Raw genomic sequence first — 72,089 nt, 5'->3', positions numbered from 1 at the left:
GATGTTGGGGATAGAAGAATTAGGTAAAGAGCTGGAGAAAGAAGACAGTGAAGGGTTGTGGTAGAGGGCAAGGGTGAAGTGGGGTGGGCAGAATTATGGTTTGGCCAGGAAGGAAAGACAAGTGAAAGAGAAAGGAAGACAAAGACAGAGGTAGTCTCAGGGCAAAAGTGTCAAAATGACATCATATATTAGGTCAGTTTGACACAGACACTTTAACATTCCTGAATCAAAATAGCCCTATAAAAAAATGTATAAGTCTCTGGGTTTTTAATTATTACCAAATAATTATGCACACAACTTACTGATCTTTATGCATCTGTAAATGCAACCCAGACTACATGAGACTTATATTTTCTTTAAGTTCTATGTTATTTGGATTTTTTCACAGTATATATTACCATTATATATACTGTTAAATCTGCATAAGCCTCTAATGAGGTCCTAATCTGATCTCCCAAAACATCTTAAGAGTTTTTCAATCTTAAATGTAAAATATGTTTATGGCTTAAAAAATAAAAGTATCTGTTAGAAATTTAATTGAGGATTACATATGCCACCCAGATTTAAGATTAAGGGATCATATTCTGGTCAAGATATCTACTACCACAACCATCTCCATCTTCTCATCCCAGGATATAGGAAGGTTAACAATACCATAATCATAACTCCTAAGAGCTATAGTCTCTCTTCATGATCTTCAGATTGAAAATAGAATGTTTCATTCAGCTGGGCACGGTGGTGGCTCATGCCTGTAATCCCAGCACTTTGGGAGACTAAAGCAGGCAGATCTCTTGAGCCCAGGAGTTCAAGACCAGCCTGGTCAACAGAGCGAGATCCTGTGTCAGAAAAAAGTTTCATTAAGCAGGGACTTATTAGTAAAAAGTACATTACTAATAACTTTAAAAGAGAAATAAAGTAATACATTTTAAAAACCAAAAACTAGAGATTGGATCCAAGATGGCCAGTTAGGAGGAACTCTGGATTGTAGGTCCAAGAGAAAGCACAGAGGGTGAGTGGACGTTGCATTTCCAGACGGATTTTTACTGCCCACAGACCAGGAGATTCACAGGCGGAGGAGCCCCATGGGTCGCCAGCGCCGCTGTTTTGGCCGGTGCGGCCGCTTGACCTGTGCCCTGGCACAGCGGCTCCCAGTGCAGAGTGAGTAAGACTGAGTCCCCTCTAAACCAGCAAGGGGAGCTGAAACGGGGAGCCAGGCCAGAAGATTCCTGGTCAAAAAAGTGCCACGAATCTCAGAGCCATGGTTTCAGCTGATGCAGCGGCTCCCGGGGCAGAGCAAACGAGACGGTGTCCCCTCTTAGCCAGGAAGGGGAGCTGAAACAGGGAGCCAGGCCAGGAGATTCCCGGGCAAAAAAGCACTGTGGCAAACACAATTGAACCCGGGATGGTCCAGCTCTGTGGAGGAGGGGCGTCTGTCATTACGGAGGCACCCTGCAGTTCCCAGAGCAATCTGCCATCGCCAAGGCAACCCGCCACTACAGAGACTCCGTCACTACAGGGGCGGGCCAACATAGTGGAAGCAGTTCTAATTACACCCATATAAACAGGACTGCAGGGAATTTCAAACGGAAGCTGGGCGGAGCCCACAGCAGCTCAGCAAAGCCTCTGCAGGCTGAGTGTGACTAGGCTGCCACCTTGTGGGCAGGGAAAACGGCAGCAGCACAGCGGAAATCATAAAGCCCTAACTCCCTGGGACAGAACACCTGGGGGGAAGAAAAGGGGGTTTATGAGTTCAGCTGCTGCAGACTTAAAATTACCAACATCAGAAAGACAGCAACTACAAAGTCGACAGGTGGATAAATCCACAAAGATGGGAAGAAACCAGCACAAAAAGGATGAAAACACCCAAAACCAGAACACCTCTCCTCCTACAAAGGATCACAACTCCTCACCAGCAAGGGAACAAGACTGGATGGAGTATGAGTGTGATGAAATGACAGAATCAGCTTTCAGAAAGTGGATAATAAGATACTTCTGTGAGCTAAAAGAACATGTTCTAACCCAATGCAAAGAAATTAAGAACCTTGAAAAAAGACTTGACGAAATGCTAACGAGAATGGATAACTTAGAGAGGAATATGAGTGAATTGATGGAGCTGAAAAACACAACACAAGAACTTCGCAAAGCATGCACAAGTTTCAACAGCCGAATTGACCAAGCAGAAGAAAGGATACCAGAGGTCGAAGACCAACTCAATGAAATAAAACGAGAAGGCAAGATTAGAGAAAAGAGGGTAAAAAGGAATGAACAAAGTCAACAAGAAATATGGGACTATGTGAAAAGACCTAATCTACATTTGATAGGTGTACCCGAATGTGACGAAGAGAATGCATCCAAGCTGGAAAATACTCTTCAGGATATTATCCAGGAAAACTTCCCCAACTAGCAAGGCAGGCCAATATTCAAGTCCAGGAAATACAGAGAACACCACAAAGATATTCCTCTAGAAGAGCAACCCCAAGGCACATAATCTTCAGATTCACCAGGGTTGAAATGAAGGAGAAAATACTAAGGGCAGCCAGAGAGACAGGTCAGGCTACCCACAAAGGGAAGCCCATCAGACTCACAGCAGATCTCTCAGCAGAAACCCTACAAGCCAGAAGAGAGTGGGGGCTGATATTCAACATCCTTAAAGAAAAGAACTTTCAACCCAGAATTTCATATCCAGCCAAACTAAGCTTCATAAGTGAAGGAAAAATAAAATCCTTTGTGAACAAGCAAGTACTCAGAGATTTCATCACCACCAGACCAGCTTTACAAGAGCTCCTGAAGGAGGCACTAAACATAGAAAAGAACAACCAGTACCAGCCACTCCAAAAACACATGAAATGGTAAAGAGCATCAACACAATGAAGAATCTGCATCAACCAATGGGCAAAACAGCCAGCTAGCATCAAAATGACAGGATCAAATTCACACATAACAATATTAACCCTAAATGTAAATGGACTAAATGCCCCAATCTAAAGACACAGACTGGCAAATTGGATAAAAAGCCAAAACCCATCAGTGTGCTATATCCAGGAAACCCATCTCACATGCAAGGATACACAAAGGCTCAAAATAAAGGGATGGAGGAAGATTTACCAAGCAAATGGAGAGCAAAAAAAAGCAGGAGTTGCAATTCTCATCTCCGATAAAATAGACTTTAAAGCAACAAAGATCAAAAGAGACAAAGAAGGACATTACATAATGGTAAAAGGATCAATGTAACAAGAAGAGCTAACGTTCCTAAATATATATGCACCTAATACAGGAGCACCCAAATACATAAGGCAAGTCCTTAAAGACTTACAAAGAGACTTAGACTGCCACACAATAATAGTGGGAGACTTCAACACACCATTGTCAATATTAGACAGATCAACAAGACAGAAAATTAACAAGGATATCCAGGACTTGAACTCAGACCTGGAATAAGCAAACCTAATAGACATTTACAGAACTCTCCACCCCAAATCCACAGAATATACATTCTTCTCAGCACCACATCACACCTACTCTAAAACTGACCACATAATTGGAAGTAAATCACTCCTCAGCAAATGCAAAAGAACAGAAATCATAACCAACAGTCTCTCAGACCACAGTGCAATCGAGTTAGAACTCAGAATTCAGAAACCAACCCAGAACCGCACAGCTTCATGGAAAATGAACAACTTTCTCCTGAATGTTGACTGGATAAACACTGAAATGAAGGCAGAAATAAAGATGTTCTTCGAAACCAACGAGAATGAAGACACCACATACCAGAATCTCTGGGACACATTTAAAGCAGTCTCTAGAGGAAAATATATAGCAATAAGTGCCCACATGAGAAGAAAGGAGAGATCTAAAATTGACACTCTATCGTCAAAATTGAAAGAGCTAGAGGAGGAAGATCAAAAAAACTCAAAACCTAGCAGAAGACAAGAAATAACTAAGATCAAAGCAGAATTGAAGGAGATAGAGACACGAAAAACCCTTCAAAAAATCAATAAATCTAGAAGCTTGTTTTTTGAAAAGATCAACAAAATAGACCACTAGCCAGATTAATAAAAAAGAAAAGAGAGAATAACCAAATAGATGCAATAAAAAATGATAAAGGGGATATCGCCATAGATTCCACAGAAATTCAAACCATAATCAGAGATTATTACAAACAACTCTATGCACATAAATTAGAAAACCTGGAAGAAATGGATAAATTCCTAGACAGTTGCCTCCTCCCAAGCCTAAACCAGGAAGAAGTCGAAACCCTGAATAGACCAATAACAAGGTCTGAAGTTGAGGCAGCAATTAAGAGCCTACCACCCAAAAAAAGCCCAGGCCCAGATGGGTTCACAGCCGAATTCTACCAGACATACAAAAAGGAACTGGTATCACTACTTCTGAAACTATTCCAAATAATCCAAAAAGAGGGAATCCTTCCCAAATCATTTTATGAGACCAACATCATCCTGATACCAAAACCCGGCAGAGACTTAACAAGAAAAGAAAACTACAGGCCAATATCCATGATGAACATAGATGCAAAAATCTTCAATAAAATACTGGCAAGCCGATTACAACAGCACATCAAAAAGCTTATCCACCATGATCAAGTAGGATTCATCCCGTGGATGCAAGGCTGGTTCAACATACGCAAGTCTATAAATGTAATTCACCACATAAACAGAGCCAAAGACAAAAACCACATGATTATCTCAATTGATGCAGAGAAGGCTCATACCAATATCATACTGAATGGGCAAAAACTGGAAGCATTCCCTTTGAAATCTGGCACTAGACAAGGATGCCCTCTCTCACCACTCCTATTCAATATAGTACTGGAAGTTCTAGCCAGAGCAATCAGGCAAGAAAAAGAAATAAAGAGTATTCAATTAGGAAAGGAGGAAGTCAAATTGTCTCTATTTGCAGAAGACATGATTGTATATCTAGAAGACCCCATCATCTCAGCCCAAAATCTCCTGAAACTGATAAGCAACTGCAGCAAAGTCTCAGGATACAAAATCAATGTGCAAAAATCACAAGCATTCCTATACATCAATAAAAGACTTAAAGAGAGCCAAATCAAGAACGAACTGCCATTCACAATTGCTACAAACAGAATAAAATACCTAGGAATACAACTAACAAGGAACGTAAAGGACCTCTTCAAGGAGAACTACAAACCACTGCTCAACGAAATAAGAGAGGACACAAACAGATGGAGAAACATTCCATGTTCATGGTTAGGAAGAATCAATATCGTGAAAATGACCATACTGCCCAAAGTAATTTACAGATTCAACGCTATCCCCATCAAGCTACAAATGACCTTCTTCACAGAACTGGAAAAAACCACCTTAAACTTCATATGGAACCAAAAGAGAGCCCGCATAGCCAAGTCAATTCTAAGCAAAAAGAACAAAGCGGGAGGCATCACACTACCGGACATCAAACTATACTACAAGGCTACAGTAATCAAAACAGCATAGTACTGGTACCAAAACAGAGATATAGACCAATGGAATAGAACAGAGGCGTCGGAGGCAACACAACATATCTACAATCATCCGATCTTTGACAAACCTGAAAAAAACAAGCAATGGGGAAATGATTCCCTGTTTAATAAGTGGTGTTGGGAAAATTGGCTAGCGATATGCAGAAAGCAGAAACTCGACCCCTTCCTGACACCTTACACTAAAATTGACTCCAGATGGATTAAAGACTTAAACATAAGACCTAACACCATAAAAACCCTAGAAGGAAACCTAGGCAAAACCATTCAGGACATAGGCGTAGGCAAGGACTTTATGACCAAAACACCAAAAGCATTGGCAACAAGAACCAAAATAGACAAATGGGACCTAATCAAACTCCACAGCTTCTGCACAGCGAAAAAACAGTCAATAGAGTGAATCGGCAACCAACAGAATGGGAAAACATTTTTGCAGCCTACCCATCTGACAAAGGGCTGATATCCAGAATTTACAAAGAACTAAAACAGATTTACAAGAAAAAAACAAACAAGCCCATTCAAAAATGGGCGAAGGATATGAACAGATACTTTACAAAAGAAGACATTCATGAGGCCAACAAGCATATGAAAAAATGCTCATCATCACTGGTCATTAGAGAAATGCAAATCAAAACTACATTGAGATACCATCTCACGCCAGTTAGAATGGCGATCATTAAAAAATCTGGAGTCAACAGATGCTGGAGAGGATGTGGAGAAATAGGAACACTCTTACACTGTTGGTGGGAGTGTAAATTAGTTCAACCATTGTGGAAGACAGTGTGGCAATTCCTCAAGGACCTAGAAATAGAAATTCCTTTTGACCCAGCAATCCCATTACTGGGTATATATCCAAAGGATTATAAATCGTTCTACTATAAGGACACATGCACACGAATGTTCATTGCAGCACAGTTTACAATAGCAAAGACCTGGAACCAACCCAAATGCCCATCAATGATAGACTGGACAGGAAAAATGTGGCACATATACACCATGGAATATTATGCGCCATCAAAACCGATGAGTTCGCGTCCTTTGTAGGGACATGGATGAACCTGGAAACCATCATTCTCAGCAAACTGATACAAGAACACAAAATCAAACATCGCATGTTCTCACTCATAGACGGGTATTAAACAATGGGAACACATGGACACAGGGAGGGGAGCACTATACACTGGGGTCTGTTGCGGGGGAGTGGGGGGGACAGCGGAGGGTGGGGAGTTGGGGAGAGATAGCATGGGGAGAAATGCCAGATATAGGTGAAGGGGAGGAAGGCAGCAAATCACACTGCCATGTATGCACCTATGCAACAACCTTGCATGTTTTTCACATGTACCCCAAAACCTAAAATGCAATAAAAAAAATAAAAAAATAAAAACCAAAAACTCAAACTATTCAAGATACAAAAGATTATCAGAAAATGCATAGATGGCCAAGTGCAGTGGCTCACACTTGTAATCCCAGCACTTTGGGAGGCCAAGGTGGGCAGATCACTTGAGGACAGGAGTTCGAGACCAGCCTGGCCAACACAGTGAAACCCCATCTCTACTAAAAATACAAAAAATTAGCTGAGTGTGTGGCACATGCTTGTAATCACAGTTACTTGGGAGGCTGAGGCATGAGAATCTCTTGAACTTGGGAGGTGGAGGTCGCAGTGAACCGAGATTGTGCCACTGCATTCCAGCCTGGGTGACAGAGCGAGACTCCATCTCCAAAAAGAAAAAGAAAAAGAAAAAAGAAATAAAATGCACAGACATTTTGCCTAGAACAATGGATGACAATGCAGTAAACTCCTGGTTATGTGGCTTGTCTGCAAGATGATTCTTAACTCCCTCCCATCCTTGATGGGGCAGGAAAGAGTTTGAGCACTGGGAAGCAGAGTGGAGCACAGTAAAAAAAATGTGTTTATTGACAGAAAATGTGTTTAGAGACCATTTAACTCAGATTGATCCTATTTCACACTCTAGGGATGGTAGTTTATGATGCAGTAAGGTTCAATATTTTGTACTTATAAAAAGAACATTTTAATATGGCCAAAACCAAAGAGGAAAGAAAAGAACATCTCATATACCAATTAGTTATAATTTTTTTTAAAAAAAATTTAACCTAGAGGTTAAAATATGTTTTCTTAGCAGTTTGGAGATTTTTCAAAGAACCAAAAAGAATTACCATGAATTACCACATGACCCAGCAATCATACCAGTAGGTATATTCCTAAAGGAGAATAAATCATTTTACCAAAAAGACACCTACACTCTCATGTTTATGACAGTACTATAGCAAAGACATGGGATAAACTCAGGTGCCCATTAATTGTGAGTTGGATTAAGAAACTGTGATATATATACACCATAGAATACTACACAGCCATAAAAAGAGCAAAATAATATCCTTTGCAGCAATGTGGATACAGCTGGAGGCCATTATCCTAAGGAAATTAACAAATTGAGCAAACCAAATATTCTCAACTTATAAGTGGGGCCAAACATTGGCTACACATGGACATAAAGATGGGAACAATTAATACCAGTGACTTCAAATGGAGGGAGGAGGGAGGGGGACAAAGTGTGAAAAATTACCTATTGGATACTGTTCACTACCCAGGTGATAGGTTCAGTTGAAGCTCACAGGATCATGCAATATATCCATGTAACACACCTGCACATGTACCCCCTGAATCTAAAATAAAAATAAGTAAATAAAAATGTTTTCCTTTCATTCTTTTTGTTTTGATCACATCAGAATGTCTTCATGTCAGTAGCACAAGAGTCTTCATTGTAGCATTGTTTGAAATAGCAATATGTTGGAAATAACTTCAATATCCAACTCGCTACATAAATTATGAGAAAGCTGTACAACAGAATATTATGGAGCACTTTAAAAGAATAAAACAATTTTATTTCTACTAACACAGAAGCTTCTATGTTCTACTAACAAAGAAGCTATATTGTTAAATGAAAAAAAAGGTCAGGGGCAGTATGCTACCACTTGGGTAAAAAAAAGGATGTCTACAAATATGTTCATATGTGTTTCAACAGTTTCTGGAATATTACACAAGAAAATTAAGAGCAATGCCTCATATAAGAGAATCTAGCAGCTTTTTTTTTTTGGAGACAGAGTCTCGCTCTGTCACCCAGGCTGGAGTACAGTGGTGTAATCTCAGTTCACTGCAACCTCCGCCACCTGGACTCAAGCAATTCTACTGCCTCAGACTCCCAAACAGCTGGGACTACAGGCATGTGCCACCATACCTGGCTAATTTTTGTATTTTTAGTAGAGACGGGTTTCACCATGTTGGCTAGGCTGGTCTCAAATTCCTGACCTCAAGTGATCCACCTGCCTCAGCCTCCCAAAGTGCTGGGATTACAGGCGTGAGTGACTGTGCCAGGCTGATATTTGCTTTTTAATATATATCTTTAAATATATATTGAATTTTCTACCATGATTATAATACTGATTCAAAAGAGTAATTAATACTTAAAAATTTCTCCATGTAAAAACAGCAGCCTCAAGTGGAGCTATTACAATGTTCCTGACACTAAAATTACTTTGTCCAAACATTACATGCTTGGCACCACCACATGGAATATCTTGAAATATGGAAGTTATTTATTAAGTCATTTATATATATTCCATGTGCTTATTATACATTAGTGAGATAATAAATCAATAGATAAAATTTCTGCTCACATTGAGTTCATGTTCTATGCAGGGAGACAGTTAAGGAACATACGATCCATAGGTTATATTGTACATTTAAAGGTGATAAATGCTATTGTATGGAAAAAAAAGGATAATAGAGATTGAGAAAGGCAGGAATGGTGACATTTAGTCAAACATTTGAAAAAGCAGAAGGAGTGAGCCATGTGGATATCTGGCAGAGACAGAGCACTCTGGGGACAGTGTTCCAGGCAGAAGGAAGAGCCATTGTAAATGTCATGCACCTGGCATGATCAATCAACAGCAAGGAGGCTAGGGTAGCTTTAGCAAGGTGAACAAGGGATAAAGTAGTTGGAGATGCAGTGAGAGAAGCAACGAGAGTTATTAGATCACGGAGGGCCTTGTAGACTGTATGTAATACATTGTTTGGCATTTTTTTAGTTAAATGGAAGGCCAGTGGAGGCTTTTGAGCTATGGAATGGTGTAGTGAGATTTACTTTCTTATAGGACCACTATGATTGCTCTTTTGAGACTAGACTGTAAGAGAGCAAGTGAGGAAGCATCAAGGATAGCTGGGAGGCTATTACAACAACCTGCATGATAAACTACACTAGACTGGTAGTATAAAAATGCTAAGATCTATGATCGCAGCCATAGATACATTTTGAAAGCAGAATAAACAGAATTTCCTAATAAACTGTATATGGTGTGTGAAAGAAAAGGAGGGATCAAGAATAACTTGCAGGCTTTTGGCTTCAGTAACCAGGACAAAGCTATTACTTATTATAATGAAGGGCACTACAGGCAAAGAATTTATGAGGTGGAGAGTCAGGAGTTCAGTTCTTGGATCTGTCAAGTTTGGGAAGCCACTTAAACATCCTAGAGATGTCAAGTAGCTATATACAGGGCTTGTGTTCAGGGGAGAAGTTCTGATTGGAGATATTAATCTGAGAGTTGTCAGTATAGATGGTATTTAACTCCACAGGAGTTGATGAGCCCCCTAGGGAGTGAATGTAGATAAAGAGAAGTGACCCAAGATCTTAGTCTTGAGGTACCCCCAATGTTAGCAAGTCAAGAAGAGGAGCAACAATAAAGATGACCAAGAAGGATGCTGATGATGTTCTTTTTCTTGAACAGGGTAATAGTTACATGGGTGTATTCACTTTCTGATAATTCATTGAGCTATACATTTATGAATTGTGTTTTTTGCTCTGTATTTATTACTCGTTACTCTTCAATAATTTTTTACTCTCCTCCCTTCCTAGTCCTTTATTTTCTTGCTATTTTTTTATGGACTCATAAAGAAATTAACCCCTTCAGTAAATTTTCACAAGGCTGCAGTTTTCTGCTCTTCAATGCTAAATCTTCTACCAAACACATGGCATCTGCTTAGGGAACTGAATTATTTTGAAATTTGTGTTTTGTTTGTTTGTTTGTTGTTGTTGAGATGAAGTCTCACTTTGTCACCCAGGCTGTAGTACAGTGGCATAATCTCAGCTCACTGCAACCTCTGCCTCCTGAGTTCAAATGATTCTCCTGCCTCAGCCTCCCAAGTAGCTGGGATTACAAGCAAGCATCACCATGCCTGGCTAATTTTTGTAGAGATGGGGTTTCATCATGTTGGCCAGGCTGGTCTCGAACTCCTGACCTCAGGTCATCTGCCCACCTCAGCTTCCCAAAGTGCTGGGATTACAGATGTGAGCCACCACGCCTGGCCTTGAAATCTGTTTTAAATAAAATTAAATCTATCTTAGAATCTCACTATTTGAAGTGGCATATAATTTTATGTGTCTCATTAACAGGGGTGGGACAGGCAATAGTTACAGTGACCAAGGATTGGGATGAGGGCCTTCTGTTCTTCACCACTGAGATGCTCAGTTTTCAAGCCCATGTGGTCCATTCTCCTGAAGAGCTAAGTAATCTTTTTCCAAGAGCCTGTAAGCTATGGAATCCATAAAGCAGACAGCAATCCCATTCAAAATCTTGAGCACTGTGTGTGGACACACATCTTTCCCTGACAAATGTACATACGTGCCCCATGTCCGTTTTTCCCAGTCGCAGAGAATCTCCTTTTTTCCTTGACTCCCTACCACCTTGGGTTTCCCTCGACATACTCCTATATCCCACCTCTCTTCCTCTCATTTGCCAACCATTCTCCTGCCAAACAAAAACTGGATTTCATTTGTTTTTCTTTAAGTCCATTGTAGTAGTGCCTGTTTTCAGCCATGAAACACAAATCTTATAAATACTTAAGGTAAAAAAAACTCAGATGCAGAACAGAGATTTGGCTAACTTTGGAAAATGAAGAAGGTAAAAATTCTTATCACTTTCAGTTTTCAATTTATTTTGGTCTATAGGCTATGTTCCCCTGGAAAGATAAGTTGTTCTCTTCAGATATAGGTGTTGGGTAAGAAGTCAATGTCAGACCCTTGCTTATATCCCATCTAGTGAGTTTAGGGAAACCAGAAAGTATGAGTTCTAGAGTGAAGAGCCCCAGGCACCACCTCCATTTGCTGCCAGCCCTTAAAGAGACTCTTCTGAAAAGGGATTCTTCCTTTTTTTTTTTATTTTATTTTATTTAAAGATGGGGTTTCACCATGATGGCCAGGCTGGTCTTGAACTCCTGACATCAGGTGATCCACCCACCTCAGTCTCCCAAAGTGCTAGGATTACAGGCGTGAGCCACTGCGCCGAGCTCTTCCTCTTTTTTTAATTTTTATTTTAGCTTCAGGGGCACATAGGTAAACTTGTGTCACAGGGGTTTATGTGGTTGCTTTATAGTGACACTGGTCTGTGTGTTTATATTAGCTGGTAGCAATCTTTCCTTTCTATATTTAGTGCTCCTTTCAAGATCTCTTGTAAGGCAGGTCCGGTAGTAATGAATTCCCTCAACATTTACTTATCTGAAAAGAATCTTATTTCTTCTTCACTTAGGAAGCTTAGTTTGCCTCAATATGAAATTCTTGGTTGCAGACTTTTTTTCTTTAAGAATGTTGAATATAGGCACCCAAATTCTTCTGGATTGCAGGGTTTCAGCTGAGAGGTCCACTGTTATCCTATTGGGGTTCCCTTTGTAAGTGATCTGCCATTTCTCTCTAGCTGCCTTTAACATTCTTTCATTTAGACCTTGGAAAGTCTGACAATTGTGTGTTCTGGGGATGATCTTCTTGTGTGAAATCTTACAGGAGTTCTCTGTATTTCCTGAATTTCTCTGTTGGCCTCTCTAGGTGAGGAAGGAGACCCAGGTATCTGAGATCAAATTCCCCTTTGACTATCACACTGCATTTCAATAGAAGAAAAGGCTGACCAACTGGCATCTCCTGTTTCACTTTCCTGTAGGTGGCAAGCTTGGTCTTGGGGAAACTCCCCAGAAGACACTGTTCTTACATAAAACAAGATCAAACCTGAAACCTTTTCATATGTGAGTCCTGAAGCTGTAAACCGAAACCCTTTTCATATGTGATTTCTAAGGCTGTAAACCTAAGATTCTTCCATGTGTAATATCTAAAGTATAAGCCTATATCAAAGCAGAACCTTCCTTTGTTAGACTAGCTGAATTTGGACAAATCATTCCTCAGCTCTCGGCTATAATAAAGACCTCTTCCTTCCCCATTGGGTGTTTGGGAGCTTTGTTTCTCACGGCTGTTCCTGCTACATAGCAAGGTTGGGGAAGTTTTCATAAACAACATCCTGAGATGTTTTCCAAGTTGTTTGCTTTCTCCCAGTTCCTTTCAGGGATGCCAAAGACTTACAGACTTTTTACATAATCCCATACTTCTCAGAGATTTTGTTTATTCCTTTTTATTCTTTTATCTTTATTTTTGTCTATCTTATTTCAGAGAGCCAATCTTCAAGTTCTGAGATTCTTTCCTCTGCTTGGTTTACTCTGCTGTTAATACTTGTGATTGCATTGTGAAATTCCTGTATTGTGTTATTTAGGTCTGTCAAACCCACATAGGTCCTTTCTCATACTGGCTATTTCATCTTTTAGCTCCCATACTGTTTTATGGTAATTTTTATTTTTCTTAGATTGGGTTTTGTCATCCTCCTGAATCTCAATGATATTCATTCCTATCCATATGCTGAATTCTATTTCTGTCATAGACAGTTCAGCCTGGTTAAGAACTCTTGTTGGAGAATTGGTGCAGTCATCTGGAGGATATACAACACTCTGGCCATTTGAGTTACAAGACTTCTTGTGTTCATTCTTTCTCATCTCTGCATGTGGGTGTTCCTTTAACTGTGGTATAGATTGAATACAGTCAATAGACTTCTTTTCTGGATATTTTCACCAGGCTGAGGCTTTGTGCAGGGTCTTTACTTGAAGATGACTTCTCAACTCTGGTTTCAGAGAGGGGTAGGTTAGTGAGGTATTTTTGGTGTTGAAGATCTGGGATGTGATCCAGCAGGTGATATTTAGGATTACTGGTCAATTGCTAGACTCTTGGTCAGTTGCGTGGCTCCCCTGTTTCCTCACAGTTGCAGTCATGTTCCCTCTCAATGCTCTGAAAGTATGGGTTCCTCTCACCCTGAGTGTTGGCCGTAATTGTGGCTTGGCACTCCTGGGATGCCCACTGTAGCTCTGGGGCAATCCCTGTGTTTACATTCCTTCCTCAACTTGGAGGCAGCTGAAGAAGGGACCTTAGCAGTGACTGTGGCCAAGGGTCTTTTGCTTGTTTCCTTGAGGCTCCACCCCAGAAAGATGCAGGTCAGCAGTCTCTCAGTGCAATCAACCCAGGATAGAGGGTCTGTGCTGTAAGCCCAATCCAAGGGTTCTCTGTTTGGTGATGAGCAGTTGGGGTGTTGGGAGAACCCATGTAAGACAGACTGGCCTTCTCTCCTTGGGTTGACTGCAACTTGTTGGAGGGGTAGATAAAGCACTTAGGATCTTTACTCCTTCATTAGTCTGAGGGTAGCAAGGGCAGTTCCACTGCAGAGGCAGTGGCAGAGAGGCTTTCAGTTGACACTGGAGGCTCTGTTCAGGGAGTTTCCGAGTTGCAACTGGGTCACTAGCTCTGGCAGGGGTTGGCTAGAGGCCCAGGCCTGGAGGACCTGCCTCACGGAGAGATGGAAATGGACACTCATGTAACAATCCGGCCATTTTCTGTCAGGCTGCTGCAGTATGCTGGGGCCCACCCTAGTCCTTAGTTGCTGCAGATTTTCTAGTACCTGGAGGTATCACCAGTGAAGACTATGAAACATCAAAGATGGTAGCCTGCCCTTCGCTCTGGGAGCTTTGTCCCAGGGAGGTATGGACCTGTTGCCAGCCCAAGCACATCTTTAGGAGGTGGCTGGAGACCCTGGTTGAGAGGTCCCAGCCATAAAGGAGGAATGGGATCAGGGACCTACTTGAAGAAGCAGTCTGGCCACATTTTGGTGGATCAGTTGTGCTGTGCTATGCTGTGCGGTGCTGTGCTGGTTTCCATCCCTGGTTGGCTCAGACTCTCCAAAGCCCAAAGGCTCAAACAGCTAAGTCGTCCAAACAGCAATGATGGCAGCCTGCCCCTCCTTCTGGGAGCTTTGTCCCAGGGAGCATTCAAGTCTCTGTCAGCTGGAGAACACTGGCAGGGGTGACTGGAGGCCCCGGTTGGGAGGTCCCAATCAGTGAGAAGGAATGGGACTGGGGTACCTGCTTAAAGAAGCAGTCTGGCCACATTTTTATAGAGCAGCTGTGCTGTACTGGGAAATCGCTCCCACTCCCAATCAGCTTGGACTCTCCAAAGCCTGAATGCTGGAGTGGCTAAACTGCCCAAACAGTAGCAGAGATGGCAGCACCCCTCCCACAGGGAGCTCCGTCTCAGGAAGGTACAAGACTACTACAAGGGGCTGGTTGGATTTCCAAGCCCATGGGTCTTCTCCTATGAATGCTGTGGAAGTGGGGCCTACAGATCGTCACTGTGCAGCCTTTTGGATTCAGCCTCTTTCCTACAGGTATATACGAGGGTCTAATCTCCCGCTTTGCAGGAGTTGCAGTTACTTTTGCTGGAAAACCTGATTTTCTAAGGCTCCTGGGTCTCCACCCATGCCTCAGTGGCTGCTCTGCTAAGACTCTATGTAGCTGTCTGTCAGACTGAAGGCCCTGGTGGAGTGGGTTCATGAGATCTCCTGGACCCATAGGTTGCAAAGATCCACAGGTGAAACATGGGTTCCCAGGGTCACACATTCACTCACCATTTCCCTGGGCAGGGGAGGTTCCCCTGACTCTGTGTCACTCCAAAGTGGGCTGTTGTCCTGTGTGGATTTTCTTTGTTCTCTGTGGGTCAAGTTGTTTCCTTGATTAGTCTCAATGCAAGTACCGGGATGTTTCAGTTGAAGGTGCTATATATATTTAGTCATCCCTCTCATTCCTGTCTGTGAGAGTCATGCACACTACCTGCTTTTTGTCAGTCATCTTCAGTTTATGCCAGCGTTCTTCCTTTGAAAGAATCCACTTCAGCATTTTATCAATTTAAGCTTTTTTCCTGCTAGGTGTAAAGCTGTGTCACACACAAAAACGATAGCTTTATTTTCTAACTCACATCATTCATTGTATTTTCTTGCTTTATTTCATTTTTTGAAAACCTTCCTAAAAACTGTTATAGAATAATGTTATATAATAATGCTAGTACTCTAGCTTCTGATTTTAAATAAAATTGTTTTAATGTTTCATTGTTTAGGATACTATTTCTTATTGGTTTCTGATTACTAGCCTTTATAGTTTTACTACTTTACTAATAGTTTTACATTGATGTGTTTTCTAATATTGAGCTATCATAGGATCTCAAAATATAGAGTAAAATATTACACTCAAAATACATTTCATAACATCCCTTTCCCTCCCTTAGAAAATGGGAGTAACATGAAGAATCTATGAGTGGACTATTAAGCTTTTATAGTCAGTCATTTATGAATAAATGTGTTTTTTTAATATATTTTTTGAGTAATTACTATATGTTACTGAACCAAACTTAGGTCCATCCACCTGGCACAGCAAAGCCAAACACCAACACCAAGATCTGCAGTGAGAGAAAGTAAGCATTCATTGCAGGGCACCAAACAAGGAGAATTGGGCAGCTAATGCTTAAGACTCAAAACTCTCCAGTGGCCTACATGCAAAGGTTTTTAAAGGTGGTGAGGCAGAGTTTATAGGCAAAGTCATAAATCCATACATGGAAGTTATGGCCTCCATGTATGGGGCATTGGTGTGGCCCCAAAAGGTGAGATATCTTGAAGCAGAGGTTTACAGGTGATTAGGTGGATTCAGAGATTCTTCAATTCACCATTGGTTAAGGAAGCAAGGCTTTGTCTAAAGACTTGGGGTCAGCAGAAAGGAATGTTAAGGGTTTGCCTGAGGGTGTGACTCTGCAGGCCCCTCAGGTAGAAATTTAGAACAAGTAAGTTCAGGCCTCAGTTCCTCCTTACCTGAGGTTTACAAGACAGGTCAGCATTTTCGATCAAATGGAGGTTCGTTTCTGAAAAACAACTCAAGGACAGGCATCAAGATGTTTTTAGTTTCTATGGGAACCAAACATCTTGTGACTGAAACTTACTTGGGTAAGTATTGTTTAAGCTATATTACCTTTTTGCTTATTAAATTGCTCATTTACTTCTCAAAGCTAGCTAGGTGCATGGAATTTTCCTTAACTTCCATGTTGAGGGGATCCGGCAGGCCACTAAGAGGAGTCCCTGCCCTGTCTCATGTGTGCTGTACTGTGTGTGTGTGTGTGTGTGTGTGTGTGTGTGTGTGTGTGTCCTTCTTAGTACGTTGAGCGAAACTCTTCTTTCAGACTAGTACATACAGCTCAATTTGACTAATGAGGAAATAGACCTAGTGAGGCAGAAGAATACGGTCTGGAGACAGGGAACTTAAAGCCAATTTGTGCTAACTTTTTAAAAGAGAAAACACCAAGGCCTAGGGGCAGGAAATCTAAGGCCAAATCATGCTAACTTCTCAAAGCTGGATCTAAAGGAAAATACCCGGGTCTGGGGGCAGGAAACCTAAGGCCAATTCACACAAACTTCTAAAGCTAAACCAAAAGAGAAAAAACCCATCTCCCTAGGCCAAGTAAAAAAGGATCAAAGGCTACTCTCCCTACCACTTCCACCAACTGCATAGGGTGCCAATTCACCTCGCTTTTAACTAGCCACAGACTAAATCCTTCATCCAGATAAGGGGGAGATGATAAGAACCTCAAATGGGATACTTAAAGCCCGGAAAACTCTGTAACTGGGCCCTTGAGCCACTTGCTCCAGCCCACTCCCACCCTGCAGACTGCTTTCTCGCTTTCATAAATTCCTGATTTTGCTGCTTCATTCCTGCATTTCATTCCTCTGCTACTTTGTTTTGTTCGGTTCTTTGTTCAAATGCCCAGGACCTGGACAACTCCTGGTCAAGACCCTTCACTGGTAACACTAGATACATTAATAATGTGCCCAAAGTTCCACTCCCAAGAACCAGATTTGAACTCAGGTTCAGAGCCTGAGCTTTTACAACTATATTATAATGTTTCTCAGTAAAGCATTAGCAAAGAGCAAGAAATAACAGAAGCTTCAAGATGGCAGAAAAATCTCATGTGCTCATATTTATTGTCTCAAAATTCTACTGAAATAACAGTAAATATTTTTTAAAAGGAATAAATCCAAAACCATATATAGAGCAAGAGGGAAGGCCCAAGAATTTCAGGAATTCTGACAAATTTCTACAAGACAGAAAGCAAGGGGCATCAGAGTAGAGAAAGTCATAAACCAGACAAGGCGGCGTTACTTTTAGTCCAGCCAAGTCCCAAAAAGGACTCCAAGCTGAGTCTATAGATACAGAAAGTGGAACTAGGTTGGCAGTATTCAGTTTGACATAAAGGGCATTTGGACTAGTTGGCCCTTCCCATACCCTAGTCCACTCACTAACCATCAGCAATGGTATGGAGAAGTGGGGAATAGCAGTGGGGAATTGCACCAATGTTAACAGACAGGTGCTTTTAAAAGAAATTTGACAATATTATGTGCCTGGAAATGGAGTCAGGATCCAAACATGGGAGTTGGCCCCTAGATTATCCCCTCTTCATCACTTGGCGGCACGGAAGACTTCCTGGAGTCCTTGACCTAACGTACAAGATGAAAAGCAGCCAGCTAAGTAAAACAAAAGAGAAGGCAAGTCATTCTAGGCAAAAGGCATAACTTGAACTTGAGCAAAGGTATAAAGGCAAGGAATAGCATGGTGGCTGAGGGAAATATTTTATAGTTGTCAAAAGGTTAGTCCTAAGTGTGAGAGATGCTGAGGCTGGTGGGGCAGGCAGTAACCAGATCTAGAGTTTGTACTTATCCTATGGGCAAAAGACACAGTGAAGGATGTAGTGCAAAGATGTGAAATGGTCAGGACCATTGTTTTGACAGCTGTGTAGATGAAGGACTGGGAACGAATGCCTTCTGGGTATTCTAATGCAGTCTTTCCCAACGTGTGGCCTGGGAAACAGCATCTGGACGTGGGAACTTCCTAGAAATACAAATTATTGGTTTACTACAACCTACTAAACCACAGCCTCCGAGTGTAGAGCCCAGAGATCTGGTTTAACAAGTCCTACAGGTGATTGTGATGCACACTCATTTGAAAACCATTCTTCTAAGGAAGAGTTCATTTCTCAAGACATTTCATCTCCTTTATGAATTCTGTCTCACTCATGTTGAATGGACCATACCCTCTATTGTTAACCCCCAGTATCCCCTGTGTATACCTCTCATACAGTAGAATTTTATGGTGCTTCCTTATGTCAGTCTTTCCATGATAATTAGCAAGCTTCTTTATATCAGGTACAGTCTCAAAAGCTTTTGTAGCCCTGGCAGCACCCTATTCGCGTAATAAATTGGCTTGCAAAACGAATGAACACAAAAATAACGATTAGCAGACATTTGCTGCAGTCCAGTCAATAGATAAGGAGGAAATGAGGTCTTAAGCCAAAAGAGTAATGGAGATGGGTATGAGAGTTATTTCAGAAATAAAAGGGACAGAATGCTAAATAAGAGTTAACAATTATATTACACTTAGTATGTACCAGTACTGTTTTAAGTGCTTTATACAAATGTTCCTATTTAGTCCTCACAATAACCCTATAAGGTGCTATTTTAATTCCCATTTTATAGACAAGTAAACTTGAGGTTAAATAATTTACCCAAGTCTAACACCTAACAGTCAGCCGGGATTTACACTAATGATATATGATGCCTGTCTGTAGAGTCCTTGTTTTTTTTTTTTTTCTTGAGACAGGGTCTTGCTCTGTCACCCAGGCTGGAGTACAGTGGTGCAATCTTGGGTCACTGCAACCTCCACCTCCAGGGTTCAAGCAATTCTCCTGCCTCAGCCTCCCACATAGTTGGGGCTACAGGCATGTGCCACCACATCTGGCTAATTTGTATTTTTATTAGAGATGGGGATTCGCCATGTTGGCCAGGCTGGTCTCGAACTCCTGACCTCAAGTGATCCACCCACCTTGGCCTCCCAGAGTTCTTGTTTTTTATCATATTCTGCCTCCAAACTCATGCTATATGAGGCTTTCAGATTTCCAGTTTGAATGCTTAGCGAAAAGGGATGCCATCAGCAAAGAGACAGGAAAAAAAAGAGGAAGATGAGTTCAGCTTCATATTTGCTGTGTTTGAGTTACCTTTATGAGATGTATAGCAGGTTGCTGGATATAATAGTCTGAAACTGGGGCATGGACTGGGCTAGATGTATAGATTAAGAAATTGATCGGGCACAGTGGCTCACGCCTGTAATCCCAGCACTTTGGGAGGCTGAGGCACGTGGATCACCTAAGGTCAGGAGTTCGAGAGCAACCTGGCCAACATGGTGAAATCCCCATCTCTACTACAAACATTAGCCAGGCATGGTGGCACACACCTGTAATCCCAGCTACTCAGGAGGCTGAGGCAGAATTGCTGGAACCCAGGAGGCGGAGGTTGCAGTGGGCCGAGATCAAGCCACTGCACTCCAGTCTGGGAGACAGAGCAAGACTCCATCTCAAAACAAAACAAACAAAAATCAACAACATTGGGCTGGACAAGGTGGCACTTGCAATAATCTCAGCAGTTTGGGAGGCCGAGGCATGAGGACTGCTTGAGCCCAGGAGTTTGAGATCACCCTAGACCATGTCATGAGACCCTATCTCTACAAAGAAATAAAAAAATTAGCTGGGTGTGGTGGCACACACCTATACTCCCAGCAACCAGGAGGCTGAGGTGGGAGAATCACTTGAGCCCAGGAAGCTGAGGCTGCAGTGAACCACGTTGGTGCTATGTACTCAGCCTAGGCAACAGAGTAAGACTTTGTCTCAAAACAAACAAAACCTGTGAGGCTATTTGTATTTCAGTTTCCCTTAAATATTGTTCACTAGGTATTTCAGCCCACTTGTCTTATCATTCTATGTAATCCTCATTCTTTTAGGGCCATCTCATTTATTCTTATGGCTGCATGTTGTTTTCTTTTCTTTTCTTTTTTTTTTTTTTTTTTGTGGAAACAGGATCTCACTATGTTGCCTAGGTCTGGTCTCCAACTCCTGTCCTCAAGTGATCCCCCACCTTGGCCTCACAAAGTGCTGAGATTACAGGCCTGAACCTCCATCTGGCCCTGACGTCCAATTCTTTAATATTTGTGTGACAGCATTCTAGAATAAAATCATTCAATATCCATCAACCATTACCTACTGGTAATAGCAAATTAATTCCAATACTTCCTAATCTGGAAAGAATGTAATTTTACATAGCATAGGCTTTCTCTCTTCTAAGACCTCAACAAAATAATTAAACTTGCTAAAATCACCACTAATAAGGTATGAAGGGGACAGGGTATTAAGACTCCAAAAAACAAAATTAAGTATCTCTGTCTACTAAAAATCATTCTGAAACCTGACACTGGGATTATAGGGTCCAACAAAGCAAAATTATATACATTACTCCCTTCAGTAGTTTCTGGATTCAGAGCTAACTTTCTAAGTTACAAAGAGCAAAAACATGTTGCTGAAAGATCTTGCCTGCAACTACAGCAAAGGTGTTGACAAAATCTTTTCTAGCATTAACAGGAAAACGAGCAACTTACTGTATTGGAAAAGGAAAATGTATAATTTCATTTTGTAATTCCTTTAAGAAAACAATCTTATCTGATGAGATTTTGGTAGCCTGTAGCCAAATACTTCCACTGTGTTCCATTTTTGCAACCAAAAGTATCAAATGAATTTTATTGAAATGGAAAAGTCAGTTAAAACCTGCATATACTTTGTCTAATCAGTAAATGAACTGTTACCATACTGTCAATTCCCCATTTTATAAACAAGATTTCAAAAACAGGTATAAATCTGGGGTAGCAGTGGTTTGAAAATTAGGATTGAATTTAAAACAGAGCTAGAATCCAAAATTTACTTGCTGAAATGTTTAAGGTCTTTAATTTCAAAACACTTACTAAGCATAATATATCTAGATATTGGCAATTCATTTTAACAATTTAGATCTTTAGTAAAATTAATGTGGGCAGAAAATGTTACTTCATTACAAAGTATTACTATATACTTTGTCTTGTGACTAATTACAGCTCACAGGAGTATAAACAACTCAACTGAATTTGTCAATGGCTGAGGATTGCGTATGCTTCCTCATTTTGTACTTCAATCATGACTATATAATCATATTCATACATCTGAGACTGAACTAAAGATATCAGAACACCCACTAGAACTGGTTAATTAGATATGCCCCTATGTTATTTCTTTACTATTTACTCAAGTATGAAGAAAAAAGACTAATTTGGTTTAATTATGGTTACATAAAAATTATGTAAGTATTCAGACATTTTATGAAATCATCATATTCCAACCCTATAAGAATTCTAATTCCTTATGGTTAAACAGCTTTCGGAATCATTAATAAAATACATACATGACCATCATTTATAAAATTATCATTCAGTACTATTGATTTTATAAATAACCTTTTAGGTTAGGCCCTGCCATACCAAACTTCCTTTCTGCCTTCTTTTAAAATACATCAGTTAGACCAAAACTAATTTAAATGTTCTCATGAAAATCAATAAACAGCTTGGTTTTGTATTAACTTTTAGATCTCCTCAGGAACTTACAAGTGGAAAACTGCTAAGTAGAACACCTTAATATTACTAGTAAGCAGCATGAGTGGTAGACTATGTCTGGACTCCACATCCTGCCACATCCATTCCAGTATCTGGCCCACATCACCACTAGGAGTATGGAGTTAATGACAAAGCATTTAAATTCTAAGCATTGCTCTGTTACCAATTCTGTTAATGTATGTATATAAACAGGTATCTTAACACTAAAGCCATAAAAGAGCAGCATCTATTTCTTTAGTACTAAAAGAATTTCAACTGTTAGAAAAATGAGCTGGCTTGCAAGACAAAAACAAAAAACAAAACAAAGATGCATCTTGAAAGTTAAAAACAAATAAACTGAAGAAAAAGCCAGTTGAAGTATTTGGATTTAACTTTACCCAACTAAGACATTCACACAACATATGCATGTCAGTCTCCTATTCGGTCCTAGAGCCTGCAGTATTGTAATTTATTGTGAAACCATGTAACCAAATACTTAAATATATCCACAACATCTATACCACAGAAATGCATAGTACATAATATACTAACATCTCAAAATAAACTTCTATTACAGTTTTATGCAAATTATGGTATAAGATTATCACCTGCCACATTTAGAAATGGCACCAACTTCAACATCAATGCACTAGTCGAAATCCTTACTAGTAGTGATGTCTTCTGCATTATCATCTGAACATTCTAAATCAAGCTGTTAATCTAATAACCACAGTATGTTATCAGTTAAAATCACTGTATATTTGGATGTTAAAGCAGGTAGTAATACAGCAGGAAAAGTGTTTCTAATTCACAGTTTCAAAAATAAAGGGTGCAGTTTTCAAATATCTGATTGCTTAAAACTGGTCACTCAATTTAACAACTGCCTCCTTCAATACATGTAAACTATGTTTGCACAGCATTAGGAGATGTCTTTTATTTCAGAATTAGTTCTTACTGTTACAGGAGCACCACAAATTTGAAAAAAGAGGCTACAGTGTGAAATGAGCTCACTGAAGGATATGTTAAATAAAATTTTAACTACAATATAAGGTACTGCAAAAGCTTTGTTCCTCCAGCACAGATCCCTTAATCAGGAAAAGTAATTAACACTTACCAAATACAATTAGCTCTACAGGAGATGGGGAAAAATCTAACTCAACTAAAAGAAAATACTATTATTAGCTAACAAACCTGTGACAGCTGGCTTCAGAATTTTCCTAAAAGTAAAATTCAAAAGCATACACAGTATTTATATCCTTTGATAAGGAATGTAGACATCCAAAGGAAATGAAAGAAAAATCTGGTTTTAAGAATTTCAAGGTGGAAACACACGCACACAAATGGGTAACTGAGAAAAACTGAGCACTTAAAATATTCAAATTTTAAGTGTGTAAGATTTATAATACAAGAAAGTGGCAAATTGTTACTGTGACTTGATTTGCTGAAAACGTCTGCAAATTCACACTGGCATTAAGAAAACCTAAGTCTCAAAAATTTACTCCTTTCTTTCTCTCCAGATAATGTGTTTTCTGTGCAAAAATAAATATCTGAAAATTGCACTAATAATACTTACTTTAACTTCTATATTACGAATAATCTGCACATGCTGCTTTACAGACAATACATATTTGTAAACTTGCTCATGCAAAATTAGTGTGCGCAACAGGGATATTAATTTTCATACTTAAAAATGATACCTTATTATCATTTTAAAATTGCCAAACCCTCTGAAATGAAAACAAATCTTATATGGACATCCTTGTCTGCCAGCTAAAAATCAATTTATGTCGCTGAAAACAAAGTTATACAAGAAAAAGAAACATGGTTATTGTTTTGCAAGATTTTTGATTTTTAAATGAGAAAATTATATAAAAGAAAGAAATTCATGGTCACAAAATTTTAACATTTTAATCCTAAACATTACAGGGTAAATAGATACTGGACCCTATCTCCATACTCCATAAAATCCTAACTTTTAATTTCCATTTTAAATGTTGCCGCAACCACTAAAACAATAATGGTTTTACAACCTCTGGATTATGGAAATACACATTTCTGAAATAAATGCTACAAAAACAACAATGGAAGAAAGCCAAACAAACTGTCTCCAAGAAGGAAAAAAAAGCGGAACATTTTGAAGCTTTTAGACACTTCTCTTTCCATGTCTTATGATTAACCTGTCAATTCAGTGCACTGTATGGTCATTTGTAATGGTCCCCATGGTGAACAAACATCTAACTAGTGTCCATTGATTCCAAGTTAGTAGATGATGAATCTTTTTGGATACTTTCAAAGATGGCCGCCAGCTCAGGGTTAGAACTGATCTGTGACTGGAATTCACTCATCAGTGGACTCTTCTCTGCTTCTGGAATGGTTAGCAGTGCTGCTACGGCTCTCATGGCAGATCGCTTTAATTCATCTTGTTTTTCAAATTCCTGCTTTACTGAGTTTGCCTTCACCTGTAACATGGAGTAAACTTAGATTACATACTATAAAAGACAGCTCTTACAATAACAAAATTTAAGCACAGAGGATCTTTCTGGTAAAAGCTACTCTTATAGGTCCATAAGGCATATTATATTCTAAGCACAACTGTTTTTAAACTTATTTTTAAAGCAGCTGTCTCCTTTTAAGGGAATATTTTACACAAAGCCCCATTATAAAAAAGAGAAAATCTAGATCCACATGGTTGAAACACAGAGTGTAGGACACAACCAGAATTAAAAACGTCCTCTTTTGTGGCCTGATCATTTCATCCCATATCAAGACTTCAAATACATATCAGTACTTCAAAATATATATCATATTTTTGCATAAACAAAAATATTAGCATAAACAAAAACTTTTAAGAATAGCAGTTAACAGTGCTAAGTTTTATAAAACATCGGTATTCACTAGGTTAACTTTTTAAACCAGCTGCTACTTAGGGCACTGGAATAATTATATTTGGAAAGCTAGAGAAAAGAATTGGCTAGGAATCCCCATTATACCAAGTCTGATCTAGGCTGATATTTAGCACTTCTTACCTTAGTTGTACATGTTGCACGTAATGGCTCAACAAGTCGGTCCAACCTCTGCAGTACTGCACTTGGACAAAGGGTAGACAGTCTCACCAGCATTAAAAATGTCAGCATCTATTAAGAATAGAAGAGACAGAATTTAGACTTGACATTATTTTCTAAAAACAAAATTCTAAATTCTGACAAATCCTTTAAAAGCAAAAAAGCAAAATAACTAGCAAAGTATAAAAGCTTCCTTTTAATGTAATCTGCCTATCAGAATCAGACAGATTTGTCTCAAACCTTATCTGAGTTAAGTGCTGAAGAGACCTCACCAGAGAGTATTTTAGGTAAGGTCTCTTGAGCAGCATATTATAGGTGAAGTCTCTTTAGCACTTCACTCAGATAAGGCTTGAGACAAATCTGTCTCAAACAGATGTGAGAACTAGAAAAGTGGTTTTCAATCTTGGTTGCACATTAGAATCATCCAGAGAGTTTTAGAAACATACCCATTCTTCAAGTCCCACCCCCAGAGAGTTTTACTGAACCTGTCAGAATATGGCCACAGATGCAGTACTTTTTTTTCTTTTGAAAAAAGCTCATGTACACCAGAATTGAGAATCACTGAACTAGAAAATTACAGAACTGGAACACAAATTTTATAGTAAGTTTCCACTATCATAACAGATTTCAGATTAATGCATGTGAAACCTGATAATCCATAAACCTTTTTCTCTTAGACTATAAACTCATAGAATTTAAAAAAGTATGTCCTTTTACTTTTTGGTGGGGAGCTCTCTTCACTGAACTTTGAGACGTTCAGGTCACTACCACATATGGAAGCCTAAGAGTAGGAGTTCAGGTAGTATGGCTGAATTACCGTTACCACTTTTGCTCTGCTTGGCCAAAAGCCCTCAATGACAGAGTAGATGAAAAGACACAATGTATGTATTTTTTTTTATTTTTCAAATCACCCTTTTACTGTTCACATTTTAAATGAAGTTGAACACACAGGAAAACAAAGAACACTGATAAGCAAAATTTATGCTCCAAACATTTTAAGACACAGTATGAATTCTCTCAAATTGCTTCTACAGATTACTTTGTATATCTGAAAAGCTCCACGTTGTCCTCTAACAAAATTCTTGATATTAAACAAAGTATATTATATTGAAAAACAAAAATTCCTCATTCAGGTAAAAAATACAGTTATAATTCAGATTAGCTCCAAAGTTAACTCAGGAGAATTAATAAAGAATGCTGGGAAGCTAAGAAAACCCTCCATGGGTAGCAACTGCAGTCCAATATTAAGACAGGCCAAAAAGTTAGATTTATACTTCAAACAGCAAAATCTGTAGGGACTCTTTTGAGGGAAAGGATCTAGCTAGGCATTATTCACTAAGCAAGTGGATGCAGAGCATTTTGCATCCACTGCCACTTCCTCCTCCAATAAAAAGAGTTCTGGATCTTTCTTATATGTCAGGTGATGTTACGCTGCCTATTACTTTTGCATATTATAGTTTACAACATGCTTATCAAAATCTTGACAGATAACCTAATTTTTCTCAGACACATGAGTAAATTATAAGGGTAAAAGTTGCTCTAGCAAAGTCATCTTCTAAAACGTTGTATAAATAGGCACAAACGTCTTACCTTAATATCATAATGGTCCTTCAAACCATCTTCAACGTGATTTAGAAATTCAAAGATATCAAGTCTATCAAGACAACTATCTAGAAGTGTGTACATACACTCAAAAGCTGCCTTTCTAATATCCAGACCATCATCAACTGTATGTTTAAATGGACCCATTTCTACCTGTTAAAGCAAAACAGAACATGTTGATACAAAATACTTAAGTCAAACACAAGGTTAGATAAACAGTGCGATCTAACTTACCTCTCGTATAAGCTCCTTCCTAACTTTTGTTTCATTGTAAAGATGTGGAAGAACAGTATCCAATAGATCTCTTATTAATGATGGCTTATTATGTGCTGCTGAATTAAATGTGACCAAGGCTACTCTTCTCACATTCAAATCTGGGTCTTCCAAAGTTTTCAGGAAATCACCTGAAATATTACAAGAAAAGCAACAGACAGACATGGTAATCTTAAAATATACATTTTATTTTCTCTAAGTTGATATAATTTATTTTTGCTGTGTCATTGTTGTTTCTTCAATAAAGGTCATGGAAGAACCCGATGAAATACTAAGTGAACCATAAAGTTTCTTTTAGCAGCACGACGACTATCATTTCTGAAGGTGAATATATTTTTAATTGATAATCTACTCTCAGCACCTATAATGCAGAGGGTATGGAAGAAGAGTCCATAAAGTTTCTCAATATCACTTTTATAGATACAAGATACGACAGAGATAGCAGCTAAAAAGACTAATAACATGTATGATTCTCCTTGTAGTTCATTAAAAGCAGCAACAAGAATATTTTTTAACCAAGTTCAAAATAAGAATTAAAAAAATGAGGTGAAGACAGATCCACTGCTTAATAAAGATGGAGTACTATTAGCAGATATATACAATTCATCAAATGAAAGAGAAATTTGCCTCCAGAAGCCCTACTTTATTTCTGTCTTCAATAAGAAATACATGAATTCATAGAAAAATAATATATAAGGAGAAAATTTTAACCTAACATAGGACAAAAGCCAGAGAAGGCATCTAGGTACTTTAAAAGTCTGCATATTCTTGCAAATGTGGGCAAGAAAGTATAATGCAAAGACCTTTGGAGTCATACAGATTATAGTTCAAACCATTTTACTTGTTAAATGTATGATTTTGTGCAAGTTACTTTAGGGAAGAAACTTGCCTAAAGTTTCTCACCTAAGTTTCTCAGTCAATAAAATGAGGATTATAAACCTTTTAAGAGCTAAACTGAGCAGAATAAATGGTGTGTACATTGTTGAAGACAATGTCTAATACCCAATAGGTATTCACATATAGCTATTATTCATCATTAAATGATCTCAACTCTATCATCAGCAATCTTTTAGAATACACAGGGAAATGAAGGAGAGGTAACAAAATACTTGAATGCCAACTTAGAAAACCAGCAATTTGAAAATGTGAGATGAAAGAGAGACTTCAGACTATGTAGACTGGCAAACCCAATGTTGATATCCAGAAAAGTTCCAGCACTGACTTAAAAAAAAAAAGTCGAGAGACAGCACGGTTTCAAAAGCAATATAAATGTACCAAACTAATCGGCTCTCCCTTTTATTTGCATATGAAACTGGTAGATTAGAAGAGCAGTTACAATAGAGTATATATCTGCTTTCAAGTAAAGCATCTAAAATATTGCTATTATGGACAAAATGGTGTCATGAACTAGCAATTTCAATTTTTTTCAAGTTTTCTAGGTGATTCTGATGTTCAAATAGTCACAAATACTGAACTACATCATAATTCAATTAGAATGGTAACTACCTGGTTAAGTAACTATATCAACAATGCATACTGGTTGATTGTTATCAACATGGAAAGATATTTCTAGAGACATAGGATGGGCCTCTTTCTCTGTCCTATCTTGTGTAATACCAAAGTGCTCAATAAATGTATCAAAGCAGAAAATGGGTGGAGGAAATTTAAGTAAGAAATTTCTCATATGGACTTTAAATAATTTCTAGACCCTAGCAATAGAACCCATTTGTGCCTGTCCCTTCCTTATTCTGAATTGGCAATCCCTTTCTATATAGTTCAAATTTTAAATTGTATTTGTTTTTTCCTTCTGGCACACTGCAAAATGGTGCAAAGCTACAAAGTTTCTTTGCCAAATCCCTCAATCCTCCCTGATGGTTATCTCCATTATCCTGGCCTCAAGAAAGCAACAAACTAAGTTCTGAGTGTTTTTTGGCTACTACCAAACTCTAGGAAAACCAACGATAAAAACAAAATGCAAGGAGGCTATAAAATCAGAAATAGTCCCTAAGGCTAATGCTTGTCTTCACAGAAATAGAGAAAGTCCTAGTTTTTCTTGGGTTATCTCCTCTTAGTTCTTCTGGGAATTAGCACTACCCAACTTTATTTTTTATTCTTAGGTTGTTTCAACCTTAAATACAGAAACCTCCATAGATCTCCTTGGGTATTGAGGGGTTAGCAGTAATAATTGAAAATTGAGGCCTTAACAGCTAAGTGAGACTCATTTACATCTGGGGAGAAACTTCAGACTGGTCAGATAAATATAGTACCTTTTTACTTTTTCCACCAAAGCTACCTTAGGTCAATCCAAAATGTGGTTATCAAATATGTAGTTGACTCTAAAGATGCTGATATAACTTCAGTTATATGCAAAATCATCTAGGAATAATTATAAACAATATAGGCAAACATGATTGCTAAAGTTATAAATTCATATCAATTATCTTTTAAGCAATTATTTCATGAGCATTTTAATTCCTTGATATTTCTAGTTACTAAATTCAAGAGTTTCTTGACAATTCTAAATTCCAAAAATCAGTATGTTTATCTTTGTTTCCACTTACCTATGCAGTTCTTTAACAGTGGATCAATAGGTTGTGGATGGTCAGATATTGTAAATTTCACAGCCGTAACCACTGAGCTTCGGGCATATGATGAGCCTGATTAAAAATAAATTGCAAGTCTACTGGTATGACATAGTCCACTAAAACTCATGGACATCATTTTAAAACCACTTCAAATAACACTAATTAATGCCTTCAATTCCTTAGAATTCTCCTTGGCCGAGAAGGGTATTTCTTATTGCATGCATGAATCCAAAGTAACAAAGTTTACTCACTTTATGAGTATAAAATATAATCCCACTAAATTTCAAAAGAATTTCTTCTGGGAAGGGGGAACCTGAAGCAGCAGTGGCGGAATTCATCCTCACAAAAGAGAACTAGCTAAATCCAAAAAAAGCTTAAAAATCTTCAAATCTACTAAAAACGAAAGCAGTATCTAAGAATGAATGGCTATTACTGCTATTAATATTACTACCTTCTACTTATTCTAATGGGGATGACATTGGTAAACCTGAAAACTTTCCAGAATATTTCATTTGAAATAAGTATTTTCACCAATTTTACTTACTGTAACTAGTATTAGCAAGCTCTTCAGATTATATTAATTCATGAGATATGTCTTTTCCATATTTTAAGACAATGTAGTAACATTAAAATGTAGTCATCATGAGGAATTAGAACAGATTTAACCATTATCTAATTACACTCTATCCTTTAAAACAACAAAATGTCATTTGACTATCGCTCCATACTACACAAAGACAGTTCTTTTTCATCACATACTTAGCTTTTAGGTATAAGAAAATATAGATATGGCTTAACTTCATCATTAGGCATCTTTTAAGGCAACCAACTACCAAAAAAAAATTTTTTTTAAGAAAGAAAATCTAGAAACCCACCTGATATCAAGTACCCTTTAAGCCGTGGAAGGAGAGTTTCTGGATCAATTAGAGTGAGTTTTCCTAGACATTCAGCAACAACATTTCTGGTTCCTTCCTCTGCACACTCACAGTGCTTTAACAATAAGGCCCAGATGTTTTCAACATATGGTTTAAGGCCCACCACTGATGCAGAGCTAATAATTTCCTTCAAGGAATGAAGTAAAAGATACTGCCTTTTTGGCTGACTGGTTATTTCTTGTAGGACAAATGGGAGATATTCAGGAAGGTTGCCCACACTAATGCTGCCTAATGCATACGATGCAGCTGATTTGACTTCTTCACTAGGAGATGAGAAAGCTTCTAGTATTACAGATTTTAGTTCCAACTGTCCACTTAAGTCAATATGATGCCCAACTTCTCCAAGAGAAAGTAGAGCTAAGAGACGAATGGAATCTGTAGACCGTGAGTTCTTGACATCTTGAATAAACTGACCTACTACAGCAGGTCCCTCTTTAGGGCATGCTCGAGTAAGGGCAGCTACACATTTGGCAATGGAATAATAAGACTGCTTATGAGTAAGTGCTGTACTCTGAGAGTAAACTGGACCAGTCAACATGCGCAACAAATCCATGTATCCTAAATTATTTGTTCCAGTGACAACCAGAGCTTGGAAAAAGTCTAGCATGGCACTAAGAGCTCCCCCTTGCAATAAGGGTGATCTCACAAGTCCAATAAGTTCATTGAGAATGGATCCACTTATCTTTGAAAGGGAGGAAGGATACACTTTTGCCAGAGTGGTAAGAAAACTGATAGCCATTTGTGAAACATGCATATCACTTTCGCTGATAAGAGGTGGGAGCTCATCTAGAACTGCATCAATCATGGCAGCTGTCAAGCTGTCACTATAGTTTTTTATTAGAATATCTAGGGCAGAAAGAGTACCCAGTTTCAAAGCTCTCTGGTTTTTCCTAAGAAATGAAGCGAGGATAGGAACCCCTTCTCCCAGAACAGGCCTCAAATCTATCTTCAAAGGTGACCCAGCAATCAGTGTCAATGCCTTTACTGTAGTTAACCTGGTAATTTCATTCTTTAGTCTCTCCAAGAAAATCTGAAGTGTATTAGGCAAGTCAGAACCCAAATTGTCTCCGAGGTTGCAAATAATTTGTCCCATACAGGAAATAGCCCTTTCCTTGACTTCCTGATCAATGTCAGCTGCTTTTAATCTCTTAATGGTACAGGTAAATAGATCTTTGATGTAAGGAGTAGCATCAAACGAGGAAGGCTGATCTAAAGGACGAATTACTTTGACAAGCTGTTGAGTAACAAGAAGTGCTTCAGATGTAATTTTGTAAAATGGGTCTCCAACACAAGCCACCACTGGAGGAACCAAAGCCTGAACATGAGGATGGAAGACTTGAGGAGAATGGTTACAGAGGATTACGTATAGACACGACAAAGCATCAATCTTCAAATTCGATGAGCTTGATTTATCATTCAGTGAGAAAATGATTCCTAAAAAGCCAACAAAAAAAATCCAATCATTGCTGTGCAGACTTTTAAGAAAGAAAAAATTCAAAATCAACCCCAACAGTACTGCTCATGTTCCCATTTCATTGTATTATTTCTACAAGTAGAAATTTTCACCATCTATAATAAATATTAAAGCCAAATATTTCAGGGTAAGACTTTTAACTTGTTACTTATAAATTTCTAGCTTCAGGTATTCAAGACAGTTAGATTTAAACGTTTAGCTCTACGTGCATATTAAGTTGTCACAAATATTCCTTTAAATGGGAATATTATTTAAGCTTATCTAAGTCCTAACAAAAAGAGGCTGAGTCCCAAAAGAGATTTACGTTTCTTTCATACCTGGTACAAGTACAGGAATGTGTTGCGTTAGGGCCCCAGGTAATACATTTACCAGCTCAGTTAACATGTTAAAACAACACTGTCTGGTCTTCACACTTTTTTCTTTCATCTGTTTGTGCAGAGCTTTAACAATGTTGGGAACCTGCAATTATTACATACTCATTAGCTGGTTCAGTTGTTGGTATTTCGTCAGTACACTTAACATGAATTATAGAGAATGAGGATAAAGGGAAGAGTTTATCTTTTTTTGTTAAATTCCTAATTCAGCTATCTACTGCTATTGCTAACACTAACAAGACTATTAGATATGAACAAAATTTGTTGCATGTATTATATATGTTCTCTTGTAACTGTATTTGCTTGATACTTATTAAAAAATTACGGCCTGGCGCAGTGGCTCACGCCTGTAATCTCAATACTGTGGGAGGCCGAGGTGGGTGGTTCACAAGGTCAGGAGTTCAAGACCAGCCTGGCCAACATGTAATCTCAGCACTTTGGGAGTGTTGAGATTACAGCCTGGCCTCCTGTAATCCCAGCACTTTGGAAGGCCAAGGTGGGCAGATCATGAGGTCAGATCGAGACCATCCTGGCAATGGTGAAACCCCATCTCTACTAAAATACAAAAAATTAGCTGGGTGTGGTGCCAGGCGCCTGTAATCCCATCTACTCGGGAGGCTGAGGCAGAGACTTGCTTGAACCCAAGAGGTGGAGGCTGCAGTGAGCAGAGATTGCACGCTGCACTCCAGCCTAGGCGACAGAGCGAGACTGTCTGAAAAAAAAATTACAGAAAAGCTGTCATTTAGCTTTCCACAGAGCAACAAAATAGTCTTCCCTACTTCATTTTTAATTGTGAAACATACATAATGAAAAATAAATTAATCCAACATATTTTCAACCAAAAATTTAGGAGGTTTTTATGATATTTTGAATGACAACAGCACAGATAAAAATCAAAGGAAATAAGACAAATTATGGAAAAGTAACCACTGAACAGGTCCTTTTCTTACTTTCCATTTGCTGTTACAAGGAATCAACTCCACTTCAAATGTGGCTACAAGCAGCAGGGGTATGATTCAAAGACATCTAATCTAAACTTTCCTTTTTTTTTTTTTTGATAGGGAGTCTTGCTCTTTCACCAGGCTGGAGTGCAGTGGCACGATCTCGGCTCACTGCAACCTCCGTCTCCCGGATTCAAGCGATTCCCCTGCCTCAACCTCCTGAGTAGCTGGGACTACAGGCACACACCACCACGTCCGGCTATTTTTCGTATTTTAGTAGAGACAGGGTTTCACCATTGCCAGGATAGTCTCCATCTCCTGACCTCATGATCTGCCCGCCTTGTCTTCCCAAAGTGGTGGGATTACAGGCATGAGCCACTGTGCCCGGCCTGCTCTAAACTTTCTAACATTTTGCTAGTCAGTAAAACAAACAGGGTCTCTACTAACAAATCTCACAAATGCAAAGCTATAAATGGAGCTTCTAGAATACCTCAACAGCAAAGCAAGTAGAAATTAAAAGCAAAAACAAAGCCAAGAAAAATCCCAATGACCAAACTACATGGACACACAGCATAATTACACAATGATCTAAGAACTAGACAAAAACAAAGTATCTAATTTTCCAAAGCACTGTCAGAATTCCTGGCAACTCTACTAGCAATACCTGACTTCTATATGTTTACTCACTTGCTTATATCCTCCATACACTTTATCTCATTTCCTTCTACAATTTATCTTCAACATTCACCTTTATGAGTAATTTCACCACAAAAATGTATTTATTTGTACTACCTGAAAACAAGATAGATACAGTACATGTATCCCCTCCCCTGGTTTAATCCCTTTCAATATCTGTTTTGCAATCTATAAAAAACTGACCTAGTATTTATGCATCCCATAGGGCTGCTGTAGAGATTACATATAAGATAGGAGAATGCCTGGTATGTAATAAATAATCAATAAAGGGATGCAATATAATAGCTCTAATATTTAGGATTTTAGAAAAAATGCCCTCAAGTGAAAAAATGTATATTTTATTAATAAGTCCAGGAATATATCAAACACATATGTAGTAGGCACTACACTGAATGCTCTACACAGAACACCCAGCTCTCACTACCACAGGTAGATATTTCTAAGTACATCCTTATTACAAATGAGAAAAGTGAAGTTTAATAAAGTGACTAAATAACTTGTCCAAGATCACAAACCTAAATCAGAAGTGAAGCCAGATATGTGAACACAAGTAGTATGACTCCACAGCTCTAAGACTTCTCTATGAACACCAAAGATAAAGATTACTTTACTGAATTTTAAAATTATTACCGTTTATAAAGTAAAACCAAGAATACTTCAATTAGAATGAACAGTTTATAATAACATAATATGAACATACATTAACTATATAAACATATCCCAGAACTTTCTGCTTCTCTATAGACATTCTAGAACTCATATTTCCATATAAAAACAATTTTAACAGCATTGCATTTACTACCATGACTTTTTAAACCGTACTTTAAAACCTACCTGACTCTGAAGCATTGTTAAAGGTGTTTCTCCCTGTTCCATTGCATCAGGGTCACATAGCCAACTTTGTACAGGACGAGTTTGCTTCAAAAGAGAAAGGTATGCGTGAAAAACATCTGCCTTTACATTCTCTTCACGCTCTTTAAATCTGGATATTAGTGCAGGAGAGACGGTCTTGTAGAATTCTGGAAGCATTTCATGCCTTGTGCTAACTACAGCATCCAAGCACTTAGCAGCTGCACGTCTCACTTTCCAACTCATGTCATCATCATCACTGTATTCATCATCACTCCCTAAAGGGTAAGTTTTAATGTAAACAGGCAATTAATGACAAGAGAAGTCTATCACTTAAAACAGAAAATGAATTGATATTCTTAACCAAGTCAGTTAATCTAACTTTCCAGTAACATATACAGCAACAGGTAGGTTTCAACAGAACTGGAACTTGAACAAAGAGCTTGTTACTTCTATACATCTGCTCATAAATTAACCTTAAAAAACAATCATAATTGGATTTTAAATTAAATATTTTCTTATTTATTTTGTAATGAACTGCTGCTTATTTATAACTCTTTAAAATAATCAACACATTCAACTTCTTTAGAATATAAATACTTATAAAGTCATAAATTTCTCAGCCTTTGAAACAAAATTCAAAGAATTTACTTAACAGCATAGGAAAAAATAAAGCAAACAATCAGGGACTTTATAAGACAAACTGAAATGGATTTGTGGTAATAGATTAGGTGATAAAAAGAATGGTTACCAATTCCAAAACACTGTAGAACTAATTTTCTGGGAAAAGAAAGAAGGTTGACATCAGCTTTGTGACTACAAAGCTTTTCACTCAACTTGTTGATAAGCTATGAAGAACAAATACGCATATTCTAAACCTTTCACAATTTTGTCTTAATGTACTTTAACAAACCATTTTTCCTTAATTATAAAAAGAAAATGCTGCACACTTAACAGAGGACATTTTTCTCTAACTCCTAATGCTAAACCTTAAACATTCAAAGCAGTAGCACTAAGAATTGTATGTCGCTTATCTATACTTGATAAATAACACATGTGTGAAATCTCCAGAAAGTATTTCTTTCTAACACCATCAGGTTTAATTAGTCGGGTAATATGAAGTCAGAAAGGTGGCAGAAATATTAAGCAGTTATCATGATAGTCTAAAATTATCTAGCAATAATTTTGTTATTCTTAGATAAGACTATAAATCGCCTTGAAATAATTGAGCAGGGTGATAACTCTTTGCTGGCTTTTATTCCAATTAGCTTAGCAACAGTCAAATGTAGCCAGCTAGGCCTTAGAAGATTCTATGATACATAATAAAACAGTAAAATTTTCCAATCTCCAAAGCTTAAAATTCACCTTAGCACATTATAGGAAAATACAACCAAATACTGCTAAATGCAAGGCATTTGCTTATTTACCAGTTTATCTATTAAATAAAGTTAAAAGACAGTGCCAAAATATACTATCCATTTAAAAGCACATAAAATTTTTTCCATGTCAATACACCATAGTAATTGCATCGCAGAAATGTGCTTTATTGAAAAGATTACAAAAAATTAACAAATGTCCTAATTCACTAAAATTATGTTGATTTTATAAATCACAAAAACATCATTGTAGAAAGACATTTATTAGATATGACTCATATTAACTGATAAAGCAGGTGAAGTACCTGGTTTGTTATAAACTATACAAAAAACCAACATTCAAAACCTGGAATATACACTGCTACTGCTTTCTTCAGAAGATATTCATAGTAAAATATAAGCTAAGGTTTCCCTTCATTAATATAACCCATTTATTGATTGCCTGTGTGTCAAGCACTGTCCTATACACTGGAATAAAGCAGTCAATTAAGAGATTAAAATGTCTAGCCTTCATGAAACTTACATTCTAATAGGTAGGAGACCATCAATTACAGTATGTCAGAAAGTTACTAAGTGTGATAAAATAAAAACAGTAAAATGAAAGATAGTTCTGAGGTGGGAGACTAGATAAAGGATGTGTGAAAAAGAAATCAGGTATGACTGCCAGGTTTTTGGACTGATAAACTAAGAAGAATGGAGGTATCATTCTGAGATGGTAAAAGCTAAATAACAGATTAGGTGGGAGATGGGGAAGGGGTAGGGAAAAGATATTTTAGATATCCAAGCAGCAATGTTAATTAAGGACCTGAATATGAATTTGGATTCATAAGTGAGATCTGGAGTAAAGACAGGATCTGGGTTGCCAGCATACTGACATTAAAGCCAGGAGACTAGATGAGATCAACAAAAAATCAAGAGTATAACAGATTAAGTTCAAGCACTAAGCCTTAAGATAAGTACAGTGGTCAGGATGAAGAAGAACCAAGCATGGAAGACTAAAGTAATCACAATGATAGAACACCCAGGCTTGAATGGTATCCTGGACGCTAAAGAAAGAAATGTTGCTTGCATGCGTGTAATCCCAGCACTTTGGGAGGCTGAAGCGGGTGGCTCACAAGGTCAGGAGTTCAAGACTAGCCTGGCCAATATGGTAAAATCCTGTCTCGACTAAAAATACAAAAATTAGCTGGGCGTGGTGACGTGTGCCTGTAGTCCCAACTGCTCAGGAGGCAGAGGCAGGAGAATCACTCCAACCCAGGAGGTGGGGGTTGCAGTGCTCTGAGATCATGCCACTGCACTCCAGCCTGTGTGACAGAGAGAGACTCCGTCTCAAAAAAAAAGAAATGCTGCTTGCTGGGCTTGGTGGCTCAGCACTTTGGGAGGCTAAGGCGGGCAGATCACCTGAGGTTGGGAGTTTGAGACCACGCTGACCAACATAGAAAAACCCCGTCTCTACTAAAAATGCAAAATTAGCTGGGCGTGGTGGCACATGCCTGTAATCCCAGCTACTCAGGAGGCTGAGGCAGGAGAATCGCTTGAACCCAGGAGGCAGAGGTCGAGGTGAGCCGAGATTGCACCACTGCACACCAGCCCAGGCAACAAGAACAAAACTCTGTCTTAAAAAAAAAAGAAAAAGAAAAAGAAATGTTGCTGAGACTGAGCAATATGATAGGCAGGCTCAAACATTTTCAATCTTGTCCATCACTGGAGGAGTGGATTCAAGAGAGAAGGAAAAGTAAAAAACTGAATTGCATTCTTTTGAGGAGTTCTATGGTATAAGAGAGAAATTAGGCAGCAGCTGCTAGAGTAGTATAGAGTATTAAGAAACTTTTTTGGTAGTTGTTTTTTAAAGATGGGTGAAATTACCAACTTGATAGGAAAGTTGTTATATGAATTCATTCAAAGAATCAAACTAAAAAGTATTCTCAAAAATAACAAAAGTCTACCAACCTGTTCACCTAGTGATTTACCAACTTAAATATCTGTTATTATGATTCTTCCAATATAAACAGAAACAACTGAACACGAGCAACCCGTATGACCGTGAAGTGCTGCTACTCCTTTCCAGAGTAAATATCATAAATCATAGTGTGATGACATCAGGCTTAGAAGCCTCAGAAATGTTGTAAGCTATTAATGAAGTTAAATGGGGCCTCAAACAATATTTAGATTTTTTCATGAACATAACTATGAATAAACAAACTAATACTCTTTCAAACTAACCTGCCCTAAATATGTCTGTCTACATACTCAATTCTTTCTAAAACCTTGATTTATCTCCTTACAAAAATGCTTTGTAGAAAATCTGAGTAGTACTTAAAATCAAAAATCATATATAGTTACTAAGAGAAAACAAGTGGTAATGGTACTAGTTTAAATATACAGAACTTTTTCTGTATACTTAAATAAAATTGGGACATGGTGAGCAATTTTTGCTACATACTTTTCACTCATCTTATTAACAGCATTAATAAATGTTTTTTAGGCATAATTTTTTTAATGTGTTGCACAACAGTTCAATACATGAATGCTCTCTAACTTAATCAATTTGCTATTATCAAATATTGAGATCACTTCCCTTGTCACTACTATAAATAAAACAGTACAATTTGCACTAAAAATCATCTCCATCTATACCACTGTCTTTCATAAAAATTTAAAAGATTCTATTTAATTTGAAATACCTTGATCATCATCATCACCACCATCAGCGTCCATTGCATTTTCATCTTCATCTTCATCATCGTAATTATAATTTGGATCATAGGTAAGATATTTAAGACAAATATTTATGATGGTAGAAACATGAGGATATACTTCCTTAGGACATCTAAAGACAAAAACAAAAAGCTTCCTTGAAGAGCTGTACTTTTCTCCTTGATTCATCATCTGCCACATTTTGCTTTAATTACCAGCAATAACCTTAGGAGAGCAGTTCCCAGACTATCTAGCACCAATGATTCTTGGTGCTTTTCTCTCCTATGGACTTACTATTTTAAAAGGTTTACCTTCCAAATTATACTTAATCAATTTTAAGATGATCTTCCCTAATTCCCATTTTAACTATGTTATGGTTACTGTGTGGCAGTATAGAGAGAAATCGGCATATATTCAACATGTTATTAAAAAACCCAGCCCAGATGAATGTGCTTTTCAGCAATGATGGTTATTTGTGAAAATGCCAGTGCATAATCACCTACACTTGATCTTCTAGCTATACAATGAGGACAGAACATAAAAATGCCCACAGAGCCAACAAATAAAAGAATACTTTGTGTTTCTCAACTAAAGGAACAAAATGAATCCAACAATTTCTGATTTTAATAATATGATATGATTAAAAGCCACTTCTCAAAACCAGGAGTATCAAGGGATAAATGCAAAAAACAACCTGTAAGGTCTCAAGACACCATGCTAATACATTAGCCAAGAGCAAAAATTCTGTTACTTATCTAGTATTGCCTTCTAGTACACAAATATACACTTTTTACTAAGCTTAAAAAATATATATTAGAATCAATTTCCAAATTGAGAATCACTGACCTAGCAAAATCGATGTGACCTAAGAAACTGCTGAAAAGACAATTCACTATATATTTCTGACTGGATGATTTATCCTGCTGTGCTTTCAGTATAAACTACATTATTACACTGGCATTTCTTCCCTTCTAAAGTAAACCCAAAATAATTATAAATTCCTTTCCCAAATTATTTAAATAAAGTCCCAACAATGACAAGAAATTTTTCAAAATAAATGTGATGACCACATTTTATAACAGCAAGATGACATTAGCTTCAAATACTGTATTGTCTCTTGTATCTGAAATCCAATAGGCTGCTTCTACTCACACACCTAATCAAGATCTTATGATTCTATTCTTAAGGGAATAAAAATAAAGATCTTAAAAACGTACCTTCTTACAAATGACTCAAAGGCTTGAATACAGTATTCTCTTAATTCATCATCATCTACATTGCAAAATTTTACCACCAAAGGAATTATCTTCTCAAGGTATTCACCTAAGAAAAGCATAATGGTTCTTTTAAAACCTGCATTAATTTTTTGATTAAAGAAAACTTTAAAACTTTAAAAAATTCCTTACCTATTCTATGACCAGCTTGCCTACTAATAGCAGCAATACATTGTATGTAGGTTCTTGTTGTTGACATGGAATCATTTTTGGACAACTCTGACAACAGATGTTCAATAAGATCTACAAAAACTATATTTCCACAGCTCATAACCAGATGGCCAAGAGCAATAATGGTTCTTTTCCTCACTGCAAGTCTAGGGCTGGTCAACTGGGGAAGCAGACAGGTCAGAATTGAAGGATGGAAATTAACAAGAAGTCCTCCTTGCCTTAAAATAAAATAAAAAAAAGAAAGAAAACAACAAATGAATTCAAGATGCCTGAGCACTACTACATGTCTGGCCTCTGATCTCAATGTAAATATTCAGAACACAAATTTAGTTGGGACTTAAGGAAAATTAAATTCTCAATTAATCTACCAATGCAACGGAAACCTGAGTTAAGTGAATGCAGCCTTGAAATTTACATTGCCAAACTGACTCCTGGAATCTAGACCTAAATGCCCAATTATAGCATGTCCAATCCAATACCAATTGGCTTGGTAAAGTATTAGAAATTAAAAAAAAAAAAAAAAAAAAAACACAAGGCTGGGTGTGATGGCTCACACCTGTAATCCCAGCACTTTAGGAGGCTGAGGCAGGCAGAGTGCTTGAGCCCAGGAGTTCGAGACCAGCCTGGGCAACATGGCAAAACCTCAGCTCCACAAAAAATACAAAAATTAGCCAGGTTTGGTGGCACAGGCCTGCAGTCCCAGCTGCTCAGAGGCTGAAGTGGAAGGATCACCTGAGCCTGGTAAGTTGAGGCTGCAATGAGCTGTGATCATGCCAATGCACTCCAGCCTGGCCCAAAAGCTGTCTCAAAACCAAAACCAAAACCAAACACAAACAACAACCAAAAACACACAACAATCTTGTCACCTTCTCCTTCCAAAATCTCTAAATGATTTTCTGGGCCAGGTGCGGTGGCTCACACCTGTAAGCCCAGCACTTTGGGAGGCCGAGGCAGGTGGATCACTTGAGGTTAGGAGTTCGAGAATGTCCTGGCCAACATGGAAAACCCCGTCTCTACTAAAAATACAAAAATCAGCCGGGCGTAGTGGCAGGCACCTGTAATCCCAGCTACTCAGGAAGCAGAGGGAGAATTACTGAACCTGGGAGGCAGAGGTTGCAGTGAGCTGAGATCAAGGAACTGCACTCCAGCCTGGGTAACAGAGACTCTGTTTCAAAAAAAAAAAAAAATCTCTAAATGATATTCTGTATTCTGACTTTCTGTATTGCTTTTTTGGGAGGATTCACAGTACTAAAAGTTGAGTTTCTCTTGAGTTCTCCCTCTGCCTTATTGTCTTTCCTCTACATATAGATTTATATATATAGTTTCATTGTTCCTGTTGTTCCAACACCCCTTCCAAATCATCTCAAATGTACAGTTCAGTGAGTCACTAGTACTCAAACCTGTGTCAGGACAGTGTTTGTAATTAAATCACATATAGGACAAAAAGTCTGAATTTTCACTGTTTATCAAATTAAACATAAATTCTTCATTCACCTCAACATGACCACCATCTTTTAGAATGATTTCCTACTGCTTTTCTATTCATTCTATATTCTAGAAAACTAGAATACGCTCCCCTATCCATATACTACTTTTGTTACTGGGCACATCTACCTATTGAAGTGCTACCCATTCTTCAAAACTCAATTCAAATGCCAATTTCCATAAAAACAATTTTCTTGAATCCTTCCATTTTAAAACCCAAAACACACTATGCTCCCAGTTAGTCTTTAGTCCCATTCTGCCCTGTAGCCATTTGTGCTCTTATGTCCTATAGTAAAATATAAGCTCTTTGAGTGCCAGGATGATAGTTCCTCACTTTATACACACACACCCCCACAAATCCCACATGAAGGCACTTGATAATGTATTTAAGTTAAAATGAATTTGCCACAAAAAATATATGTACAAATAATGGTGGCCTATAATGATTATGAGAATCAGAAATTGACAGGTCCTTTAAGGTATTTTCTCCTAGGAGTTGCTTAGGTCTATGTTTTAACATCTGACTTCCAAAGGAAAGTGAAAAAGCAACAAATATATAAAAGCCAAGGTCCTTCCTCCCTAAAATATGCACTATAAATATAGTTGCTGAAGATTACCAGCATTCTTTTAACTAGAAAATCCGTAACTACTGGCCCATCTCTTTATCTAAATAGATCATTGAATGTAAGTATATAAAACAAAATATGAACTGTGCTAACAAATTTAAAATCACAAACTTTATTAAAGAACTACAAAATGTTTACTATGCAATATTATATACTTATACATAAGTGTAATTAGTTTATTTCCTCCTCACTCCTAATCACACAAATTTATAAAAGAGCCATCATTTAAAAAGGAATAATTTTTGACCAAGTTTTATTATATTTACTAGAAAAGGATTTTAGTAAATCAGCGTAATATCTGTATTAAAAGTAATGCAAATAAACCGGCACACTTACCTGCTCAACATATCAGCCATAATATCCAAGGCTTCTAGCTGAACAGAGACATCTTCTTGCTTTGCTATTGCACTGGTAAGACGTCCAGTAATCTTTTTACATACATTAGCAGCTAATGCAGAGCCTGCATGAATAAGAAGCATAACTTCAAAGCAAGCATGTTGAATTCTATCTCATATTCATGGTAGTTACCAAATATTTAACAACTCCACACTTGATCATGAGACACAAGAGACTCATGGCAGAAAAACACATCTTTTGAAACAGGCTGCTTTTCAATAAAATAACTTATTAGAAATAAACAAGAATTAGACCAAATATTCAACAACTCCACACTTGATCATGAGACACAAGAGACCCATGGCAGAAAAACACATCTTTCAAAGCAGGCTGCTTTACAATAAAATAACTTACTAGACATAAATGAGAATTAGAGATGACAACTTCAGAAGAAGTAAAGGAGGGAAAACAATACAGATGTCAGCAATTTCTACTGGATTAATAGTAGATACTATAGATAACTATTAATAGTAGATAACTATTCTATCTATCAGATAATCTGTATGTACTGGTATGAATGCTAGCTATGGGGCCAGTAGTAACTGTAGCGCTTGCACCCCTAGACTAAAAAGCAGCAAGAAGAGTTTTCTCTATTTGAGTATTTTCTATTAGACTAGGCTTTCAAACTTCAGTGAATTAAAAAGCATATATTCTGAGCTCCAATGCTTGGCATGTTCTTAAAATTTAAAAAAAAAAAAAAAGGCCCGGCTCGGTAGCTCATGCCTGTAATCCCAGCACTTTGGGAGGCCAAGGCGGGTGGATCACGAGGTCAAGAGATCGAGACCATCCTGGCCAACATGGTGAAACCCCATTTCTGCTAAAAATACAAAAATTAACCGGATGTGGTGGCATGTGCCTGTGGTCCCAGCTACTCGGGAGGCTGAGGCAGAAGAATCGCTTGAACCCAGGAGGTGGAGGTTGCAGTGAGCTGAGATTGCGTCACTGCACTCCAGCCTGGCGACAGAGCAAGACTCCGTCTCAAAAATAATAATAATAATAACCGTAACTTTTAATAAGGTCATTTCCAACCCAAAGAGTCCATAACTTCATTATAAAGCAGAAACCTCGTTCCAGGACTCATAAATCAGAATTATTACTACTTAAAGTAGGTCATGTTGTTACTGAGAGAAAAAAAGGAACAATTAAGAATCTGAATGGTTAAAAAAATTCTTGTAAGAACCAGAAACTGGCTCAATCGCAAACATATTTCAATGAGAGAAAAATAGTAAAAAAAAATATACATAGCTAACACAATTATAAATAATACACTTCTGAGTTGGTGAACTATTTTATTGAAATAAGCAACTATTTAATAAGGGTAAAATAACACTGGTATGGTACATTGAAGAAAGCATCCTTTTTGGATTAAAAGATAATGGATTTGAATCTTTACCCAATTAGTCACCCAACTTTGGTGAATTAACTTTATCTCTCTGAATTTCAGTTCCCCATCTATAAACTAGAAAGAATAGTAAGACGTCCCATATGACTGATGTTTAGACTAGTTATATGCATGCAGCATTTAGCATGAAAACTAGCATAGTGAATGATTTAAGTAAAGGAGTGAAAATAATATACCCAGACTACATTATTATTAATCTAAATCTTCACATGAGATAGGTGATAATCTTACTTTTTGCAGATGAGACAATAGCTTTTAGCCTGCTAATTTTAGCAACAGTTTAGTAGCCAAGACCAATTCTAAAATTTATATTACCTACACATTTCTATTAGAGGCCAAAAGCTATAATTAGTGACAAATTCATTAATTATAGTTTTAAATTTGTTCAATTACCAAGTAGCTGTAAAAGGTTCAGCTTTAATTAAAGCTACTAGTAAACTAAACTATTTCGCAGCTATGTCTGAACTGTGTTAAATTTTATGTAGCAAATACTGACACAAAGTGAAATTAATACTGGAAATAGAAAACTAATCAGGATGCATTATTTTGGTTATCTCTTCCCTAACCACATAGGTTAGCATAACTCTAATCTACAGTCATGGTACACATAGTATAAAATTTTGCTCCAACATATAAAAGTCCTTCACTGACATTCATATGACATACAAGTTCAATCAAAATATTCATTTAACAGCTAATTTACTTCTAAGAAAAACAAGGATTCAAGCTTTAATTTTCTTAATTGTTCAAAGGGATTCCTAGGAAGATCTGTAAGGACAGTCACCTCCCTCCCTCCTTTGGCAGAAGAGGAAAAAACGGTGGGGAGAAATACCTCCACATAAAAAGAAAATAGGAAGAAAAATATGTTCTTGCTTACCACTGGAAGCAGGAGGAAGTTCTCCAATCACTGTTTTAAGACCAATACTTGAAATGTCCCGAAGTTGTTCTTTATCAGAAAGCATGTTAGTGCAGAGGGTATCTACAATTGTCTCTACTTGGTATTCTTTCACTTTACTCACTAAAGGGCCAAGACTGTAATACAAAGGAGAAATTGTTTTAAAAAATCTAGATAAGCACAAAAGAAGGAAAATACATAAGTAGAAATATTAACCTTTCTGCCTAGAACTGTCAAGATAAAGTATAAACCATGTCTGTATCATAAATAGTATACAAATAAGGATGTTTTAAAAAAATTGTGATTGGTAAGATTTTTGCAGTTGGTTTCCAAGTTTTTCTCACTGATTTCCATCCTAGTATCATGAAACTGAAGATGCTTTCCATATCATACCCCTAAAGCTAATTAGTTGACAAATACACAACATGGTGAAACTCCATCTCTACTAAAATATAAAAAATTAGCTGGGTGTGGTGGAGCACACCTGTAGTCCCAGCTACCTGGGAGGCTGAGGCAGGGGAATTGCTTAAACCCAGAGGTGGAGGTTGCAGTGAGCCAAGATTGCGCCACTGTACTCCAGCCTGGCAATAGAGCGAGACTCCATCTCAGAAAAACATTATACAGCTTTAAAATGCAAGAAAAAGAGACTGATATTACTATAGGGAAAAGGTCATAGTTGAAAGCTTTAACATACTTCTCACCAGATCAACTAAACAAAAATTCAGAAAGGACAGCCAGGCATGGTGGTTCATATCTGTAATCCCAGCCCTTTGGAAGGCCAAGGTGGGTGGATCACTTGAGGTCAGGAGTTTGAGACCAGCCTGGCCAATATGGTGAAACCCTGTCTCTACTAAAAATGCAAAAATTAGCCAAGCGTGATGGTGTGCGCCTATAACCCCAGTTACCTGGGAGGCTGAGGCAGTCTGAGAATCGCTTGAACCTAGGAGGCAGAGGTTGCAGTGAGTAAATTCCAGCCTGGGCAACAGAGTGAGACTCCATCTCAAAAAAAAAAAAAAAAGCAGAAAAGACATAAAACTGAACACTATCAACTACCTTGACCTCATATTTACAAAACATTTTACCCAACAACTGCAGAATATACTTTCTTTTCGAGTATATATAAAACATTTGCCAAGCTCACCACAAATCTCAATAAATGTTAATAGAAAGTGCCCTGACCACAGTAGAATTAAATTGGAAACCAGCAAAAAAATAAGTAGATAACTTCCAAATATTTGGAAATTGCTTCTAAGTAATAAACGGATTTTTAAAAATCACATCAAAAATTAAAAATATTTCAAACTGAATGATAATGAAAATATCAAAATTTGTATGATGTAGCTGAAGACATACTTAGAGGAAAATATACACCTTTATATGCTTAAATTAGAAAGAAAGCCATTAGGAATGCAATAATCAGAAGAAATCAATGAAAGAGACAACAGACAGACAAAATTAGTAACACTTTATGTCAGGTCTTTGATAAGATTAGTAAAGTTGGTAAGTTCCTGATTCAATTAACTGATGATTTTTTAAAAAGGAACACAAATTATCAAAATTAGGATTGAAAAGAGAGGGATATTCACTGATGACATGTTGTTTAAGTAGAAAATCCTGAGGACTCAGCAAAAACGACTTTGACAAGGATGAGATACTATGGTTCATGGTTGAAAGACTAAGTATTGTTAACATAACATGAATTCTTCTCAAATATTTCTAAAGTTTCAATAGAATTCCAATCAAAATTCAAGCAAGCTTATTTTTAAGAATAAAAGTTGACAATTCTAAAATTTACATAGAAATATAAAGGACCTAAAAAACTAAACTACTTTTTTTTGAGAGTGAGTCTCACTCTGTGGCCCAGGCTGGAATGCAGTGGCGTGATCTCGGCTCACTGCAACCTCTGCCTCCCGGGTTCAAGCAATTCTCCTGCCTCAGCCTCCTGAGTAGCCAGGATTATTACAGGTGAGCACCAACACGCCCGGCTAATTTTTTTTTTTTTTTTTGTAGAGATGGGGTTTCACATGTTGGTCAGACTGGTCTCGAACTCCTGACCTCATGATCCACACACGGTGGCCTCCAAAAGTGCTGAGATTACAGGCGTGAGCCATGGCACCCAGCTTAACTGCTCTTGAGAAAAGAAGACAAAAGCTAGAGAATTTAAACTATCTTTTACTTTACATTTAAGATCCAGACCTGTGTTTCTCAACAGGGCAATTTTTGCTCTCCAAGAGACATTTGGCAATGCCTGGAGACATTTTTGATTGTCACAATTGGAAGGGAATACTATTGGCAAATACTGAGTAAAGGCCAGGAATGCTGCTAAACATTCTACAGTATACAGAATACACAGCTCAACAACAAAGAATTATCTGGCCCAAAGAGTCAGTAATGCCAAAGATGTTAAACTGCTGAGCTACAATGAATGCAAGTGTTGTACCGGTATAAATATAGACAAAGCAATGCAACAAAACAGCATCTAGAAGTAGACCCACACTTTTATAGTTAATTACTTTTTTGACAAGGATGCCAAAGTAAATCAGTAGGGAAGGAAGATCTTTTCAATAAATGGTGCTGCATCAACTGGATATCCATTTGGGGAAAAAAAGAAAAAATTAATTCCTGCCTCATATCCTTTGCAAAAATAAATACAAGATCCATCACAGAACTTAAAAGTAAAGCTAAAATTAGAAATCTCATTTGAAGAAAATCTTTACAACCTAAGTAAACGAAGATTTCTTAGAACACAGAAAACAATAGCCATAAACAAAAATTTAAGTTAACTTATAAATTAAATCAAACTAAACTAAATTTGAAACCAAAATTAAAAACTTAAGCTCATCAAATTCAGAAAAGAATTACAATTTGATCTCTTGACCTCATGATCCACACGCCTCCTGGTCAACATGGTGAAACCCCGTCTCTACTAAAAATACAAAAAATTAGCTCGGCATGGGGGCGCGTGCCTGTAATCCCAGCTACTCAGGAAGGCTGAGGCAGGAGAATTACCTGAACCCAGGAGGCGGAGGTTGCAGTGAGCCGAGATCGTGCCATTGCACTCCAGCCTGGGTAACAAGAGCGAAACTCCGTCTCAAAAAAAAAAAAGAATTACAACTTGATAATAAAAAGTCTACATACACACAAAAAAATAGCCAAACAACACATGAAACAGTGCTTGACATCATTAATTATCAGGGAAATATAAATTAAAACCACACTTACACACTTACTGAAGTGGCTAAAATTAAAAACTGACACAACCAAATGGCTGGTGAGAATGTGGAGCAACTGGTACTTTCACATAAAATGGTAGATAGACTTTGGGAAACAATTTGGCGTTTTCATAAAAAGCTAAGTGAACAAGAGCAGTTTCACTCTTGGGTATCAATAAGAAATAAAAACACATGTCCTAAAAGGGACTTGTACAGGAACGTCACTGTATATTTATTCATAGTAGTCAAATCCATGAAAGAAACCAAATGAATAAACAAACTATCAATGTTCTAATTAATAAAAAGGCATGAACTACTAATATAAACAACGTGGATTAATTTCTGGTATTATGAGAGCAAAATAGCCAAACACAAGAGCACACACTGTGTAATTCCATTTATACGAAGTTTTTTAACAGGCAAAATTAATTTAAGGTACATAAAACCTGAATAATAGTGACCTCTATTGGAGATGTTGTACGATAAAATTATACAATTTTGAAAAAGGTCCATCAGTTTCCCAGTGATGCTACCTTCATAAACATACTTTACATTCTGTTTTACTTCACTGGTCTATTAATGCCCCACTGCCTCACCGCTTTGATTATAGAGACATAATATTTATAGGGCTAACCAACACCTTTCTACCTGCAGCAGTTTTCTACTTTTTCTTGACTATCTTCAGCACATGCTCACTCTGAACCCTAATATACTTTATAGTCAATTTGTCTAGCTTCTAAAAAAAACTTAATGATTTTTAAAGCTAGGTTAGCATAAAAGTAACCTGAAGAGAACCAAAAACTTTATGGTGTAGAGTTGTCCCATTCAAGGACATGAGATGTCTTTCTGTTTGTTCAAGTACATTTTTGTATCTTATTTAAAAATTTTTCTCCCATAAATTTGGAACAGAAAACCGTAACCTTACCTTATACCACACAACACTGCAATCCATGGTCACCATTACAACATTTCTTGTTACATTTATTCCTATGTATTTTGTCTTTCTATTGCTATAATAAATGGGTGTTCATTTCTATTATGTCTTCTAATTGGCCATACGAAAAGCTAATGATTTTCGTATCAGCAAATGAAAAGCTACTGTTAGCAAAAGCTTACATGAAAAGCTACTAATTTTGTAAAGTTTACATCCTACCTCACCGAATTCTTATTGCAAATTCAATTTTTCTTAATTGACTTGTTTTTCCCACTTAAACTTTTCAATTCTTATGCCTCTAATTTTCCTCCCACTCCTGTCTTATAGTGGTTAATACTCTCAAAAGAAACGGCAGAGAGATATGCTGTTACTGGAACAGATGAATTCTGTCAAGTGGGATAATATATCTTCAACTTGTTTTTAACTTAATGACAAATCAAGTATGCTGGTTTTTGGAAGTTCTTCACCTCTCTAATTACAGCAAGTAAACTAAGTGCTTTTAGTTTTGTTTTAATCAAGAGTCAATGCTGACTCTTATCAGTGTCTTGACAACTAACCAGATAGTTTTTTCTCCCTTTGACCTATTAACGTAATAAAATAACTTCATTAATAAAGCAAATAATACTGAACTACCTCCCCCCACCTTATAATCTTCGGGTAAACTCTACTTGGTCACAGTATGTTACTCATAATACACTGCTATATTTTATTTTGAACATTTAAATGAAGCTAGTCTATAATTTTCTTTTAAATGTTATCATTAGGATCTGTCATCAGTATATAATTTAAAGTGTGGAAGGTTTTTGTACTTACCCTACATTCTGGAACAGTACTACAACTCTCTGTACTAGAATTATCTGTTCTTTGAGGTTTTAAAGACGTCTGTGAAATATTTCTGGACCTTTCTTTTGAGTGATGAATTCTTTGTTGAATTTTTCCAAAAACTGAAAATTTTTGTTCAATTTTTCCAATTTTTTTAATATGGCTGTTTTATTATTTATTGGGATTTTCCCTCCTTCAAGACCCAGCTCTTAGATCATTTACTCATTATCATTTTATCTCCTAATCTATTTATTTATATCCTACTTCATTTTCTTGAATATATGTTATTTCTTCCCAACTCCTCTAATTATAAATATAAAAGATCAACAAAAGGTCAAGAAACTCAGGTTCCTAATGAGTAAAGATACATACTAAAGTGACTAAGAACTACGTACCTCCCAACTCTCAATTTGGGACAAAGTACTTTTTTAAAGATTTATTTTTTTAAAAGCTTGAGAAACATACAGGACATATTCTGAACAAAGCTTGATTTTGTTTATTAGGCACATGGCAAAAAAAAAATTAAAAGATAAGAAAAGTAAACTAAAATTACTGACTCAACTATACTATTCTACACCACCACTGTTTTTTTTCTTTTTTGAGACAGAATCTTGCTCTGTCGCCCAGGCTGGCATGCAGTACCGTAATCTCTGCTCCCTGCAACCTCTGCTTCTGGGAACAAGAGATTCTGCTGCCTCAGCCTCCCGAATAGCTGGGATTACAGGCATGCACCACTATGCCCGGCCATGTTGGTCAGGCTGGTCTTCAACTCCTGACATCAGGTGATCGGCCTGCCTTGGCCTCCTGAAGTGCTGGGATTACAGGTATGGGCTACCACTCCCAGCCTACAACAGCATTTTTTGAAAGACCCATTTTATTTTAAACTTGCAAATGTTCCAAGTTAAAAATATCTGTATTGCATGTCTAAAAATTCTATGCTGACCAATTATTTCTCATATTTTTATTTACTCTTACAAGAGATATGCAAAAGTTTAGGCTAAAACAAATTTAAAATCCTTTGAAAAGGAGTAACAATGGGATGTTTTATTTAAACTGACACCAAATATAATGATATACAAAAAGACATAATTCCATAACTTTTACAAGGCTAAAGGTTATATAAATAACTATGTAAATTAAGGGTTTCTTTTTTTTTTTTTGAGATGGAACCTCGCTCTGTTGCCCAGGATGGAGTGCAGTGGCTTGATCTCAGCTCACTGCAACCTCCGCCTCCCGGATTCAAGCGATTCTTCTACCTCAGCCTCCTGAGTAGCGGGACTCCATGCTCATGCCACCATGCCCGGCTAATTTTTTTATATTTTTAGTAGTAATGGGGTTTCACTGTGTTAGCCAGGATGGTCTCAATCTCCTGACCTCGTGATCTGCCTGCCTCGGCCTCCAAAAGTGCTGGGATTACAGGTATAAGCAAAAAGGTTGACATTCATAAACTAAATTAATGTTAATGGAATTTATTGAGAAGTCAAATTCTTTACCCTACTAAAAATTAGAAACCAAACTGCCAGCCGGGCGCGTTGGCTCACGCCTGTAATCCCAGCACTTTGGGAGGCCGAGGCGGGTGGATCACGAGGTCAAGTGATCGAGACCATCCTGGTCAACATGGTGAAACCCTGTCTCTACTAAAAATACAAAAAATTAGCTGGATACCGTGGCGCGTGCCTGTAATCCCAGCTACTCAAGAGGCTGAGGCAGGAGAATTGCCTGAACCCAGGAGGCGGAGGTTGCGGTGAGCCGAGACCACACCATTGCACTCCAGTCTGGGTAACAAGAGTGAAACTCCGTCTCAAAAAAAAAAAAAAAGAAAGAAAGAAACAAAACTGCCAACATCATGGATAGCATATAAAAAGGCAATCAGAATCTCCATAACTCTTAGAAAAGACTCTCTGTAACTATTCTATCATCAGTGTTGTTTTGAGTTAACTATGGTTTAAGTGCTGCTATTCTTTATTAAAAATTTTATTAGTAGTAATTTTTTGGCCAGGCACAGTGGCTCATGCCTATAATCCCAGCACTTTGGGAGGCCAAGGCAGGAGGATCGCTTGAGCCCAGGAGTTCAAGACCAGCATGGGCCACATAGTAAGACCTCGTCTCTACAAGAAAATTTTGAAAAATGAGGCAGGAGGATTGCTTGAGCCCAGGAGATCAAGGCTGCAGTGAGCTGTGATCATACCACTGCACTCCTACCTGGATGACAGGGTGAGACCTTGCATTTTATAAAAAAAGGAATTTTATTATTAGTTTTTAATTTTCCTTAATCATTTGGTTTTAAAATTTCATCCCCACTGGAATACAGAGATAGATTGAGACAAGTAGGCCTTTAACCCAGCTAAAAATGTAGGCTATGGTCAAATGAGAAGTTTTTTGAGTTCCCTACATGTACTTCCTAAGAATTAAAAAAAAAAAAAATACCATGAAAGGCCACATTTAGTAACTTATATGCCGTAAGGATATATATTATATGTAACACATACAAACACTAAACATTAGTCACCTAAAAATTCTGAATACAAACACTAGAAAGACATAGTACAAGACTAAGATAATTTATTACTTATCATAGAGATTTTAAAAACAGGGTTGGGGGAGCAGGAAGAAAGACTCAACCAGTAAAAAACAACTTACCATTTGACAGCTAAATTCTGTACCTCTCCATTTTTATCTTCCAGTAACTTTAAAATCATTTTCACTACTTTCCTTTCACTATCATCATCCAACTTGATGGAATCTTTCTGCAGTTCCGTCATTAAATCATTTGTAGCCATAAACCTATCAAAAAAAAATGTGTTAATTGTAAAATTTTTATAAGCATTAATTTTAAAAGAATGATTTTTCAAATTCGGTGCTACACCATTCACTCAACAGGAACATCCTTTATTACAAAACTCATCCACTTTTTTAAAAAGTGATCATAAATTTAATCTAAAAGCTACCAAGGTAAAGAGCAATAAGTACTTAAAATTCATTGTATCCAGAAAGAGAGAAGATGAGAGACTTTTAAAGTACTGATATGCTATATGAGGTATCACAAAATTATTTTCCCCAGGTTGGTCTTGATTCCAAACTGACTAACAGGACCTACAGTGAGTACTCTTTCATTCTAACTAACTGCATCACTGCTTTTTGGTGAGAAAATCTCTTTACTTTTTCTTTACATAAGATTTGAATTCTATCTAGGAAGCCCTTAACCGTAAACATTAAGATCACTAAGAGCATCTTCCAAACATTAAGAACACTTCCAAAACAAGTATGTTGCAATAGGGGTGGGGTGGTGGGTGGGTTACATATTACTGGAAATTTTCCACAATACCCATACCCATCGCTAGGTATCAGATTTCTTTTCTTCTTCTTTTTTTTTTAAGAGGAAGTCTCACTCTGTCACCCAGGCTACAGTGCAGTGGTGGGGTCTTGGCTCACTACAACCTTCAACTCCCAGGTTCAAGTGATTCTGCTGACTCAGTCTCCCAAGTAGCTGTGATTACAGTTGCATGCCACCACACCCAGCTAATTTTTGTCTTTTTAGTAGAGATGGAGTTTCACCATGTTGCCTAGGCTGGTCTGGAACTCCTTATCTTAGGTAATCTGCCCGCCTTGGCCTCCCACAGTGCTGGGATTACAAGTGTGAGCCACCTGCCAGCCACCAGGCTTATTTTCAAAATAGCGAAGAGGGGATTCTAGAAAGTAGCTCCCCCTGACATCTCCCACCTCCCCTCCCCTTAAGAAACACTGTCAAAAGAAGGTTTAACAGTGAACAAACTGGCAAAAATACAGTGATCAATCATCTAATCTCAGCTTTAAATGAAATAATTGAATAGTAGACAAGGTAAATAGAGTCTCAGGTAAAATAAGGTATAGAGTCTCAGATTTTTTTCTCCATATGCCTTACCAAACAATTCATTGTCTTAAAAGTGACTTCTCAGAATATGAAATAATCACATTGAAACAAAGCCCTAAGACCTCTTTAAAAGCCAAATGAACTTTTCCCATAATTCTTGGCTTCCCTACACTTATGGAAGCAATCCAACTAAGATAACTAGTTAATGCTCTTTTCTTTTATTCAAACCAGATCCAGTTTTAGTAAAAATATATTATTTTGTACACTACAGAGAACTGTCAAAATCCATGTTAAAATAAAAAGACTATTACAGTCGAACTGATAAACAGCTATGGAGACAGTCCAGCAACATGGGTAATAAACTATATGGTAAAGGCTGGCAAAACAAGTTAATAATTTAGAAATTCATTACATGTAAGGTAATTTTAAGGATAATTCCAATAACTAGTATAGTTCATGTAATGCTGATTTGACAAAGTTTTACACTACATGCAAGTATGTATTATGGCAAAAAACCACAATTAGTTTTACACCAACCTAATAGTTCAATTCTTACCACATTCTGTAAAATTGCTTATTTTTTAAAAAGCTTATATTCGCACTGGGGCTTATATTTACATTATAATACAAGATCAATTTAGCACGTACTTTTAAATGGACACAGTTCTCCTAATTGGAAGCCCCTCCCCCATTTTATAATGTGACAAAACAAAATTAAAACTACATGACTAATTTTCATTAATATTCTGGAAAGTTAAAAAACTGCAAAGCACACTAATACAGGTACTCCTGCACACAAAGTACTGAAAACATCTTAACCATTTTACTTAAATAAAATCCATTCAATGACCATAATAGTTACGACCTTTAAGAACCACTGCAATGCCAGTTATCTGCTTCCAGAGAAAACAATGATGATCAATTTAAGTAAAAAAACAAAATCCCAAGCAAAATGTTGTTTTATGGTTCTGTATGGTTCTACTGGCACAAATTCATTCTTTACTTATTATTTATTCACTGCCTATTATGTAAGAAACCCTAGACGAAGGAATAAAAGGTAAATACATTTTGGCCTCCCCAACTTTAAAGAGCTTATATTGTAATAAAGAAGTCTACTGATTTTCAAAAATCATTAATGGTTAAATATTATTTTAAAAAGTTGAAATGAGCACTATCAAAATTAGCAATAGATATTTTTAAAAAGCAGAAAAAGTAGATTATTATAATACCAAGAGTTATTTTTCAATGGTGACCCTAAAGTTCTGGGAATAATTTATTCCTTCTGTAAATCTGATATTAAAAATTAATACTATTAATCTTATTAAGGAAGTTATTTGACCAGTTTGAAAGCTGTCCATGGCATATCCATGTCTCTTCAGCATTTACTTTTTTAGATATGGTGCTAAGGGTACAAATCTCAATCTTACATATTTTATTAAACACTACTCAAGAGTATATGGAAATTATCACACCAAAGAGCTGACAGTTAAGTTGGATCTCAAAGGATGAATAGGGGTTTGCATGGGAAAAATTGGTTTGGTATTTAAATTACTTTTTTCTTTTTGGTGGTGGGGAAGGACAGAACACCTCAGAGTGAAAGATTAAGGAAACAGTTAAGTGTGTAGAGCACAGAAACCTAATAGGAAAATAATGGGAATATAGGTTGAGGTCAAGATGGGAAGGGCCTTACATATTCATGCACTATGTAATTAGAACATATCAGGTACTATACTAGTTGTGGCTGATATAATGGCTAACCAAGGCACACACAATTCTTGCTGTCTTCGAGCTTATATTACAGTCTAGTAAGAGGCATACTAATTTTTTAAATTGAATATATGAGTAAGCACCTGTAGAACTAAGAATTAAGATAAATGCCATGACGGAAAGGAAAGTGTTACCAAGAAAACACTCAAGCCGGGCGCAGTGGCTCACGCCTATAATCCCAGCACTTTGGGAGGCTGAGGCAGGCAGATCTCCTGAGGTCAGGAGTTCGAGACCACCCTGGCCAACATGGTGAAACCCCATTTCTATTAAAATTACAAAAATTAGCTGGGTGTAGTGGTGCACACCTGTAATCCCAGCTACTTGGGAGGCTAAGGCAGGAGAATCGCTTCAACGCAGGAGACAGAGGTTGCAGTGAACTGATATGGCGCCACTGCACTCCAGCCTGGGTGACAGAGTGAGACTCCATCTCAAAAAGAGAAAACACTATCAAAGTAACATTACATAGACTGGATTGGGGGTTGTGTCAGGAAAGACTGATGTAAAGAGGGCTGGGCTCAGTGGCTCACACCTGTAATCCTAGCACTTTGGGAGGCCTAGGTGGGTGGATCATTTGAGGTCAGGAGTTCCAGACCAGCCTGGGCAACATGGTGAAATCCTGTCTCTCCCAAAAATACAAAATTAGCCAGGCATAGTGGTACATGCCTGTAATCCCAGCTATTTGGGAGGCTGAGGCAAGAGAATCGCTTGAACCCGGGAGGCGGTTGCTTGAACCCGGGAGGTGGTCGCTTGAACCTGGGAGGCGGAAGTTGTGGTGAACCGAGATCATGCCACTGTATCCCAGCCTGAGCAATAGAGTGATACTCCATCTCAAAAACAAATAAAGAGTGGACAGAATTATCAGGAAGCAGGGGGAAACTGGTGCTAGGTAAACAAGGGCCAGGAATTTAAAGGATTTGTAAACCATATCAGGATTTTTGCCTTTATTCTAAGAGCAACGGGAAGCTACTGAAAAACAACTGGGTTACATATGGGGAATAAATGCAATGATCAGATTTATATTTCAGAAACATTACTCCAGCTACACTGTGGACCATACTTTGGAGAGAACTACGCTTCATTTAGCCAGACTGAATGGAGACTAGTTAGAACTGAGAAATTATGATAGCCCAAGTTAGAGTTACAGAAATTAATGAAAATGGAAAAAATTGACACACAGTTGATCCTCATTATTCACAGATTCCGTATTTGCAAATTCACCTACTCCTTAACATTTATTTGTAACCCCAAAATTAATGCTTCCTATTTCACAGTAATTTGCAGATGAGTGTAGAATGGTGAAAAATTTGAGTAATCTAACACTTACATTCCCAACTGTAGTGGGACAAAGCAACACTCTGCCTTCTAGCTCCAGTTCTCATGTTGTTAACAAGGATCTTCTTCTTGGCCTATTTAAGCCCATGTTTTTCACATGTTTGTGCTTTTTGTTGGTGCTGTTATTTAATATGGCCCCAAGCATAGTGCTGAAATGCTGTCTAGCATTCCTAAGTGCAAGAAGGCTATGATGTGCCTTCTGAAAAAAAAACATGTGTTAGATAATCTTCTTTATTTGCTGTGAATTCAATGTTAATGAATCAGCAATATATATTAAGTAAGGTATCTTTAAAAGAAACACTCATAAAACAAGGTTACAAACTCATCAACTGATTAAAACACTGTGACTCACAGAAACCTTATTCCATAATTCCCTCAGAAGCAATGGTTCCGTACTGGCTAACTCAGTGTTTGTGATAGCTTTACAAAACATACTACAAATAATGAGAACTAGTTGGTTTGAATTTTACAAATTAAAATTAATAGTTCTTCGAAATGGATTAGATACAGGAATGGTAAGGATGACCTAGAAGCAAAGAAGTAAAAGGAAAACCACAAGACTGGGTATTAGAGTCAGCTGATGTACCCTTGTCCAGAGTCTTAATATTACCATGCAACCACTGTCACATCAGATAGATAAACTGCTCATCTTACGATAGAAGAAAGGATTAACTTTGGTTAAACTGCAAACTACACTGAATGGAAATGCCTCTGATCTTAATAAAATCTCAGCCATAGTGAAGATGTGAAAATCAAAAATGAATGTCCTGCAGCCCAACTTCGTCTGCCCTTGGCCAAAAGTGGACACTGATAAAGAAAAAGCAGCAGCCTTCACAGTCCAGAAACTTATCTGAGATTCAGACATAAACCTCAATGTTATGACCAACTGATCTGATGCTTACCAGCTAGGGCATATTGTTTTTTTTGGACACAAACAATTTCATAGAACATCCATTTCGGACAAGGTCACTGAACAACACAAAATACCTAACACTCCGCTCTTCAATTAAATGACTGATCCTTCTTTACCAATTACAGCTTTTCCCCTGCTTAGGTCAGCCCTCCCTATAAAATTTATTAAGATGCTGAATCACAGAATTGCCCTTACCTTCTGACAACATTCAATCTAAAGCAAAGCTTCACTTCCTTAGACTCTTCCCCAAATTACCCAAATGAATAGATTACTTCTAACATCCTCTGATACCCTCAAGTGTGTGTTCTCCCTGACTAATATGGATAATAAACCCAACTTGGTCAGGATGCCCATATAAGAGAATTCCAAGAAGGAAAAAAATGGTTTTAAAAAAATGCTTAAATACCAAATAGATGAGCAAAGAAAATATCCACTAAATGGGTTACATTAGGAGACTAGGGAGACTGTTAGGGATTTTAGGGAGAGCAGTTTCTGCAAGTTCAAATGGGCAACAGCTAAGAGATGTGGAGTTCATCTCATAGTCAATGGAAATTAGTAAGGGAGGCAATGATCAGCTGCAATATTTAGGAAAAAATTCTAATGGCCAGAGGGAACAGATTGGATTTAGGAAGAGGCCTGAGACAGCAAGGTTAATTTGAGAAATACTCATCAAAAGACTAAAGAAGACAAACAACAGAAGGGTGATATGAAGGTTTTCTGCCTGTGATTTTAAATGAATGGTAATTTAACAGGCCAAAATAAGGATAAAGGCGGCATAAGACGGGAAAAGTAAAAGACAAAGGTTACATTTCAGACTTCAATGGAATTCTCAAGTTGATACGACCTGCAGGCAGTGCCGACTCATTCCTTTATTCAACAAGTATTTTAGCGGCACCAACATAAGGAACTCTACTCTGCAAACACAGAGACGAATAACACACAGTCTGGAACTTACACTAGATCTAGGCATGTGCTAGATCTTAAATATTTGGCTTACTCTATTGGACGAATTAAGGGAAGCACTTTTTCATCTTTAGAAGATCCAACGTAGAAAAGCAGAAGCAATGGTAGAGGACAGATACCTTGCACTCACAGTAACTCTCACCACAGCCTCTCCCATCATACATAAACACAATTTTACTCTTGCCTTCAACTAAAAATCTAGTTGATATGGTTTTTTGTTTTTTTTTTTCCAGACAGAGTCTCACTCTGCCACCCAGGCTGGAGTGCAGTGGTGTGATCTCGGTTCACTGAGACCTGTCTCCTGGGTTCAAGCAATTCTTCTGCCTCAGCCTCCTGAGTAGCTGAGATTACAGGCTTGCACTACCACACCTGGCTAATTTTTTGTACTTTTAGTAGAGACGAGGTTTCACCATGTTGGCCAAGCTGGTCTTGAACTCCTAACCTCAGGTGATATACCCGCCTTGGACTCCCAAAGTGCTGGGATTACAGGTGTGAGCCACTGTGCCCGACTGATATGGTCAATTTTATCACTCAGTTCACCAATTACCTTTCAGAGATCCTGCACAAACACCACTGCTATTTCACTCTTCCTCGTTTATTCCTCCCTTAGAGTGCTATGAATTAAGTTGGAATAGTCTTTTTTTTTTTTTGAGACGGAGTCTCGCGATCTTGGCTCACTGCAACCTCTGCCTCTGGGTTCAAGTAATTCTGCTGCCTCAACTTCGTGAGTAGCTGGTATTACAGGCGTGCGCCACCATGTCCAGCTAATTTTTGTATTTTAGTAGAGACGTGGTTTCACCACGTTGTCCAAGCTGGTCATGAACTCCTGACCTCAGGTGATCTGCCCACCTTGACCTCCCAAAGTGCTAGGATTAAAGGCATGAGCCACCGTGACAGGCCTAAATTGGAATAGTCTTAATATTGTTCATGTAAAGAAATCTAATTTTTACCATTCTTTCTTCCCAGTTTTCTCTGTGAGGTCCCATTCTCCTCTTTTTCAGTGGTGAGCCCTAATCACTGTTGATAACCAGTTAGTATAGCATATATCAAGAAAAAAACACCTAAGTAAAATCAAGGAAGTTACTGCCATCAACCTGCTGAGTATTTTAAAATGTCCCCAGAAATCACGTTCTTAATCTCTGCAAATCTATTTCTGATTAAACCTGTTTTCTTCAAGCACAAGTACTTAAGATAATTTCAGTTTCCTGTCATGTTATTATAAATGCCCACACTGTACTTTCAGCTATGTGATAGGATCTCTAAGGTTCCTTCCAGCTCTGAAAACCTGTGATTCCTTAATGGGCTTGAGATTTTTTATAAGCATTTTAAACAGTTTCCAAAAGAAAATACCTTCCAATATCCAAAACACTTAAATAAATAAATCTGGTAATATAAACCTTTAAAAATTGGGAAACACTGCATTCTACAATGTAGTGAATTATTTTAAGAAAAGCCTATCAAGTGGCATTTAAACAAATAGTTTAGGTGATTTTACAATGGTTTACTGGAGGTTCCTAAAATCCCTATATAATCAAACTAAAATCCAATTCTACTTCAGCAACTACCTACTGAGGAGCCATATGGTCAAGAACCAAAGAGAAGGATTCCATTTAGTATGACAAGGTCCCTATTCTTAAGGAGTTTGGCGGACAATATCCATCCAGCTACAGTCAAGATTATCTATTCCCTCTTCCCCAGTGAAGTTTTGTATCGTTTGCTTTTATACTTGTATTCATTTTCTCTTTCTACCTAGAGTTTCATTTTTAACACCTAGCTCAGATCTCTCCATGGACATGAATCTACTTCCTTTAATATTCTCTGCCACTTAATGCCTGACAATTACATATTGCCCTGGGTTATTCATCTTTTCACAATAGTGTTTTAACTATTCAACAAGCATGTAGATTAGGGAATTACACACTAGATCTTAAACTTTTTGTAGTCCTTGTCAGGAATTATTAAAGGCATATTCTAGCATGAAATATTCTATAAGCCTAATTTTAGAGGGAGCTGAAATTTAAGGCCTGCATCTGAACATCCTCTAGTCTAAACCCTGGAGAAGTGGCATAGGTGGGTAGTTAAGAGTTCATGCTCTGGAGGTAAAGAGATCCTGTAAGTCCTAGACCTACAATCTAATTGACCTTGAACAAATGTCAGTTTCTCTCCAAATCTCAGTTTTTTCAACTGTAAATGAGATTGTTATTCTCATTTACTAAAATTGCAAGGATAAATAAAAATCAAGCTCACGGTAAGCACTGATATTAACTATTACGTATATATAGAGAACGTTATTTTCTTTAGCTCTTGATTCCTTGGAATACTTTAAATCAATTGGTGGTTGAAGTATATGAAAACAACTGGCCGGGCACAGTGGCTCAACCCTATAATCCCAGCACTTTGGGAGGCCAAGGTGGGCAGATCGCTGGAACTCAAGAGTTTGAGACCAGCCTGGGAAATATGGTGATGCACCGTCTACAAAAAAATTAGCCAGGTGTGGTGGTGCATGCCAGTAGTCCCAGGTACTCTGGGGCTGAGGTAGGAAGATTGCTTGAGCCCAGGAGGTTGAGGCTGTAGTGAGATTGTGCCACTGCACTCCAACCTCGGCCACAGTGACAAGTCTCAAAAAAAAGAAAGAGAGAGAGAGAGAGAAAGAAAGAAAGACAAAGAACAAACAGAACTTAGTTACCTCAAGCCACCAAATATTCAATATTAATATTCACAGAGTGTCACATGGTTCATCCACATTAAAGCTTTCACTCTGGTATCCACCAAATCCCCTACCTATTGGCTACATTGTAAGTTTTACTCGTTACTCCTTTGTGGAAGATGCATACCTAGAGGTCCTTAAAATAACTATATACACTGGTCTAAATCTTTTCTGGCAAAAAGTCTCAGTATACTCCAGAAGTGTTTCTTTCTGGGAGGAAGCGATGAGAAGCACTGTTCTAAGGTACTGCCCCAAAGAATGTTTCTTCATTTTTCTTCTGAAGGTTTATTTGAATTAGCATCCATTATTTTAAAAATAATAACTTTTCACTAAACCAAGGCTAGTAGGTAACAGGCACTGTCCTGGTAATTAGAACACACAAATACCTCCCCCTAAAAGAGCTCCTATAGTCTTTTTTTTATTTTAACTCTGTATATGGCATCAGAGTTCCTAATATCGACATTTCTCATCCTAATGCTTTCCCCATTTCTCCTAAGTCTTAATATCCCAACTTTAAATAATGTACAATACTAAAACACAAAAGAAATATTAGGCAATTTTTTTCAATAAATTGAGCCTATTAAGTCCTACAAAAAGATTCTTTTAAAATGCTGAAATTTCCAAATTTTTAAGCCTGCATTCATTCCTTTACCTTCTCTGTATTAATGGATGACATAATTATCTAAATAGACCTGAAATTTTACGCCTATAAGCAACCTTTTGTAATTAGTCATGTCCATGCCTCTCAGAAGTGAAAATCTCAAATTAAGCAGCTTGCATAAGATCTTACAGTTGATAACAAAGACTCATACATGATTAGAACCCAGATCTTGTGACTAGGTCAAATTCTCTTTGGACTCTACCATGAGGAGAATAAAATTTGCTCTTCATTTTGGCAGCACTGTTTTCTTTCTTAGTCCTTAGTACAGGTAGAGTGCTTTGCACATATTGGTCATTCCATAATATTAATTAACCTTGCCCTCAAGATCCTTCTAGTGCTAGGTATTTTTAAATATGCAGCCACAAATCTTGGTATTTAAGCCAAAATAAACTTCTAAAGAGAACAAAGCATTATTTTTTTTAAAAAAGAATAAATGTATTAAAATAAATGCGTATACTAAAAATATCAGGAAAAATTTCAAAATATTTGGCTCCAAACGCCTGTTTAAACTGAATACATAAAGGGCTTTAGTTTTGAAGACTTGTGTATTAACTAGATGGCTACAGCGTATTATAAAAATGTTTTTTAAAACACAGTTAAAAAAATCTTAATTTTGTCAAATTACTGAAAATCACTTACTGCTCTTAAACATACCTTGTTTAACATTCACCAACTATTAGGAATATATTAATATTACACCAAACCTCAAGGCAATGTTGATTCAGTACAACCAAAATTTATAATCTTTATCAAATTCAGCATTGACTGTCATTTCATACAGAGGATTATTTCTTTCATATAATTTATTTTTAAAAAACTAGGTATGTATATGTTATCTTTCTTTCACAGGAAATTTAAGAAAGCCAGCTTTAGTCAATAATCGCATATTTGACTAAATATGTATCACGCATTATGTATCACCACATAATTTCTTTAGCCTTTCTAAACTTATTACCCATATAGAAGTCTTACTAGTTGAACAAAATTCCATTATTATAAAGTGTTACCTTTAGCCTGAAACTGATCACAATCAGAATAAAATTTACTACTTTTACAGGATGAGCCAAACTGACAGCAAGAGGGAGGAAATCACGCCACACATCTTGGACTTGAATCGGAAGCTAGCAAAGCCCCAAAGAGAATCAAACAGCATTCCAATCCGTAAAACAACATAAAACTTTTATTTTCCCCAAGAATCTTAATTTTGGCCCTACAACTAAACAAATCTAAAATACACAAAACAAACCTATGTCACCTCCCAAAAGTTACAATACTAAACTTTTTACCATTAGCAAACTGGTTTTTAAGTGTTAAATACAACAGTTAAAAGCTGCCTAGGTAGAAATATTTTTTTAAGTAATACGAGGTTTTGTGGTCATTGCCTGTTTTAATAAGTCAGCATATCAATTTAATCAGGAATACAACTACTAATTTTTTATGGTTCTCCTTTCACAAATCTGAAAAGTTCTTCCCAGTCCACATGGTTTGGACATATTTTCAGGAGTTAAAACATATTGTTCACATAAAACAAACAAGCTCTTTAGCCACAATTTTAGTTGAGGACTATTTGTTCTTTCCTTTAAAGTGCACCCAAATTACAACCACTGAAGCATTAGAGAACAAAATAGGTATAAGGAAATAAGCAGCCTTTTTTCTTTCTTTCTTTCTTTCTTTTTAGGTCGAGAACGTATTTGTGAAGAGATGGGAGGCGGGAAAGAATGTAACAATCACCATAGCATGCAAAGAAAAAAAAGATAACCTGTAAAAATATAACAAATCTTCACTATGCATATTACAATTTGGAACATTACAAATCTCCTAAACAGAATTACTGTAATAAAGCTTCACATTCACCAGCTCCGTATTAAACATCGCTTCCTTTTGAAGAAGATCCGTCTGCTACGATTCAGATCCAGCAATTCACCCCTTTGGTAGTGATTTTGGATATAAGGACATGAGACTGAAATCCCGAGTTCCTAAGTGGGTTTTACCTGACGAGGGGAACTGACAGTGATGCTGGCGGGAAAACCCTACGAGTGAAGTTTGCTCCATCCTGGCTCCCCCCCCCCTTCCAACCTCACGAAAAGAAATAATCCAAAAAAGAAGTATATAACCCCATCAGCCAAGAGCGCAAAAGTTCATCATTCCACCTGAATGCAGCCAGGCCCACGCGCACCTGCGGGCAGGGAGGAGAGTACTGGATCCCCCAGCAGCTTGGGCCCCAGCGAGCAGGGCGGCCTAGCGCCGCAGGATGGCAAGCGGGTAGGCCCGGCGCCCGGTCTCCCCGCTAGAGCAACTCCGCTCTCCACAATGGTGGGTGGTTTCGCCCCTTCGCGCTACCAGAGACACGAGAATCGCCTCCCAGTGGGGCGCAGGGGAAGATCTGGGGGCGCTTAGAGACGCAAAAGGGGCCTGGAGATCGCGGCGGGCAACGGCCTAGAGGAAAGAATGGGGGGAGGCGGTTGCAAGAAGGGAGAGGAAACGGGCCCGCCGGGATCCAAAGGCCAGCGGAGCGGTGGGCTAGAGACCTCCGGGCAGCGAAGCTACTGGCTGCGGCCGAAGGGGTGGGGCAAGGCCTGCGTGACGGCCAGGGCCGCGGCTGGGGGAACCCAGAGATGGAGTGAGGGTCGGATCTCGGCCTCACCTAAAGTCCTTGTCGCTGGATGTCATTTTTTCCAGCAAATTAGAAATGTGGTACGAGGCGCTCGCCATGTTGACGGCCTCGATCCCGCCCGCTGGCGCTGCTGGAGCTGCTGCCCGCTGCCGCCGCCGCCGCTGGAGCTCCTCCTCTCGCTCGCTGCAGCTCCCGCTTCCAGGGTCGCAGCGCGATGCCGACGCTGACTAGGGAGGCGCCTCGACTGGCTGCCCCCTCCCTGGCGAGTCGTGGGCCTGTACCGGGGTAAGCCGAGGCTACCGGGCCAGCCTAACGACGGCGCTATTCGCGGGAGGACGAATTCATGGGCGCCGACGCGTACAGCACGGCCACTACGGATAACCAGACCCTTCCACTCAGGCCCGTCTCGCTCCCACTCCCTCCGCACTCGCTCCCTAGGGCAAAAGGCCAAAGCCCGCCTACTTCGCTCCGGGGGCGGGGGCGGCAGACGCAGGACGCTACGGAAAGCTAAGGTCAGAGTTCGCGAGGCCTCTCCCAAGCACGCTGCAGACGAGAGTTAAAGCACAATTCGGTTGGCTGAAGCCTGTGTCAATTTCCGCGTGACCCACCTTTTGGAGGCATGACAATGAGTAAAAGGGGCTGTTCTCGCGAGACTTTAAAGTGACGGTTAAAGGACAGGAGATGAGTGGAACAAGTGGGCCTTAATCTGAAAATAACTTGATTATTTAGTGACAGTAAGAGAAAAAGATTACGATCTTTGAGAAGGAGAAAGCCTGGGAGTAACCATAATTAAGCAGTTAGCTTGCAGAACCAACATAAGAATTATAACAGGGACCTTTCGTTTGGGATCAGACGCGTGGCCCGCATTGCCTTAACCACCATGGTATAATGTTGCCACGTGAAAACCACAAATCCCAGAATTCAGTCGGGTGATACACTGGCTCAGAATGTGATTGGCTGCGGGAACTTTTAGCTTTTTCATTGGCTCCCATGGACGGAGTGGATGCTGGGATTTGCAGTCTGGCGAGGAAACCATGCTGGATAAAAACCTTTGAATCACCGTGCGTTCCGTTTCTGCCGCGGTTTTTATTTTCTCCAATACAGGCTTTTTCTGTTATGCGGTATTTAAAGAGCTAAGCTGCTGCAGTTTGGCCAGGCGCATTGCGGATCCGTTGGTGTTCTTGGCAGAGGCTCTACAGCGACTTCCTAGCGCTACTCCTTGCACCTCCCAAGGCAGCTGAGCCTCCCCACTTCTCTGGCCACACTCACTCCTTCCGTGCGTCTTAGAGCCACCTCTCTGACGCCAGCAGGACTTTAGTAAGACTAATGGGAGAGATGACTGTAGTCGAGGCCTACTGTTTTCAAAATAGCTAAAGACTATCTCTGTAGTTAGCTTTTGTGGCCTCATAGGACCTGCAGCCGTGTACTGTTCCTTCAGACATACAATTCCGTGGAGATGAGTTATCAAAATATTTACTATCTAATTTTTTTATCTGCTTAATATTTGGGATTTTAAACACGAGTTTTGCCAGCTAAGGGTCAATATCACTTGGTCAATATCCCTAAAAGTGTTAGGGATGGAGCTAGCTGACAGGCCTTTCTGAAAGAGAGCCCGGTGAAGAGATGAAAAATCAATCTCACTTGATACTCCTGTTAAAAACAACAAACCTTTAAATAGCTCTCTGCTTCCACATACCTCAGATCTGATCAGATCTACTTGACCTTTATCATTCTTTTCTATATTCAACTATTACTGAATACTTCAAAGTCAGGCAATAGCAGTTAATTAAACAGATCAAACGTGATTTAGCCTCATAATATGTGTCTAAATTTCACGCATAACTCCGATCTGCCCTCATGTATCCTTTTACTTTAATATATGTAATATAAAGACTGGGCGCGGTGGTTCACCCCTGTAATCCCAGCAGTTTGGGAGACTGAGGCAGGCTGATCACGAGGTCAGGAGTTCGAGACCAGCCTGGCCAATATGGTGAAACCCCATCTCTACTAAAAATACAAAAATTAGCTGGGCGTAGTGCCACGCACCTGTAGTCCCAGCTATTCGGGAGGCTGAAGTAGAAGAATTGCTTGAACCGGGAGGCAGAGGCTGCAGTGAGCGGAGATCGTGCCACTGCACTCCAGCCTGGGCGACAGAGGGAGACTCCATCTCAAAAAAATAAAATAAAAATAATAAAATAAAATAAAAATGTAATATATGATTAAAATACATTTTTGTCCCCAGTAATGCCATATTTCTCCTTTATTTTACCCATCTGCCATCATTAATACGTCTTTTATCGAACTGTCCTTGAGTGCTTCAGCCACAACAATTAATTTCCTTTTGCTCTGAGCAGACTTTCCACAATATTTAATGTAACACACACACACACAAAGAGAAAGAGAGAGACAGAGAGAGAGAGAGGAGCAAGTCTTTTTTTGCATGTGTGGATCTCAAGGCCTCAGTCATTTAATATTAACAATAATACTTTCTTTTAGCCTGTGTCCTCTCAGAAGCCAAATCATGGTTTGTCTTTTTCATGATTTGTGTGTAAATTCTTTTACTTTTGAATTTCCAGCTAACTATGATATTTGGAGTCAGATTCCTGAAATGTAAATCGTGTTTACAGCCACTTACTAGGTGTCATAGGCAATTCATTTTCATCTTTCTCAGCTTCAATTTCTTCATGGGTAAGTGATGATCAGGGTATTCCCTCAGGGTTGTTTTAAGAGTTTAACTCCTAACCTTAGGATTGTTGTAGTAGTTAGATAACTCCACCTTGGCCTCCCAAAGTGCTGAGATTACAGGCGTAAGCCACTACACCTGGCTGAGCACTTATTTATAAGTGAGGCACTGTATTAACTCAGTCCTCAGAACAGCCCTATGAGATTGGTGTTTTTCACATTTTAAGTGTGAGAGGCACAAAGAGGGTAAGTAACTTAATAAACATCACCCCTGCTAGCTAGAGACTAGGAATGTGAAATAAAAGTAAATAGAATTAAAACCCTCTAAATTTTCACTAAGGCTGTTCTGATATGGCAGGAGATAAAGAAAACATCAATATTCTTAGGGGAAAAAAACTCTCCAGGGCTTTATATGGCTTTCCATTCTTTCCCCATTATTACAAGGAGGCTCTGCTATAGGATTTCCCAAGTTGTGAACCCTAGAACACTGATTCCATAAAATAATAGGAGCAAATACTTTTGGATCTTGGGTTATGTGTTGGCTGGAGAAGAGGGGGTGTTGTTGCTGGGGAGGGTTGTAGTTAAAAGAGAAAAAGTGCAGAAAACAGTTTTCTTAATAGTACGGTGTCTCAGAACTTTCTGTTTGTTTGGTTTTTTTGTTTGTTTGGTTTTTTTGTTTGTTTGTTTTGAGACAGAGTGTCGCTCAGTCGCCAGGTGCCAGGCTGGATTGCAGTGGTGTGATCTTGGCTCACTGCAATCTCTGCCTCCCGGGTTCAAGTGATTCCTCTGCCTCAGCCTCCTGAGTAGCTGGGATTACAGATGCGCCACCTCACCCAGCTAATTTTTGTATTTTTAGCAGAGACGGAGTTTCACTGTGCTGTCCAAGCTGGTCAAGAACTCCTGATCTCAAGTTATCCACCTGCTTCGGCCTCCCAAAGTGCTGGGATTACAGCCACAGCGTCTGGCCCACAGAACATTTAATAATGGCAACATGTATGCAGCTGCTTGACACATTTGAGCATAGAATTTAAAGTTGTACCTGTATCATCTCAAGGAATGAGAATACAGTGACCATGAAACATAATTTGAAAACCATTTTTCTGTAGGTAATTTTTTCTGAACTGAATGCTGAATGGATGATGGGGGGGGAGAGTCTTGGAGAAAATAAGTTTGATGTTCATTTTTGAAACAGACTTCTGCCAAGTACATGTGGCCTGTGCTCAATTTCTACATTTGTTGTAAATTGAGTTAAAGGGAAAAAATAGAGCTATATTTATTCAACTAGTTGGTAATTTCTGAAATATAATTCTGGGTTGAATGTCAAAGCCGGTATGTTTCCCCCGCACACCTTGCTTGACTAGGGCAGAGGCCGCTGGGCGGGTGATCGGAGCGCAGAGGGCGCCACCTGGGCTGGGAGTGAGGCGCGGTCCTGCCTAGCGTCACTCACCATGCTCTGGCCCTGGGCTCCCAGCTTCTGCCAGTCAAGAGTTGGAATGCAGCACCTTCCCTTCCCTCAACCCTTCCTTCTGCAGAAGTGAGCTCAGTAGACCTTCATTGTTTTGCCTTTTACTCTGCGGTGAAAGAAGCAGATGTTGAGGAGAAAATAATGAATGTCAAAGGAAAGGTAATTCCGCCAATGCTAGTTGTCTCCACTGTGATCCTTGTGGGTTGGAAATGCATGAACACCCCAGAAGGCTATCTCTAGTGAATGTATCAATCAAAACACCCAGAAGTTGTTGACAGTGGCACTCGGAAGGGCCAGTGGTTTCCAAGCTGCTTCAACAATGAAACTCACGATCACCAAGCAGAGGAAGAAGAAGATACAGACAAAGAAAAAGAAAGACAACAAAGAAAGATGACAAAAAAAATTTTTTTAAATCTTCAGCTATGGGACTGGTTTAATCCATGCAATCACCCAGAGGTCCTGACAGTGACCAGTTGGAATGCACCAGTTGTGTGGGAAGGCACTTAGAACAGAACTATCCTAGAAAATTATTATGCCAAACAGAAAACTGCCGTGGGGTTGACGGCTTTTGCTGTCAGAAGATAAACAGAGTATTACTTGAAGGAGTTTATAACGTCTGCTGATAGGTACTTCATGGTCGGCCACAGAGTCATATTTTACATCATGGCGCATGTCGCTATGATGCCGTTGATAGAGCTGGGTCCTCTGCGTTTCTTCAGAGTGTTTGATACCGAGCCTGAGAAGAGGTAGCAGGACATCAGCATGATGGGCATGAAGACCATCAGGGAGCACATGTTGGCCCACATCCAACAGGAAGTCAACTTACTCTTCTGCATGGATGAGGACCAGATGTTCCAAGACAATTTTGGGATGGAGACCCTGGGCCAGTTGGTGGATCGGCTACAGGCCTGGTGGTACGGGACACATCCTGAGGAGTATACTTATGAGAGGTGGAAGGAGTCGGCAGCATATATTTCATTCAGCTAGAGGGATTTTTATTACCACAAAGCCATTTTTGGTAGAACACTCATTCATATAAGTTCTCAACATCACCCAGGAGTGCTTTAAGGGAATCCTCCAGGACAGGAAGAATGACATCTAAGCCAAGTGGCATGATGAAAGCCACCTAAACAAGTATTTCTTTCTCAACGAACCCTCTAAGATCTTATCCCCAGAATACTGCTGGGATTATCATATAGGCCATAATGCAGATATTAAAATTGTCAAGCTATCTTAGCAGCAAAAAGAGTATATGTTGGTTAGAAATGATGACTGACTTCAAATTGTGCCAATAGTTTTTAGAATTTGAGAGAGTTATTATTCTGGCTACTTCCTCAGAAAAGTAACAATTTTAACTTTAAGAAAATATTAACGAAACACCAACATCACAATCACATACTATTTCTCTTTGTAACTTTGAGCCTTGTGATATGAGAGAATGAATCTATGGTAATAAGATGTAAATTCCCAGTGATTTCTTATGTATTCTGAATTTGGGGGAAATGCTATCAGCTGAACCAGAAACTTGTCATAGGCAAAGATAAAGCTAGAAACAGGCCAGGCACAGCAGCTCATGCCTGTAATCCCAGCACTTTGGGAGGCCAAGACAGGTGGATCACCTGAGGTCAGGAGTTCGAGACCTGCCGGGCCAACATGGTCTCTTCTAAAAATACAAAAAATTAGCCAGGCGTGGTGGTGCATGCCTGTAATCCCAGCTATCAGGAGGCTGAGGCAGGAGAATCACTTGATCCTGGGAGGAAGAGGTTGCAGTGAGCCAGATCATACCATCGCACTCCAGCCTGGGCAACGAGCAAAACTCCATTTCAGAAAAAAACCACCAAAAACAAAACAAAACAAAAAAACAACAGAAACACTCTTCATGTGTCAGATAACATACTGGAGAAAATGGGGTGGTAAAGGAAGTGTTGACAGTGAGATATAGTTGTGGGGGTTTATCCCCTTGATTTCACTGTTTTCCTGTTTCTGATGGGTCTAAAGCAACAAGGAGTTGCTTTGCAGCAGGAGAACTTTCAATAAGGACACCATTTGCCTTGGCAATCCTCAAAAGGCTTCAAGAGCAGATTGCTTCAGGCCATCTGTAGTCCATCATTTTCTCACAAGGACATCATCTGACTTCTCTGTGAAAGTCTCGTGGAGATTCCCAGTAGGTATCATAATGGTGCATGGTCAGAGTCCCAGGGAACCTAAATGAGCCAAGGTGCTCAGTGTGAAGTAGGGGCTGATCGCTGTGGGGCAGTGCCACCTTGCAGGAATACATGCCATGAGGTTGGTGCTTAAATACATCATGGATCCTGAATGGGACGCACTGAATGGAGGCACTGAATGGGGAGGCAGTATGGGTGATTTCCAGCCTGGTGGACCCCATGACTGACAAATGGCAGGGACTTGAACGGAAGATGCTTCTTATTTTGCCCAAGTCATTCATATTCAGTCTACCAGACTCTGTAACTTGTGTCTTCAGATCCTTGGTGTGGAGAGGTGGATGGTAACAGAGAAGGCGAATGCCTGCAGTGGACTGAAGAGGATTGCAAGGAGTTCCATTTCCAGAATGTGGGCTTCATCAGAGGACAATGGATCATCAGCTAGTCCCACCACTTGGGTAGTCTGGACCTCAGGATACCTGTGCCCCTTATACCCCAGCTTGGAGGGCTGACATCAAAGAGTGAACTGGAGAATCAAGCAAACTCTCATTTTCCATCTGCACTATAGAAGTGTAATAACTAGATGTGTAACCAGCAAAAGGGTTCGGCCATTTGTTTATAGAAACAAGTCAAAATAATAATGAG

General features: G+C 38.4%; 1 protein-coding gene and 1 pseudogene across 1 annotated transcript; one reads left to right on the top strand and one right to left on the bottom strand.

Annotated features, from left to right (window-relative positions):
* Window positions 1-20,606: 20,606 nt before the first annotated feature.
* CAND1 (cullin associated and neddylation dissociated 1) lies at window positions 20,607-65,267 on the bottom strand. The gene is made up of 15 exons (XM_012444931.3): window positions 65,166-65,267; window positions 52,969-53,112; window positions 45,343-45,497; window positions 43,004-43,127; window positions 40,518-40,774; window positions 40,329-40,434; window positions 39,099-39,244; window positions 35,024-35,316; window positions 32,496-32,637; window positions 30,645-32,138; window positions 29,746-29,841; window positions 27,146-27,315; window positions 26,900-27,064; window positions 25,274-25,381; window positions 20,607-24,706 (listed from the first exon to the last, which is right to left on the bottom strand). Exons 1-15 carry the CDS (start codon window positions 65,231-65,233, stop codon window positions 24,482-24,484), a joined length of 3,693 nt encoding a protein of 1,230 aa, XP_012300354.1. The 5' UTR covers window positions 65,234-65,267; the 3' UTR covers window positions 20,607-24,481.
* Window positions 65,268-69,423: 4,156 nt separating this feature from the next.
* On the top strand, window positions 69,424-70,558 carry LOC105711966 (N-acetyllactosaminide alpha-1,3-galactosyltransferase-like; annotated as a pseudogene).
* Window positions 70,559-72,089: the final 1,531 nt, after the last annotated feature.

The sequence above is a fragment of the Aotus nancymaae genome, unplaced genomic scaffold (genome assembly GCF_030222135.1).
Source record: "Aotus nancymaae isolate 86718 unplaced genomic scaffold, 86718_ANA_hifiasm-v0.15.2.pri h1tg000016l, whole genome shotgun sequence".
Lineage (NCBI taxonomy): Eukaryota > Metazoa > Chordata > Mammalia > Primates > Aotidae > Aotus > Aotus nancymaae.
The sequence above is the reverse complement of the archived record's forward strand: the minus strand, read 5'-3'. Positions and strand labels throughout refer to the sequence as shown.

Bases quoted from the DNA above. Each gene is read 5' to 3' on its own strand.
- CAND1 (XM_012444931.3), bottom strand. From the start codon at position 65,233: ATGGCGAGCGCCTCGTACCACATTTCTAATTTGCTGGAAAAAATGACA. The intron at 40,435-40,517 runs GTAAGGAATTTT...TGCTTTTCTTAG, and splicing joins GCAAGCTGGTCATAGAATAG to GTGAATACCTTGAGAAGATA. The intron at 27,316-29,745 runs GTAAGTGGAAAC...GTAATATTTCAG, and splicing joins ACTGTTAAAGAACTGCATAG to GTGATTTCCTGAAAACTTTG.